At 42.2% G+C, this 72,089-nt stretch overlaps 1 protein-coding gene across 2 annotated transcripts; it reads left to right on the forward strand.

Annotated features, from left to right (window-relative positions):
* Positions 1-12,118: 12,118 nt before the first annotated feature.
* On the forward strand, positions 12,119-60,331 carry IRS1 (insulin receptor substrate 1). 2 transcript variants are annotated; one of them, XM_039722320.1, is made up of 2 exons: positions 12,119-15,713; positions 59,261-60,331. In XM_039722320.1, the coding sequence occupies exon 1, from the start codon at positions 12,157-12,159 to the stop codon at positions 15,688-15,690; it is 3,534 nt and encodes a 1,177-aa protein (XP_039578254.1). In that variant the 5' UTR covers positions 12,119-12,156; the 3' UTR covers positions 15,691-15,713; positions 59,261-60,331. The 2 variants fall into 2 exon arrangements, with proteins under 2 accessions (XP_039578254.1, XP_039578255.1); XM_039722321.1 differs by having other exon boundaries at positions 12,119-15,700; positions 59,259-60,331.
* Positions 60,332-72,089: the final 11,758 nt, after the last annotated feature.

Consider the following 72,089-nt stretch of genomic DNA (forward strand, 5'->3'; position numbering starts at 1 on the left):
TACAATTGGGCTTTACTGGCACTTTTCAGTCTACCAAAATCCATCCAATTGATAAATGTTTTCTTCCTGCATAAATGCCTATGTTACCCACTGTGAGACCTCTCCAGAGCTGGGCTCATGCCTTGGGTAACAACACCTGCCTGCTGTACTTTGAGTGTTTGAGTGTGAACACCAGCATGTCAGTCTGTACAGGGAGACCATGGAAACAGGCTGGTTGTCAACTCTGTTTTTCTGGACTGTATGGCAAAGACATACTGAATCTGCTGGCTGCAAATAATCCCCAGTAATGCTTTGTAAAAAATAATCTAATGCATGTAGGAGGGGAGGATGTATTTATGTAAATCAACTGAAGCATCCTCAAGAATTAATGTGTTTAAGTGGTTAGGAAAGCCAGCAGTGAATAATAGGTGTGGAGACCTGTTTGTCAGCAGAGACTGAGAAATGGCTGAAGCTGATGTAGCTCTGTGCATGCCAAGTAGATACAAAATAATTGTCAGCACTAGAAAAACACTTGACAGCAGTAACTCAAGTCATATGGTGTATTTAATTCAAATGTATGAATATCATTAATACTTGTGTGTGCTGGCATGTAAGTACATAGCAAAATTAATTATTTCATTAATGAATATTAGCATTTTCATGGGCAATCTTTCTGGAAAGACACTTTCTTTGTTCTCTATGAAGTTGAAGAGAATTAGATATCTCTAGGTCTTTTAAAGTCTGACTTTTTATGTCCAAAATTGACAAAAAATGCTATTGTAAGACAATGAAATTGTGGCAGATCATTTTTTTAAATTTCAGTTTATTGGAGCAGTCTGAAAGAGGTAGAAATCCTGCTCTGTTTCTATTACCTGTGTCACGCTGTGTGCAGTATTGGAGCAGCAAATAGTTTTTTCTAATATTAGCATACACATGAAGGAGACCAGATGTCGTGTAGTTTCCATAATTTGGCTTAATTTTAGAGAGAAGTGGCTACAATTGACAATGCTAACAGCTAGTCAGTTTTTTCCTTTATTTGTAGCTGTAGGGTCTGTAGAGATGCAGCTCCTGGGGTGGGTGCAGATCCTGGCTGAGGGGCAGAAGAGCCAGAGGACTCCTGCACAGAAAGAGCAGAGCCCTTGATCCCTGTTCTGGAACTTCAGAGGCTCTGTCCATGGGACATGACATGGTCCATGGCTTCCAAAGGAGCTATCAGAATTGAAAAAATTAAACTCCTGGGTGAATGTTGAATGTCTCATTTGTAAGGTTTACTCTCAGTTAGTGGCTTTTGTCTCATTCTACTCAATGAGATTTTCCTTAATTCAACTAAAGCAGCTTTTCTATAGAAACATATGTGCATACATTAGTATTTCCTTTTCTTTCTCTATATTATATTTTCTTTCTGGTGAAATATTTTCACTGTAAACAGGAGCAGTTTACCTTGGCCCTGGAATTAACAGTAACTTGGACCTCCTCAGTTTACTAATGAAACAGTTTTAACTGATATTATTTAAAAAAAATTAAATGAGCTGAATAACTGTTTTGTGGCCAGATTAACATTGTACTGGAATCACAGACTGTTTCCTATCTCCTTATTTCTCATATTCAGAAGGGACATATTTCTCTACTAAGTTCACAAAATCTCAACAGACAACTTTTGGAAGGAAGTTCCAGTATCTGTTAAATAGCAATTTTTCAAAGTACTCACTAGAAACAAATTATCTAACAGCCCTGTGACAGATTTATTTAGGGATAAACACACATACTGGTTTGATAAACAGCTTTTAGTTGCTTACATTCAAGTTGTTTGTTTTGCTCCTAAAAGACAAAAATTGGACCTTTTTATGGCAGTCCTAAAGTAATTTCTAATTCAAACCACATGAGATGAAGGAAAGATTATGAAAACCAAAACCTATTATTTTATCACAGTCCTTTTTTGAGCCTGGCACATGTTAGACATATAATAAACCAAACTCTGAGTATTTCAGTAATTTAATCTATGTAAAATTTGACACTAATTAAAAAAAATAACAAACCCCATAATCAAATTGTTTCTTACAGGGCAAAACCACTGGCTTTCTGGGACCAGTGTCTTGCTCAATTCTAAGCTATCTGACATACTAAAAATAGACAAATAATGTTTTAAGAAGGCAGAAAAGCTTAAGATTTCTTAATGTGGTTTTCTTCCTCATTGTTTTTTGAAGTTGCTATTACCATTACTGAACCCTCCACTGAAAAGAGCAGATCCCCACTGGTTTCAGCCCCACTGATGCAGATGTTTATGGAATATAATCCACATTGTTTGGCCTTCCTGATCTTCAAAACCTTAAATCCCATTGCTTGGTACACAATCAGCTATTCTGTTCCTTGAATCAGGTTAGTATTTCTAATCTGAGAAATCAGTGTTTTCTAACCAGCTCTTTGGAGTGACCAAGACATTCCAACGTTAGGGGGCAGGTGGGCAGTTCTGGGTGGCTGCTGCCCTTTGAGGTGCCCACACACCCAAAGGGTTTGCACAGGACCAGTGGGAAGCATCCCCAGTCCATGCAGGACCTCCCTCCTTCTGCTGGTTTGCACCTTCAATTGAATCTATAAAATATTTGCAGGAGCCAGGATCAGGCATTTTAAAGAATATTCTTGTTCATGACTTACTAATTAAATGTCACCTTATTTAAGCAATAATAGTAATGATGTTCCAGGTAAGTAGCAGTTATTAACTTCCATTAGGCTGAAAACAATTTCTTCAGCAATGTCCCTAGAAATGACTGTTCTAATTTGGCATGTATTGTTTGAGTAGTAATTACTGTGGTAACATTTTAAATGCATAGGGAGCCTTTCATTTTAAATAGCAAACCTGCTGTAAGTAGAGGTAGAAGTTGAGAGAAATTAATGGATTTTGACTAGACTATTCAGAACAGGATAGAAAAGGAAAAATTTGAATAGTGTTAAAAAAAGAAATGTAATTTGGGTTGCTTTTTCATGCAGACAGAACTCAAAACAATTGATAGGATTTTGTCTAAGATTTGCTAAATTTGCTTTATGTCTGACATCAGTCAAGAAAATGTTGAGTCCTGAAAGTATGAAGAAAATTGAATAATATGAAAATGGGTTTTAAATTATTTCAGTGCCTTCCTTTGCATGTCCAAAGGTATGGACTTGCAGGCATGCTTACTCACCAGTGGGCATATATGAAAGTAAATATTTTTAGTGTTTTATCCACACCACCCTGCCATCCACCCTGTAAATCCTCCCCAAATGCAGATAAAACATTCTGGCAACTGAGGAGGACTAAAACATAAAGCACAGTAATTAACATGTATATGTATGCTTATGCCCTATTTTTAGGTTTAAAATTTAAGGGAGGCTTGCTGAAAACCTCCATCTGATGACCTGCACTTGAATCAGCTGCAGGTGCATCTAGAAATCAAGGGAAAACAGGCTTTGGATAAAACCTGCCCCTGAGTACTTTCCCATATACCTTCCTCCCTGATGTAAGGCCTTCTCAGGGGGGTAGGGGTTAAAAATGTTCAGCAGAAATCTTCAATATGGAAGTGATGACAGAGGAAGACTGGAAACAGCTACTTCCACTTCAGGTGATTTGAAGATGAGTCCAGTTTAGACCATCTTCATGCTGTGGAAGATGTCCCAGTTACCTTTTCTGGGAGATTTATTCCAATATGCAAAGGCATTTTGTGTGAAAGGTGTAATGAAAAAGTATAAATAGTGAAATTACTACCCAGTGCTGCTTACATCACACGAGCATATGGATATTCTCTGGGTCTTGTCCCAGAAACTGTTGAGATATTATGGTTTAGGAGAGGTGTGGGATTCTAAGCAAGTCATTGAATCATTCTCTGTCCAACAGCCTTTTTTTTTTTAATTGTTGAAATTCTTACTGCAGTAACTGAATAGGCTATTTGGCAGGTGCCTAAATGTTCCTGCTTAAATAATGCAGAATTAACATCACTATTTATGATGAGTGTTTCTTAAATAGAATAGCCAGGCTATGGATTCAAACACAGAAAGTGTGAACAGTTATCAAAGAACCCTTACAGGACCAAGTGAAATTAAACTTAAAAGCGTAAGTATGTGTGCTGCATCATGCCAAGGTCCATCTAGGTGCTCAGAAACCTTGAGTGTTTCTTAAACAGAATAGCCAGGCTATGGGTTCAAACACAGAAAGTGTGAACAGTTATCAAAGAACCCTTACAGGACCAAGTGAAATTAAATTTAAAAGCGTAAGTATGTGTGCTGCATCATGCCAAGGTCCATCTAGGTGCTCCTTGGTGCACATGTACAGAGTGAGATCCATAAACAGTGGCACCTGCCTAAGCATTCTCCCAGCTTCTCCTGGAGTCCTGCAGTCCTGGAGCTGGCTGTTGTGTTGTTCCATTGTACGGACAGACTTTCCCAAGTACCTGTCCACTGGTTTTTCAAGTCTCAGTATTCTGTGGCAATGATTTCACAGTTTCATTAACATTAAAGTAGTAACTGAGTGAGATCCATAAACAGTGGCACTTTCCTGAGCATTCTCCCAGCTTCTGTATCTCCTGCAGTCCTGGAGCTGGCTGTTTTGTTGTTCCATTGTATGGACAGACTTTCCCAAGTACCTGTCCACTGGTTTTTCAAGTCTCAGTATTCTGTGGCAATGATTTCACAGTTTCATTAACATTAAAGTAGTAACTTTGTTTTGAACCTTCTAGTTTTAGTCCATGTTCTTTATCTTTTGTATTGGAGCAATCAATCCTTCTCACCTTCTCCATGCCAGGAATGATATTTCTAGGTATCTGTCACATCTCTTCTCAGACATTCTTTATCCAGTCTGAAAAATTTCAGTCTGCTAGCTCAGTTTGTGCTATCTTTAATCATGTACTGTTATCTTTTTCCAATTCTTTATTATTGTTTTCAAGTCCAGAAAGTAGAATTTTTCCACAGTAGGTAGGGGCAAGATGCACAACAGTTTGTGCATTAAAAAAAAAAGCCTCTATTTTGTTTTCTCTCCTTTACATGATAATTTCTAATCTTCTATTTGCTTTTTGACTGCAAAAGTATTGAGCTGAATGTTTTTAAAGAACTAACTCTTACAATTCCAAGGCCGTCTTCAAAAGTAGCTGTAACTAACTTGGAGCATGTCACTAAATATGTAAAGTCAGAATGGCTTTTTCCTACATGCATTTAAGCTCACTATTTTATTGCCCAGCATCACATAGTGCAAGGAGGCTTTTCTGCAGTTCTTTGAACCTTCAGTAATTCTTGGAAAGAGCAGAGACCAAGGAAGTATGTTCCATTTACAATCAGGAGGTCATGATTAAGCTTGATCATATCACACAAGGGAAAGCTCAAGGAATTCTGAATCACAGCTGGAGCCTGCAAAATGAGTCCGTGTCTTCTCAGGTTGATAAAAATCAATAAATTTTGCCCACTATCACTGGACATAAGTCAGGTCTTTAGATAAGCTCAACTGCTAAACTCCTTGAAGAAAAACAGAGTAAATCTCCTTTTTCTCTAGAAACCATTGCTTAGTCTTTTGCTCTGTTATCCCATTTTTCATCTCCCCATTCCTGACAAACACAACTGCGGAATCATTCATGTTCAAACACCCACAGCACATCCTGCTTAGAAGTAACCAGCCCTGAGGCCAGCCTGAGTGCAAGGCCAGCAGCAAAGGAGCTGGTGACAGTGGTGTCCTGGTGGCCAGGGCAGGGAGCCCCAGCTAACCCACCTCGATGGCCTGGGCTGGAGCAGGGGCTCAGCACAGCCCTGCTCCCTCCACTCCCCTCCAACACAGCAAGGTTCTTGATTCTTGCCCCAGAAGGATCTCCCCCGTGGGATCCTGCAGGGATGAACAGGTTTTCTCCTCTTCCTCTGTAGCTGTTAAATGACACTGTGGGCAGCAGCAGGCACATTACCTTCTGCTTTATCTGGCATTCAGGATTAAACACTGACATCTCAAAGATGAAATGAAGCTGACTGAGCAAGATTGAGACTGCTGCTGTCACCAAGTAACCGTGGAAAAACCCTTCTATTTGGCTTTAATTTCCATACCTCTGTGGACTTTGCCACAGTGGTAAAAAACCCAAACTAATCCCCTGTGGACCTGTGAAACTCCCTTGCTCAGTCCAAAACTGCTCAAGACCATTGCTTTAAGCTATACACAGACAAAACTTATCATAAATTAGATAAAAGATTCTGTAACTTGCCCTTTGAAATTCATGCTCCAGGCAATTTTGTCTGTGGTGAAGGAGACAGAATTAAAGCACAAAAAAAAATATAAATCTGTGAAGCATCACTATAGTTTTTGAACTTATTATAGCATGGAAATATAAAGATAATAGATGCAGAGCTGAAGGTTGATCAGTGTAGCCTGGGAATTATCCAAAAGTCTTACTGAGCTTGCTGTTAGTTTAGTGATACTTCAGTTGGGATATCCATATTCCCAATGGAAAGCCTAGGAATGATGTTTTATCTTTTCTGGCTTCTTTAAACAAAGACACATGAAGTTGTATAGGGAGGTATTAATGTACAAAAAAATATAATCTGTATGAATTGATTTTGATCACTAGAACATAAATATTTCATATCAATAATGTGCTCTAAATGCTGTTATGAGTAAGAGTGTTTTACACATGAACTGGAGAATACATGATAGAAAAATTCCTAATAAATGAAGTATAGAAAAGATGGCTTGAACTTTTCTAGTCCTCATTATTGTTATACAGCAGGTTACAGCTGTCAGCATAACAATTTAATATAATGCACTTGAAGATTCTAATTAGTCATTCCATGTGTGTTCTTGGTTTTCTTCAAAGAGATGATGGTAGAAGTCAGTGATACAAAATATATAATCATGATATTACTGCCATTCCTTTAACAGAGAAATTAAACATCTTGTTTACTTAAGTAATGGTTTAACTAGTTTAGAGATAGCCACACTATTTTGAAGGAGGAGTTATGCAAATTTCATCCTTCCTGTTTATTGGAGGAAAGTAAATACTACAAATGAGCTTTAAAAAAGTAAGATATGCAATCAACTCAACCCTGGGACGAGGCCCAGAGCATACCTGTGTTGGTGTGATGGACACAGAGCTGGGCTTTTCTCTGTAGTGCCCAGTGTCAGGGTGAAAGGCAATGGCCACAAACTGAAAGATAGGAAATTCTATTTATATGTAAGAGAAACTTTACATCAGAAAACCACCAGGGTTCCCTGCTCACCTTATTTGGGTACAATAGGAATTCACCTGGGGAGGTCACTGCCCCTTAGCCCCTGGCTCCCCTTCCCTGGTGGAGCAGCTTCCTGCTCCTGGACAACTTGATTCCAACTCAATAGGAAATGAAAGAAAATCATGTTCAGAAAGTTTTGATTTCCTGGCCTGGGTTTTGTTGGGGTTTTTTGGGAGGGAGGGGGGTGTTGGTTTTTTTTTCATTATATTCTGCCTATTAATAGTTTTTACTGAAGAGTTGGGTGTGGAAAATGAGATCAAGCATTTTAGGAGCAACTGTGAGTTGGGGTTAGAGGGAGCAACTTGTAGGTCACTTGTGTCTGCAAGGTGAATGGAGGAAGGTGGTGAACAAGGGTCATTCCGCTTTTCTTAGAGACTTACAGTTATGTAACTTCACCTTTGGGGAATTTTTTGTTTTGGTTTGCAGCCTGGTGAGAGAGATTTTTTAGTGGACCCTAAAATTCTAGAAGATTGTAATAACAAGTCTAACACCCTTTTAACAGAACAGTCAGATACACAGGAAAGTGAACAAAGTGCATAGAGATGTGTCTGATGGAGAGAAAGTTTGGAGAAAAAGAACCATAAAAGCAGTAGGTGGCAGAGGAGAAAAAAAAATCAGGAGCCTATGACAATCACCTGAAGATATAAATGAACAGTGGTTTTATTCCTTACTGCACTAAGGGTGCGTGTTGAGTCTTAACTTCTACTTTTACTCATTTTTGCAGCTAACTGAGAATCTATATGTGAATAGGTAAAGGTGGCTTCAAAAGAAACCAGTCTTCACTGTAATTTAGAGCAGCACAACCTCTTCAGTTACTTTTGGATCCTTGCAGTTGCTTTCCTGGGATGCCATTTCACCAAGAGAGCATTACCAAAGCACAAGTTTTGATTATCTCCCAGTCCTTACTGATCTGCTCTGCTACATTCAGGAGAGACACTGTGAGAACTAATTGTCTCAATCACTTTATGCCCCATGAGACTACCTTGTGCTAAATTAATCTTTCAACCACTTACTAGGGCAGATAAAAGTTAGGATTTTTGATCCTTATCTGTTCTGTTATACTCCCTTCCCTTCTCTACATCAAATAATCATGTTGTCTCCAAGGGCATGGATATGGATAGACATGTATAAATATATGTGTGTGTGTATATATATTCTGAGGTGTATGATCAGAAGAGGGGGATGGTCAAAGGGTACTGCAGAAATGAAATTTAGGATTTGGACATGGGTGCTAGAAAAGAGAACTAACTTTTGTTCATTGAAGCTGAATTTCTTGTATAGAGAGACAGTGGTGTAGTGTGATAGCTGTAGGTATTTATACATGGAATTAAATGTCTTGGTTTGAACCCCTTTGCAATTAGTACAAAGTCTGAATTCTCAGTCACTCATGGCCAAGGCAGGGGGAGTGTTTTAGTAGAACCAGTAAGGGTATGGTCTTCTTTTTGGTATGCTGGTGTGCACACTTATGTACCTCACAGAGAAGCAGAGTACTTCAGAGTTTTGGAACTCAAAGAGCAAGAAAACAATTCCAAGATGTGGTCTGGCATGATGCAAACTAACTTTAAAAAACAGTTTTCAGAATATGCTGGAAGTACGTTATTGCCTGTTATTTCTGCTGGGCAAAGGACATGAATCTATATATAAAGTTTGAAAACACTTCTGGGATATTTACTGAATCCCCTTGATAACCAGATAAGAAGTACCAGATTTTATTTTATCTGCAAAACCGGCTATTATTGAAGAGAATGTTGCCAGGATGAATGGAGCACATTTAAATATACTGTCTGCCCACAAACTGTGGCTAGGACATGGTATGAACTGAATGAAACTGTTAAGGGAAGTTGATTGGACATTAGGAAAAGGCTCTTCACTGAGAGGGTGGTCAGTCACTGCTCCGCAGGGAAGTGGTCAGAACACCAAGTCTGTCAGAGTTCAAGGAGAGTTTGGACAATGCCCTTTGTCATGTGGTTTAGTTTTGGGTAGTCCTGTGAGGAGCAGAGCCTTGGCCTTGATCATCCCTATAAGTATCTTCCAACTCAAGAAATTCTGATTATAGGACAGTCTCCTGCTTTTACTCTCAAATCCATCTTCCCTGGCACAACACAATACAAGTCAGATGGTCGTTTTTCTCCATCAAGAGATCATTCCACTTACATGTGCACATCAGTGGAACACCTGCCAAGAGAAAGAATAGGGCAGAGCAAATGAAAGTTATTATTTAATATTAATAACCTTACCTACTATGTGCAAATTGCTTCATTAAAAAAGTAGCACATATATTCTGTGCACAAGCATGCATTCCCATGCTTGTGAAGGGACAGGGAGAGGAGGTTGAGGAGCTATCCTCCTGCTACAGGACTTTTTAGCTGTGGATGTATGGGGATGGTGCCCTCTTCTCACAAAACATACCTTGTCATTAATGACAGCCACGATAGCTGATCTTAATATGCCTTGGGGCTGCAATTCTATCCCACAGCTCCATGGTGTGGGCTGGGGGAGCAATTTCCTGTCCTACTTGTTGGAGGATAGAAATACACTTGCTTTGTGCTAATCTTTATCTCCGGGTATGTATAACAGATTTATTTTCAATACAAATATCTGGGTTTGTCATGATGAGCTATGGTGTGGAGGAAGGAATGAGGTGATAATATAGGTTATTGTTACAGCATGGACTGTCTTTTTTCCTCACTCCTTACCAGCTAGACTCTGCTCTTGCATTACAAATTGTCATCTTGTGTTTGGTAAACACCCTTAATTCTGTGCTTTATGGTATTTTCTACAGGATGATATGCAAGGGTGGTTTGTGCTGCTGCCTGTGGTCCTTTCGGGGCTGTCCATGTGTTTCAGGGGGATTTTTCACCTTTTGACCAAGCAACTGGTCCTCTCAAATAATTGTACAGCCACGATCGGTGCAGCAGCAAACTTTGTGGTGCAGATGCATTAGAAAAGCCTCCAACTTATTTATCCCGTGTTTGGACCCACACAAATCCAAACGAGAGTATACTTTTGTATTTAATTTTAACCTGAAGAGTAGATGAGAGCTCTGATGTGGCGCTTTCACCTCTGACCAGCTGCAGTCAGTCTGCTCGGGTAGGGCAGTGCCAGCCAAGGGCGATTAGAGCCCCGCTACCTCCCAGGCTGTCCAGGGTCACCCATCCTAAGTGGCACCGGGGAGCAGCGAAAGCACCCCCAGCCCGCAGCCCGGCCGGGCGCTGTCCCGCAGAGGGCAGCATTGAGCAGCGGATGCGGCTGCAGCGCTCCCGCACTTGTTCCCGGGGCCCGGGGCAGAGCTGCGGGCGCGGCACGTCCAGCCCCGGCACGGCCGCTGCCCGCTCGGTTTAATTTAGCACGGAGCGACGCGTGGAGACCAGGGACCCGCTGCACAGCCGGGGGCGGGAGCGCTGCTGGGGCCCGGCCTCGCCCGCCATGAGGCAGCGCCGTGCCGAGTCCTCCCTCCCGCCAGGCCCCGCTGGGCACCGGCCGCGCTGGCAGCGCTGGGGCCGCGTCTGAGCCCGAGGAGCCGAACGAGCCCCGGGCAGGGCGGGCGCGGCCCCACGGCCGCAGGCACAGCGCCCCCCGCTCCCCTCCCCACGAGGCCGCCGGCAAGGGCTGCGGTAGGCGGGAGCAGCTCCCCGCCCGGCCGGGCCCAGGAGCCGCCACACTGCAGAGGCCGCCGGCGGCGGGTATAAAAAACACGGCGCTGAATGGCGTCTACGCCTCTTTACTACGCGCCGCGCCCCAGCCCGGCCGGGCGCCGCCGCAGCCGTGACGGACGGGCGGCGGCACCAATGGGGGCGCGGCGGCGGCGGCCCCGCGGCCGCGCTGAATGAGGGCAGGGCGGAGGGTGGAGCGGCGGCGCTGGCCGGGAGCCCGGCGGCGGCTCCGGGGATGGTCCACGCACTGGCGCTGTCACGTGTTGTTCTCCTTGGAGTGAGCCTGAGCCGCGGCGGCGGGCGGAGGGGGCTGGACTGGCGAGCGCGGCCCCGGCCGCCTGTTTTGGTGCGGGGCGCCGGGAAACTCCGAGGAGAAGCCGGCGGAGAAGGAGCCGCCGCGGCGGTGCCCGCTCCCCCGGCGGGCTGGGGCACGGGAGGGGGCCGCGCCGCCGGCCGCTGAGGCGCTGCCGCCTGGAATGAAGAGGAGGAGGAAGAGAGGATGTTCCTTCGGCACTCGGGCTTGCCTCTCCTCCCGCCGCTGCCGGGCTGCGCCGCGTGTGGAAATGGCACTTTCTCTGCCTAACGAGATGGGACTGAATGGGGTCGCCAGCCTCCTCCGCACGCACGAGCGGGAGCAGCAGCCTCGGCGCTGATATTTGGGGAAGGGGGGTTGTATTGTGGGCGGCATTTTTTTTTTAATTTTCTCTTTTTTTGGGAGGAGAGCGAGAGAGGGGAGAGCAGCGTGTATTTTTGGGTGCAAACCCCGGACTTTGCAAAACAATCTCCGCCCCCGAGAGGATATTTAATCTGCAACAGAGATCGCTGCTCGCGGAGGCAAACTTGAGCCGGGGAAAGGGTGCAGGGAGCGGAGGAAAGGGACCCGCGCCCCGCAGCCGGCCCCGCCGGAGCCCGACCCCTGCAAGGGAAGATGCGTTTTTCATTCCCGGCTGCTCATTTTGGGACGAGACTTTCGTCTGGACTGATCGGGACTGGACTTTTTAAGGACGAGTTTACGCGTCTAAGCGCGATTTGGGCATAAACAGCAACACAAACTCTGATTTGGTGCTGGAAGCTGCCTCTGCCACTGAACAGCTGCTCTCACCCTGCTTCTGTCCCTCCCCCGTCCCGTTCTCAAAAGAGGATCCTGAGCTATTTTGCCTTTTTTTTTCCTTTTTTTTTATTTCCTTTTTTTTTTTAATTGTTGCATGAATTTTATTTTAGGTGGTTGCCTTTCCTGGCTGGCTTGGCTGTTTTGGGGTCTTGCAGACTGCGAGCTGCAGTAACAACTCCACCACCTCTCATCATGGCCAGCCCCACGGATAATAACGAGGGCTTCTTCTCAGATGTCAGAAAGGTGGGTTACTTGCGCAAACCCAAGAGCATGCATAAACGATTTTTCGTGCTGAGGGCAGCCAGTGAGTCTGGACCCGCCCGGCTGGAGTATTACGAGAATGAGAAGAAATGGAGACACAAGTCAGGGGCCCCCAAGCGCTCCATCCCACTAGAAAGCTGCTTCAACATCAACAAACGGGCTGACTCCAAGAACAAGCACCTGGTGGCCCTCTACACCAAGGACGAGCACTTTGCCATTGCAGCTGACAGTGAACCTGAGCAGGAGAGCTGGTACCAAGCGCTGCTGCAGTTGCACAACAGGGCCAAGGGCCACCATCACCTCCATCACCATCACCACCACCACCACAGCGATGTCACTTTTGGAGGCAGCAGCACGGGGCTGGGGGAAGCAGGTGAGGACAGCTATGGTGAGGTAGCCCCTGGTCCAGCTTTTAAGGAAGTTTGGCAAGTAATTCTGAAGCCTAAGGGCCTAGGCCAGACAAAGAACCTGATTGGCATCTACCGCCTGTGCCTGACTAACAAGACCATCAGCTTTGTAAAGCTGAATTCAGATGCGGCTGCTGTGGTGCTGCAGCTGCTCAATATCCGCCGCTGTGGTCACTCTGAGAACTTCTTCTTCATTGAGGTGGGACGCTCAGCTGTCACTGGACCTGGTGAGTTCTGGATGCAAGTGGATGACTCAGTGGTGGCACAGAACATGCATGAAACTATCCTGGAGGCCATGCGAGCCATGAGCGAGGAATTCCGGCCCCGTAGCAAGAGCCAGTCCTCCTCAAACTGTTCCAACCCGATCTCCGTGCCCCTTCGCAGGCACCATGTCAACAACCCTCCACCGAGCCAAGTGGGGCTCAGTCGGCGGTCCAGGACTGAGAGTGTCACGGCCACTTCTCCTGCTGGTGGTGGAGGTACAGGTGGCAAGCCCAGCTCTTTCCGGGTTCGAGCATCGAGTGATGGGGAAGGCACAATGTCAAGACCTGCCTCTGTGGATGGTAGCCCAGTCAGTCCCAGTGCTAACCGGACTCACTCACACAGACACCGTGGCAACTCCAGGCTCCATCCTCCACTCAACCACAGCCGGTCCATCCCAATGCCTTCCTCGCGCTGCTCTCCTTCAGCCACCAGTCCAGTCAGCCTGTCATCCAGCAGCACTAGTGGCCACGGCTCCACCTCAGACTGCCTGTTCCCTCGAAGATCTAGTGCTTCAGTTTCTGGCTCTCCTAGTGATGGTGGATTTATTTCTTCTGATGAGTATGGTTCAAGCCCGTGTGACTTTCGCAGCTCTTTTCGCAGCGTAACCCCTGATTCATTGGGACACACCCCCCCTGCCCGGGGTGATGAAGACCTCAACTACATCTGCATGGGAGGGAAGGCCACCTCTTCTTGCTGCAGCCTGGCAGCACCCAATGGCCATTTCATCCCACGCGCCTGCCACCCTCAGCAGCAGCCCCGCTATCCTAGTACCCCCTGCTGTCCTCGAGGTGGTAGTGAGGAGGTTGCGGACTTGGAGAAGGCATTCAGAAAGCGGACTCACTCTGCAGGTACTTCGCCCACCATCTCCCATCAGAAAACACCCTCACAGTCTTCAGTGGCCTCCATTGAGGAGTACACGGAGATGCTGCCTTCTTACCCCTGCGGCAGCAGCAGGCTGCCCTCCTACCGCCACTCAGCCTTTGTACCCACTCACTCCTACCCGGAGGAGTGCCTGGAGATGCACCACATGGACAGTGGCCATCATCGGACCAACTCTGCCCCGCACACGGATGATGGCTACATGCCCATGTCACCTGGTGTAGCCCCTGTGCCCAGTGGTGGGGGGCCCCCCAAGGGTGGGGACTATATGCCCATGAGCCCTAAGAGTGTGTCGGCCCCACAGCAGATCATCAACCCTGGCAGGGGTGGCCGCCACCCTCCAGCCACAGTGGACTCCAATGGCTACATGATGATGTCCCCCAGTGGCAGCTATTCCCCCGACAGCAGCTCTGCGGGCTACGGCAAGATCTGGACAAATGGTGCCGGCCACCACCCAAAACTCTCAGTGGAGAGCAACGAAGGGAAGCTCCCGTGCGGCGGCAGCGACTACATCAACATGTCCCCAGCCAGCGGCTCCACCACCAGCACTCCGCCCGACTGCTACTTCGGGGCTGCGGGGCAGCCGGGGGTCGAGGAGGCGGCCACCGTAGCGCACCACAAACCCATCTACTCCTACTTCTCGCTGCCGCGCTCCTTCAAGCACGTGCACCGGCGGGGCGGCAGCAGGCCGGCGGGGACAGCCGAGGAGGGCAGCCCTCAGCCCCGCATCGCGCTCGGCTCCAGCCGCCTCCTTTACGCGGCCGAGGACTCGTCGTCCTCCACCAGCAGCGACAGCCTGGGCGGCGGCGGCGGCCCCGAGGGCGGCCCCCCGCCTCAAGCGCAGCCCCCGCGCAAGGTGGACACGGCCGTGCAGACCAAGAGCCGCCTGGCGCGCCCCACGCGGCTGTCGCTGGGTGGCCCTAAGGCCAGCACCCTGCCGCGGGCCCGGGAGCAGCCCCCCGTGCTGCTTCCCCCGGAGCCCAAGAGCCCCGGCGAGTACGTGAACATCGAGTTCATCGCCGGCGAGAAGCCGCCCTTCCCCTCGGCTGCCCTGAGCATGGCCCTGCCGCCGCCGGGCAGCGAGGCCGCCGAGGAGTACATGAACATGGAGCCGGGCCCGCCGCGGGCCCCCTGCCCGCCCGGCTTCGCCACCGCGCGGGCGGCCCGGCTCGGCCGGGATTACGTGGCGATGCAGCGGGGGGGCGCCGCGGCCGGCGGGGGCTCCTGCTCGGACTACGCGGACAGCCCGTCCCCCGGCTCGCCCGCCCGCCCGATCAGCTACGCCGAGGTGCGGGGGGGTCGCGCCGGCCCCGAAAAGCCCCCGCCGGCGGCCGCCACCGCTGCGTCCCCGGAGCTGCCGCGGTCGCCGGCCGAGCTGTCGGCGGCGCCGCCGCGCTCCTCCTCCCTGCTGGGGGGCCTGGGCGCGGGCAGCGCCTTCACCCGCGTCAGCCTCAGCCCCGGCCGCAACCAGAGCGCCAAGGTGATCCGCGCCGACCCGCAGGGCGGCCGGCGGCGGCACAGCTCCGAGACCTTCTCGTCCACGCCGAGCGCGGCCCGCGGAGCGGCGGGCGGGCTCGGGGCACCCTTCCCCTGCGGCGGCGCGGGGGGCGCCGAGGAGGTGAAACGGCACAGCTCGGCCTCCTTCGAGAACGTGTGGCTGCGGCCCGGCGCGGGGGAGGCGGCCGCCCGCCGGGACCCGGGGGTCGCGCCCGCCCTGGAGAACGGGCTCAACTACATCGACCTGGACTTGGTGAGGGACTGCGGCCACCGCCGCCACCACCACCCACACGCCTCCGCCGAGGCGAAGCAGCCGCTGCCGCCGAAGCCCCCGGGCCAGCAGCGCGGGAGTGGCCACTGTGGCGAGGATCTGAGCGCGTACGCCAGCATCAGCTTCCAGAAGCGGGAGGAGATGTAGGAGCCGGGCGCCCGCCGGGGAAGGTGAGCCGGGACGGGGCGGGACGGGGCGCGGCTCCGCTCGGGGAGTGGAACGAGCGCGGGGAGGGGGCTGAGGGCTGCTCGTGGCGGTGCCTGGGGCCGGGCTGCACCGTCCCCGGGGCAGCCAGGGTTGGATTGGTTTCACTGCAGCATGAGGCAGAAGCGTCCAGGAGTGCAGCATCCCTGCGGGCGTCCCGCTGCTGGCCCGCACCTGCAAGGCTGGGTGGGGAGTGCTTCCAAAGCCGCTTTGGACGCTCCTCTGCAGCCGGGGATACATTACTGTGCTTACCGTGTTGCTACGTTGTTTCACTTTTCGGAATTAGCAGTGCTTCAAAAGTGTGTGGGAGAGGGGTGTGAAAACGAGTTACTTCTCGTATTGGGCTGGAAGCGGGAAACTCCCAGTGAAATCCTGGTTTGGTCAGTGATTGTGGCCAAGAGCGGAGCAGTGAACCCTGCTAACACTTGCATGGCTAAGGGCATCTACCTCACAGGTCTGTGACCAGTGTTAATTATTTAGTTTTGTTGGAAGGAGCTGTGAGTTTCAAAAGAGACTTCAAAGCTTTTAGAGCTTTGTATCTATCACTTGTGTTTCGGTTGATGTCTGTGTGGCCTCACCTGCCACAGTGTTAAGAAACAGCACAAGAACCTATCAAAACCTATGAACTGTGGTTTTGCCATTGACTGATGTGTTCTGCTTCTTCCTGAAGCTTTTAATTTTTAATTCGGGAAAAACTTCTGCCAGGCTGTTGCACGTTGATTACAGACATGTAAGATGAGTAGGAGCCTTGTTGGAAGCAGAGTGATGTTTCTGTTGAGTGGGAACTTCCTGCAGCACAGAACAATGTATCTTGTGAGAGCTCATAAAATACAGCACACCTATGTCCTTTCACGAAAGGTGAAGAGTGCTTTGTTTTGGTGCAGGAAAGTACTGGCAGATAGTTATCTGTAAATTTTGTCACTCAATTTTAACAGTTTCCTACATACCTGAGCAGCAGCAATCATAGTAGTTAAAGCAGTTATATGAATTATGCAATTACATTAGGGGGTGAATCTCACCCCACTGTTTGCATCATCTCAGTATTTGTGTCACCTGTTGGTTGTGCTGAAGGGAACATTGAGGGCTGGTGTTGGTGTGATGCCTGGGATCATATGTTTTTAATTTTAAATGGTTTGCATCCTTATAACCTTATAACAAAAGGAGAACAGTCTCTTCACATTTGCTGCTTGGCATTGCTGCTGTTGCCCATTAGAGCAAAGCAATAATAAGTCATTGTCTTATATGACCTATGACTAGGTTAATATGAAAGTTCTAGGTAGGACTTAGGATCAGTGCAAATATTGCCAGTCTGGGTCAAGTGGTAACTAGTAGGAAATGGTCATTTTTGTGGCTGACAGGACTGTGCTGAGTATCACCATACAGTATTTGCGACTAAATGTACACAAATTTACACAACCACACCTTTTCTCAGTTCTGGCATGTGCTTGCAAGAGCCCTGTTTTTGCAGATGGCTCTTGTTACCCCGGGAATCCATATCTGCTTAGGACAGCATTGCTGTTGTGAATTCTTCAGGAAGGAACTTTTACCAGAGGATGCAACATGTTCTGCAGTTAAATCACTTTGCTGGGAACATCACTGTTCCTTCCCACCTGTCCAGTGCTGAGCCTGGAAAGTAAGTGTGAGAGAAGATCCTTGGTCAGTGTGTGGGTAAATAAAGAAGATATAAAGGGTGTGAGAAGGCAGGTCTGGCAGGGAGCAGTGTCATAACTGCTTACACAGTTTTTTCCCCAAATGCACTGCTTTCCTTTTGCTGTGGACAACTTGTTTAATTGAACTATGTGCCATCTTTAACATAAAAGCTGTGGCAGTGCTCTCCATGGTGGTGTTAGGTAGATACCTGCTGTGATTATGCGGTTCAGTGAAAGATAGGATGTGGAAGACCTGATATAAGAACTGGCTGAAAAATACTATGGAGATGCTTTTAAGGGCAGCATTGTATAAAATAGAGTATAATAGAGTAATTGTTATTTGAAGTTGGTTCTTACTTCCCAGAATTTGGATTGGATTGAGGAGGAACAGCTTCTTCTGGGAGGCAAGGGAGGAATCAGGTTGTAATTATATGGGGAGTTTGAGCCATGGCTCTTCCTTCTCCCTTCCCACTGTAAAGCTTTGTTGGTTGCTTGTAGCCTTCTCACACATTAACTGTTGGGACTCTTGTTTCCCAGGCTGGCTTTCTTGCTATCAACTGAAATTTCTCTTACAAAATTAGCCTGACTAGCTCATCTCTTGAGTGTGCTAAGGAAAGAAACCCAACAATATTTTGTTCATACTAAACCATTTTGATAGTTATTTTTTGACTTTTGCTTGTACCTTTTTTGCTTTGGAGGTAAAACCTGGGCTTGGCAGGAGACTTGTTCTGTGTAGGTTGTACCTTATGCCATTCCTAAGAAAACCTGCCTGGAGCTGAATGATTTATGGGACTGCTTGCCCATGCCTGAAAAAGTTCTTGAGCACCTTCAGCTGAACCATTCACCTGAAAACTCCACAGCTCCCCAGAGCTTTGCCTGCCTTTCCCAGCGAGCAGCAGAGCAGGCTGTGCCTCCTTGGCCAGCTTCTCCTGTGCTCCTTGTGGCAGCTGAGGCTGTTCAGGCTGTAGCTGAGAGCAGGGAGGTTGTGGTTTCTCCTGTTGGTGTCTGAACAAGTGAAAGGTGAAGGAAAAGCTTCTTGGGGTGTTTGCAGGTACAGCAGAGAGGAGAAAACTCTGGAGCTGGGAAGGGAGAGGTGAAGCTGCAGGTTTCAGAACAAGGGCTGGGGAAGGCTGCACTAAGTACTCTTACTTAGTTACTTTTACTGTTCTTTACTTTCCCTCTCTTTTGTGGGTTATTATTTACACTTTAAATCTCAGAATTGGCAAAGGGACTGTACATGGTTTTGGGGCTTTTTTTCTTCATAGAGCAATCTTCCACCCAACCCAAAGGCCAAAACTGTCTGGACAGTGCTTGTTTTATCCATTCTGGAATTTTCTGTTGTTGCCATCTACAAGACAGTGACCCCAAATGTTGGCTGTTCATCTCCTAACAGTAAAATGATTGTTGCTGCTTTGATGCAAACTACCTGACTCCTGTCCTTTTCCCTGCTCCCCTGCCCTTCTCTGCCAGCTGCCTCCAAGTTGTTCAGGCATTAGATTCTGAAGTATTTTTAATCTATTTCAAATGTAATTATTACTCCTAACATTAAGGATCCTGGCTGAAATAATCATGTTGTTTCCCAAATTTCATTGAAAAACATTTCTCTCTCACCCACAGAATTCCTTTGCACTCTCCAATCCCATTGCCTTCCCTGTCATATATTCTTGGCTGTTTCCAAACAGCTGGCCCTGCCCTAAGCTCTCTTTGTTTTCCTGTTAGAAGTGCTGTAGTTTCAGTGCAGTTCTGTATGCTCTCCTGCCCAAACCTTTACCTCTGCTTTAGAGAAGTGGGTACTGCTCTGTGTGTCTAGCCTAGCTGGTGACTCTTGCATCCTCTGATGAGTGGCCTTTTATGCTGTAGCTGGAAGGCTTTGTTGCTGCAATTGCCAAGTTGTGCTGGGAAACACCAGCTCATGACAGTGTGTGTCTAGCCTAGCTGGTGACTCTTGGATCCTCTGATGAGTGGCCTTTTATGCTGTGCTGGAAGGCTTCGTTGCTGCAATTGCCAAGTTGTGCTGGGAAACACCAGCTCATGACATGGAAAAAAATTGAGGGGAGAGAGCAGTGTAGCCCTAAGGCATTTTCTTCCTGCTTAGAGTTTTGCATGCACAGATGCGGTGGGCTGGTCCTGGTAGACACCAAATGTCCACCAGAGCCACTCTATCACTCTCTTCCTCAGCTAGACAGGGGAGAAAAAGATACAACAAAAGGCTCATGGGTTGAGATAAGGGCAGGGAGAGATCACTCATCAGTTACTGTGGTGGGCAAAACAGAGAGATAAGGGATACAGGAGAAGGATCAGCTTAACAGGGAGACAACCCGGCAGTAGGACACTGGGGAAAGAGTCCAGCCCCTTGAGGGAGGGTCCAGGGTATATATTTGGGCTAGGGTAGGAGGGATTACAAATTAGTTTCATTACCAATCAAATCAAAATAGGATAATAGGAAATAAAAACTAAATCTCAAAACACTTGTCGCCTACCCCCCCTTCTTCCTGGGCTTAGCTTTACTCTCCCTTTCTCTACCTCTTCTCCACAGCAGCACCAGGGGTGTGAGAATGGGGATTTTTGCCAGTTCACTGCATGTTGTCTCTGCTTCTCTGCAGAGTAGTTTCCTCTATCCACAGTGGTCTCAGATATCCTCACTCCTCTCTCTGGCTGCAGCTGTGCAGGTTTTTTTAGCCAGTTCACTGCATGTTGTCTCTGCTGCTCTGCAGAGTATCTGCAGAGTATCAGATATCCTCACTCCTCTCTCTGGCTGCAGCTGTGCAGGTTTTTTTCTTGTTCCTAAAACATAATCCCAGAGGTACTGCCACTGTCAGTGGCACTGCTTGGCCTTGGCCAGCAGCAGGTGCATCTTGGAGCTTACTGGAATGGCTCTGTCACACATGGGGGCAGCTTCCAGCAGCTTCTTGGAGGAACCACCCCTGTAGCCCCCCACTATCAAAACCCTGCACACAAACCCAACAGGTGAGCAGATGTTGTGGATATGCTGTGGATCCTGCTTTTGGGGCTGCTGTGAGAAGGCTCCTCAAATGAGCAGGGGTGTTGAAGATCAACTACTGATAACTTGGCTTCTGAGTATATAGTCAAAAATATTCCAAAAAGGAAACCATTAGATGTTGGCTCTGGAGAAACAGGAAATGCAGTAGCAGGACAGCAGAATGAATCCAGGTATCTTGCTTTGATCTCCAAAGCTTCAAAGCTTCATTTCCATTTTGTTGATGACTCTGAGAACTCTTGAATGTAAGTGCTAATAACATGGAATAGAATATGTGTAGTGTAAGCAAGTGGTAACTTGGCTCACTCTAGCTTTGATGATGACTGTTTCACCCACTGCTTGGGTGGTTTGGGGTTTTTTGGTGATGTAAGAAAATGGAAAACAGTACAATGGGAATAAAACAAAAGGGCATCTGTAGGGTTGTTAGACCTTTTGCCTGTATGCAGTTAAAGCAAAACACTTCTAAGGGTAGAACTAAACTTTTGTGTGGTTCTCATGAAAATACACGTGATGGTAAACAGAAAATTACTCATGTCATTCTTGTACTATATACCTGGGTTTTATTTTTTTGGGGAGGGGACACTGCTTGCTTTTTAAATTTATTTCCTTCATAGTTTTTAATCGTTGTGGTCTTTTTCTCAAATTAAAAACTTAATGTGGAACAACAGCAATTAATAAAATCATAGGATATCCTGAGTTGGAAGAGACCCAGAAGGGTGCCAAAACAAGACTTGTACAGTTAAATTCAGTTTCTGTGAATGTGTTGTTTCCCAAACTGAAGAATAGAAGTTTCTGTAGTTTTGGGTCAGCACCAAGGTAAATACCAGCATGTTATGAAAGTTTTTCGTGCTTTGTGGGTATTACTGTAGACAAAACAGTGCATTTCTTACTGTATGCACACACCAGTTTTTCCCCACACCTAATTATTTGCCAAAATTGAGCCTGTGTCTCCACATACTTGCATATTTGCAGTTCTCCTGTTTAACAAGACCACAAGCTTATAATTAATGGGTTTAGGTGTTTCTCTTTTGTTTTTCTGGCTTAAAAACTGAAACAGAATGATTTATAAACAAATTCATATGATTATGAGGTACTACCTGGACATCTTTAGCACATGCTTTTCACATTTAGTTAAAGTTTAAACTGGTTTTTGAATGTGGTTTAAATTTGAAAATGAAACAGGACATTGCAGGGTGAGGATGATGCTGATTTTTAATAGCAACTATAGGGAGATCATAAATCTCCTTAGATAACACTTGTAAATAGAGAATTACAGCTCGTTAATAAAATAGAGCAAGCAGCTGTGGAATGAGAATGTAATTTGACCAATATCTTCAGTATGGTGCATTGTTTCAGAACTACTTTATGATTACTAAAATTTAATAACTAATATTCATTAGGACTGTACAATTGTCATGACTTCCTAAATACATGAATGAAAGTGCTGAAAGTAAATGTACTTGAATATTCTTTTGAACAAGCAAGTGTATAATAGCTTGTTTGTAAGGAAAGTGGTTTTTTTTCCTGTTTCTTGAAGCTCTGAAAGTTAATCTGTTCAGTACTGATTATTACATGAGTAAAGTCACATAAGCTTTAAAAATAAATTTGGCGTCCAGTGATATGGAAGAAAAATAGATATTATTTTCCAAAACTAATTTGACTTTAGGTTTGACTTCTGTGCCAAGTCTCAATGAAAACTAATTATTGTGTTTGATTGACAGTTATGAAATACTCTTAAGAGATGAGAGGAGAAAGGATGGGAAAGCTGCTCATGGGACCTGTGCTGTGACCAGGAGAGGCTGCGGGTTGCTGGCATGAGATAATGGGGAACTTGAGGTGAAGGCTAGGGAGCACTTGTAGAAACTGGTGTGAGAAGGAGGTGGAAATGAGAGAGAAATTACTTGGGGGACACAGAAACTATGGCAGCATGATGTCAATAGGGAATTGCAAGGTGTTTGTGATCTGAGGGGAGCTGGGATGGTGATATTTGAAATTTTGAGGGTGAGTATGCAGAAATCTGGAGAGCCTGGATATACACAAAGAGTTTGTTTTAGTGGTGCTTGTTTTGCATGGTACTGCAGTTTTCTGAAGGTGTTTTTCCTTCTGTATTTTTTTTAATCCTTATTACAGGGATGAACACTCTGCTTAGGAAGCACATGTAGTCCTTATTTGTTATTGGATTTTTTATTTTTTTAATATTTGTATATTCTGCTGACCTTAGCAGGATGATTTGCTTAGTAAGGCAAGCACAATTTACCTCCAGCTCTCCTTTCCTGAATTCTTTGTCTTGTAGTGTTCCTGTCACAACCACAGCAGTAAACCACAGATACAAATCTGAATTAAGTACAAGATAAATAAGAATTAGTGAATTTTAATGTTAAAACTCCTTGATTTTACAAAATACATACAGTAGGAGGAGGACTATATTCACACACTTTTTTAAGCTGCAGCATTTTCTTGTTTACACTTTGCTACTAGGACAGTTGTAAATTTGATTGGGGTTCATTAGTTTAATAATTTGTCTTATGGATTAGTAAGTATAGATTCTCTTACTTTTTAAAATTTAAATGATACATTGTAAGAGAAAACTTCAAATGACAAAGCTATTGTGGCTTGTTACAGCAGGTGTGGTTTTCATTCTGTGGTAAGAGCTGCAACACAAGTATATTAATACTGACAAATGTGTCTGAATTCCCAACTTGTCAGAATGGTAAAAGCTGGCTTTTGGTCATCTGTATGTGATCTGATGTGTTACAGTACCTGTTCATAAAAGTGAGTAGCATTATTCTATTTTTACATAATTCTAGGGCTTTGATAAGTGGTGATTATTATTTTGACTACATGAAATAGACTTAGTGAAGGAGAGACATTGGTAACTTAAAAAAAAATTCACAAGTTTAACAGCTTTACTCTCTGCTTACAGAAATGATGTGAAATTTAACAAAAGCCAAGGTGTGAACAGATAAAGGAGATTTAAATAAGCCTGGCACTCTTAACTAACTAAAGGATGTCTTGATATATGTCTCTCTGATCATGCTTGACATATCTAGGTCATGTTCTCTGAAGACTATTATTACAGATTTAACCTTGGGTAATTGTGAAGTGTATTTTCTTCAGAGTAATTTTTGATCAGGTAGATGAGACAGTGGAAGTTTGTGTGTGTTCAAGTGCTTGTAATAATTTGGGATTCTAGTTGGACGACCTGGTTTCAGCCACCTGAACTGGAAGGTGAAATGTACTGTTCCGTGGTTTATCACAGAAGATTTGCTTGTATACATTTTGTCAGATGTTGTAAAATTCTATTTTTTTTGGAAGCTGGGAATGTGGAAGAAATGACCTGTTAAATTTTCAAATAAGATATGCTTCAGGAGGACGTTGTGCCACTTTCCAACTAGTAGAGCTGTTGAAGTGTACTTGCACATTTGAACTCTCTGATGATATGTGTTATATAAGGGAGGAATGTAGAGTGTGGGAACATCTACAGCTTTGATTGACTGTTTCTTCTTCTTCTGCCTCAGCCCATCCCCTCTAGCCTGTGTAGGATTTGGACATTTTTAATCACTAGGGCACCTAAGGATTGCTCATGCTTTTTTTGAAATGTAGAATCTGTGTGAACAGAAGAAATGGGAATTAACTAGCAGCCTTGGTTCCTGTCTAGTTTCAGCGGTCTGGCTTTCAGTGTGGTCCACAAATATTTGTTAAGACATAACTATAGGGTAGGAACTCCATAAGCTGGATTTGCCAGTCAATAAAATACTTAACTAGTTTGTGCACAGGAGCCTTCCTTCAGTGGCACAGATCCCTGAAGAAATAAAGAGCTTGAAGCTGGAGTGGAGGAGACTAACCCAGTCTAATTGTATGGGATCCTTCTGCTGTCATTTCACTGAAATGTGGGATTAAAACCAAACCAAAACAAGCCCTCCCATCATCCTCCTCACCAGATCCTGCATGTCTGTACATCACCAGTAACACTCATGTAAATGCTGTGCTGAGAGTTGTGTGTCTTTACTGAGAGAGTAAAAGAACCTCAAGAACTGTACATGGGAGGTAGTTTGTTTCTCCTCTTACAGCATGTCTCATGTGGGGTCTTCTGTTTATCAGTTTGTAAGTGACTGCAAAGGAATGGAAGGGAGGTGGAGAGCTTGAAACACCATGGCTGGAGCTGTGACTTGTTTCAGGTCTGACCTGAGCTTCCCGTGCCCTGTGCTGTGTGACACAAAGACACGTCAAGTGACAGCTGATGTGTGCCAGTGAGGGAATCTTCTAGATTAAAACACTGGATGGTAATTAATCTTCAACCACCTGGTCTTCATTTTGAAGAGAAGATTGCTGTGTTAGAAATGAGAATTTTAACCCCTAGAGAGCAGGAAATGAGTGGCAGGGGGGACGTTTTGGCTTTAGAGACAGACTCTGAAGCCTCCTGTATGTGCTGCAGGGAAGTGCTGGTGTCCAAGTAAGTGATGCTTGGGCACTTTGCTGAAATACTTTGGAAATATAGAGGTATATTTCCTGCTAGAAATATAGCAGGAAATATACCTGCTACAGCAAGGAGACAATGGTCTTCCAGTAATTCTCAGTTTGGTTTGAGGGTTCCTGTTCAAGTGATTGACAGGGTGTTTGGGAGTCACTCTCTGTGATGCCAGAGCCTTCACATAGATATTAACATAGGAGAAATATAGAAGCTCTTCTCTTTCCTGGAGAAGGCACAGATGTAACAGAATGTCCTTTGCTGTCCCTGCTGTTTCACAGGGCTGGTAAATCTGCAGCCTTCCCTGCACGGTACAATGGGCTTTTTCATGGTACTTGCTCTCTGTGGTGATACCCAGAGAAATAAAGGTTGGGTACTTTGCTGAACTGATGGTGGCTGTTCCATTTCTGACTCACAGGCACTGTAGGTAAGTGATGGTGACGTTGGCTGAGTGGTCTCTGAAAAATTGGATTAATTTTCATTTCCTCAGGAGAGTTTGTAATTAGTGATTCCTCTCCTGCAATTCCTGATCACAATTTATGAATTACTTGTTACTTCAAAATAGCAAATGGGGTATTTATGGAACAGAATGTTATATAATAATGAGGATATAAACTAACAAGCTGTTTACTTAGTTGAAGCTAAGACAATGTTATCTTACTTTTTTCCCTATTTTGGAATTTATCCACAAAGATTTTCCTTTCAGAGTGCACTTTTATTTCCTGGAAATGACCAACAGCAGGTACTTCAGCCTGAAAGTGCAGTCCTTGAAAGACGTAGGGCAGCTCAGCTTGCCACAGGATTCAAAATTACTCTTAGATGTCAGTAAGGTAATGCATTCCTTGTTTTGATGGGAATGAAGACCTGTACTATGGCTACATGAAGGGAAAAATGAGCAATACTTGGCTTTTTGTAGTGATGGTAAATTCAAATTGAACCATTTTTATTTGGGGAAAGTGACTAATTGAAATCTTTAGGAGGACAAAAATATATTTTAGGTGGAAACAGCATTGTTAAAATTGAAAAAATTGCCTCTCTTTAACTTGTTATGTTTGCCCTGTTTCTCTTTCTGACTTCTTTGCTTGCAAAGCATGGGCACACTGCACCATCCCTTCATGCTTTGCTATGTTACAGTATTTTTAGCATTTGGTCCACTTTTCTGTGTTGCAGATCACAGTTGATTTTTTTCCTTAATAGTGTCAACTAAACAACAAAATTTTTTAAAAATTGTTTCTCTTTAAAATAAAGGGAAATTCAGGAATACTAAATAATTAATTGCTTGATCGCAGATAAAAATGGAATGCAGGTAAACCTTAGTTTAGGTGTACTTGAAAACTATTGCAAACAAAGGAAACTTTTATCTCCTGTGTGTGATTCAGGAATCCCAAAAAGCAGGCTGGCTGGCACATCTGGGCGGGGTCCTGCAGGAGCTTTGGGCAGATGTACCCAGCTTGCCTTCCTGCAAAGGAGGGGGTCTCACCTGGGCTGCCTTCACTCCCCTCTGCCTGCTCCACTGTTTCTGTGGGCTGGTTCCCATGAAATGGTAACTGTAGTTAGGTTAGCTTGTTCTGTTGTAATTGTTTATATTTCCCCATTTTACACATAATGGCATTCAGATTTCTGAGGAACAGCAAAATAAAATGTATGAAGAGGAATTGGATTTGTTTAGGAAGCTGTATGTTGAAAACTGTAAACATTTTTTCTTGTTGAAAGTTAATATTTGTTCTAGTGTCAGTATTTTGAAAATAATCTTGTATTTTGTTGCCTTTTTATCATCATTTTGTGAACATGATGCATAATGTTCTTGAATACCTTGGATATCTTAATATGGGTGGTTAGCCATGTGTAATTTACATCTATCTTACCAGTTTGAGGTCAAAACAGAGGCCGATGAAACTAAATAGAAGAGCAGTGATGGAAGCCAAACAGCTCCAGATGATCCCTTGTCCTTTTCCAGCTGCTGTGCACGCTCCCTCCTCTCACAGCTGCTTCTTGGGAGCAGAAGTTAAAGAACGTGCACTGTGCATGAACATTGTACTTTAAACATGTAAATGGTGCACTTTACTCTTCAATGGATTAACACAGCTGATCAATTCATATGCAAGGCAGTCTTGAATCCTTTATCAATTAAGAAACAAAATTCTCAAATGTATTTAATTCTTTTCTGTATGAAACGTCTTTCTCTAGCAAGCTCTGCTAGAAGGGAAAAGCCCTGCTGAAGGTGTGCAGGCATGTAGCTAGGGCATGTTTTTTCAGGCCTTTGAACTAGGTTAGGAATGTGTCTCAAGATGGAAGAATGAATAGTTACTTGGTGCTTTTAGCCTCCGGGCTTGAAACTCGCGAGAGGAATGTTATTGTGTCTTCAAAGCCTGTTTCACACAAGCCTTTGTTGAGCAGGAACTTGGAGAGTCTTTGTATTATCATGCACACAACAAAAAGAGCCAGCCACCCAATTTGATCTAATTGGGCGGCAGCGGTGAGATGTTTCTTCAGTAGGAAGGCTCTGGAAAATGGGGTACATATTTTTAATTAGGAAATACCCTTTAGAGTGAAGGGATTGCCTACACAGACGTTTACCAGCTTGCTAAAACTCTCTAATTATACTGATGCAATTCCCCATATGCACATCCCCTCTTTTTCACCTCTTCCCTATGTAGTGCTTTCCCTGGAAGAAAGCAAATATTTACATTTCTTTTAAATTCTGTTTTGACCCTGAGGTGGTGGTAGCACATCCCTGGAGAAGGCAAGCTGAGGTTGAGAAAGTGGGGTGGTTCAGGTTGAAGTAATTTTTGTCTTGTTTTCTCAAAAATAAATCTGTATTCAGGACTAAATATGCTGTAATATATTAATATTACCTAAATTAAAACAGAACTTTCACTCAGTGTAACTACCAAATGTTTAGAGGAAATAAACCCATTGCTCTAGTGAACATGAGTGGGGTTTGAAGTGCTAAAACCTCATTTCTGAGAACAGCAGCTGCTTCAGTAGACACCCAGAGAAATTGATTTTCATTTCAGTGTGAGTAGCCTAATGTTTATTCAAAACTGAATGGGATCAACAGAAAAAATGGGAAAACAGCTTTATTTTATTAAGTTTTTTTAGTAAAAGAACCCAAAGAACTCTACAAAATCAGAAATTTTGAATTCCACAGCTGCCAGGTTCACTCAATTTCACCTACTAAAGAGATGAGGCATAAAAATAAGAAAATAATTGTCTTTAAATGCAACATTTGTTAAGCAACTTCATTAGGTGTTGAGGGATTTTGTTAGTTTTCATCCTGTTTTTCATTCAAACAGAGGTTGAAGTGTCATCATATAAAATTCAACCAGCTACTAAATAGTGACCTGTGTTGGTCATTAATTTCATGTCAAGAATCTGCATAAATATACACTAATACTATTGTCTAACTAGGGACTATATTAAATGCTAAATTAAAAGGTTATATTGCAGATCATCATGATTTAGTGGTTATTGGTGTTTGAGAATGACCATTAAGGACATAAAAAAATAAGTTTCCTCATTTGCTAATCTAAATTTGATTATTTTAATCACTTTAATTTGAATTAATCCACCGTGAAGCTAAGTGTCAGTATGTACATGATAATTAAATGTATTTGAACTGATATAATCATGCAGAAATTATGGGTAGGCACAGAAAGGACATGGATACAGGATGTTGCCTGATGCAGAGGAGCAGGAGCATGAAATTCATGAAATGATGGGAAGCCGGGTGGGGGAGAGGTGAGGGCAAAACCACAAGTACAGAAAACTGATGGTTAAATGTATTGAAGGTAAGAGTGACAGGCATGTTGTGTAAATTGGCCAGCTCCTGGATCTTCTGGAAGAGAAATTTCACAAGGTTAGAGAAGGGAAGGTTGCGTAGGAAGGGGTACGGGGCTGAGTGAGCAGAAAGAGAAATTGGAATAATGCCGGGGAGCTCAGATTTCAGTTGATGTAATTGGACTTTAATGGCTTGAATGATTCATAATCTCTTAGTTTGATAGGCTGTTATAAAATTTTAAACATAGGTATGAATGAAGCCTTGTGCTGATAACATTGTGGGATTGCAGCAGTGGAAAGTGTTGATGTGCCAAGAATTGTTAGAGGAAAAAAATTCCTCTAACATACAACATGTTCATAAGTTTTGTGTAGGCATATTTTGGAGGAAGGTTTGAATGATCCTGCTGCATGAATGGGCTATGAATTATTTTTCACCTAGGTGTGGAAGGAGAGGAATCTGCAATTGATGTAAATTGCTGTACCTACTTGAGGTTGGTAGCACTGGGGCAGCATGCCTCAGTTGAGAATGTGTCCCTTTAACAGTTTTTCTTCCTTTTTCTGGAAGGTGTTACTACACTGTTCTGTTTGAATTAATAGTGAGTCCCTATTAATTTTAATTAGCTATAGTAATGAGTTAGCTCTAAAGGGCTACAAAATGATTTGTAATTCAATGTCTAGTTTATCTTCTACCCTGGTTATTTCATCTTTTGCAAAACTACTTCTCCTGAAGGTGGGTGAGATGTTTGATCTGTCTTGATTCAAGCTTGTTTACTTCTGTGTTTCTTAGAGCAGCTCATCAGCTTTTATTCCTTTATAAAATAACTCCTGTGATGTTAATCATAGATTTGGGTCACATTTCAGCATTTGCATTTGAGTTGAAAGAACAGGTAAAAGGAAAAGATTGTTAGCAGGATTGCTTTATACATAGAAAAAAAGAGGACTACAGAACATGTAATGGTAGCCTTTACAGGACTCCTGTTATTTGTAGGCCTTGCCAATCTGTTTGTGCTTTTAACTGATGAACTCTTGTAGTAGCATCTTACTGTTCTTTACTGTAACTTTTTGAAAGGTTTTGCTTTGGTTTAATGAAGTCAAGAGTGATATAAGTCACTGTCTGGAATCTTTTTCCCCTGGCTTTATCTGCATATCCATGGCTGATACTTGCAGGTTTTACCATTGTTGTGACTTTCTCTGTTCTGTTTCCTTAGGCTCACTTCATGCAGGTGCATCTGACAGAATTAAGGCCAGGGAGAGCTGCACTAAGTGCAGGCAATCACTGCACTTCAGAAGCAGAATGCAGGGCACAGGTTTACCAACAGCTTAAAGAAATGGGAGGCCATGCTGTTGTTTTTTAACATGTATTGCTGTTGTTTTTTTAACATGTATTCCTGTGGAGAGTTTTTTGGCATCACCTGGGAATGTATTTAGGAGGAAATCCATAACCATTTCTCTAGACATCAGCTAGCTCCTAGTTTGGTTAAAACCAGCTGTGAAACCCCATCTGCTATATTCTTTCAGACAGCAGATCTTCAAGTAGAATACCTGATGTGATTAGTGCCTTACACTGCCCTTGAAACCACACTTGTCTTGGCATACACTGCTGCTGCTTCTGCCTCTGCTGAAGCTGTCTGAGATTGTCTGCAGGGTTGCTGTGAAACTGTGCCATTAGTGAGTTGTGATCCTGACCAGCTGCAGCAGCAGTCCCTCAGCCCAGGGAGTCTTTGCAGGTGTGCTGGGTGAGAATCTGAGAGGGTTTATCAAAGTAGGTTTGCTTCTTCACTCACCCTGGAGGTGCTACTTTGAGGTAGGAATGCAGTATAAATGTATTTATGCTGTTAGAAAAACCCCCACTTCTCAATTATGGCTTGTTTTGGTTTAGGTGGTCTGTGTCTGAGAGAAGACATCTTTTACTGCCAAACTTGCTGCTTTAGTATTCATGTGAGTTTAGCTGTCTGTGTCAGTCGTCTTCTCAACCAAATATTTTGTGCCAAAACTCAAATCCACACTGACAAATTAGCCTTTCTAGTTTAGATAAGGTCATATATATGTGGAAAATATTTTCAGGTGCAAATGAAAAAAATATATGTAATAGCTTCAGACAGCTGTCTTACAGACCTTCTGGTATAGTTACTCAAGATGTCATATGAGAAACAGGCAGGGTTCCCACCTTTCTGCCCCCAATTCTCCATCAAATTTAGTGATTATAGAAGGATTCAATAAGAAACTGACTCCAGTATTCAGTAAGTAACTGGCTGTGATAGAAGGAAACATCAGTTTCCCTAAAACATTTCCTACTGGTCTCACAGCAATTCAGATGAGTCTGTGGAAGAAAGCTTTTGTTCTTTTATTTAAAAATCTCTTGCATGTTTGTTCCCAGTGCTGTATTACAAAACTGGATGTCTGTTGTCTGGCACATGTGGGATTGTACAAACAAAACTTGCCTTTAACTATTTGTTGAACTTCTGACATTATGATCTACATTAAGAAGAACCTCTTAAAGACAACTCTGCCTTTCTGCTGCTCTATGAAATGTTTCCAGATGTATTTGGGTACAGTTAGAACATTAAAGTATTCCAAGAGCTATTACAGTTATCTGTAGCCTGGCTTTGGTTTCCCTTTACTTTAGTTTTTTAACATATTCTGCTTTAAGCCTTATTTATTAATAAGTGTTACTGCATTCTGCTTATTTTTTTAAACTACTGTGTCATTTATTTGGCAGGAGAGGAGGAAGGTTAAAGTTCTTCTTACCTCCTCCCCTTCTCTCCAGTGAAATTTTTGATTGTTCTGTTTAATGAGTCATTTTCTCTACAGCTGAAGTTAATTTAGTGGCTAATCCAAGCAGTGAGTATTTTCTGAGTGAGGAAGTGAGAGAATGTTAATTCTTTCCTTCTTTTCAAATACAAAGGTGTATCTTGGGTGTTTAAAAAAAAACATGGAAGAGAACAGTGCTTGTTGGAGGTATTTTATCATTTAACAATAGGTAACAAAACATCCATTGACTTCACTGAAGTCGCTACTACAGGGGCTGTAGGCAGGGTTTGCAGTGCTGTAGAGCTGCTGTATGTGCAGAACTGCTCTTTTTCAAGGGTTCTTTATCAGTATGTAAAAGCTGATAGTGAATGCTATTGAACTCTTAGTTGCTCTAATTCTTTTTTTCCTGCCAAAGTGTATGTGTGCATTAGAGGGAGTTGTGTGCTCTGGGCTGTTGAAGCCAAGCTGGTCAAGACATTGTTTTCCAGAGAAAAAGGATAATCAAAAATTTGAAACTAAAATCACTTGTGAAATATTTCTGACATGTATGTCATAGATTTGTAAAATCTGTTTCACATACTTGTGTTTGCTGAACATAGGGTGTTCTGATTTGGCTGAATAGTACCAAGTTACTGTGTGGCAATGTCCTCACACACAAGGCTTTGATTAAAGATGAAAAAAACACTAAAGGCTGGCCTACATACAAACTTACACAGAGAAACAAAAAGTGTGAGTTAAGGAAGATAGCATTTTTATACAAGTGTTACAGTGCCATGCATAGCAGTGGCTCATCTGGGCAAATGAGAGCAACGGCATAGAGTGAAAGATTCATTTAGACCTTTGGGGGAGACACAGAGACATTTCATACCAGATCAGGGTTATTTGAGGTTTTTTTTTTTTTTACAGCTGGGTATAATTTTAACCAGGGTAAGTTCAGTGACTTTGTTTGCTCATGTGGACCACAGGTATGCATGGCTATTCAAGGTTCAGTCATCAGCTCGACTTCCAATTGACTACAGCAGATTTCCCCCCTTGCCCTGAGCCCCTCATGCCTTTGGTTGCAGTGTGTGACAGTGTATTCCTGTGTTCAGTCTGGACGCTGAGCTGAAGTTGCTGTCTGATTTGGGCCTCCTCTTCCCAGGAAAAAGGAGGGGGGTTACTGGGGCAGGTGTGGTTACAGCCGTGTCTCTGAACAGCCTCTGCACAAGGGAGAGTTTGTGCTCTGTCAGTTCAGAGCATGAATGGGACTTGTACATGAGGAGCTGCACGAGGGGAGCTTCGGGCATGCTTTCACTGCTACTTTTTGCTGTCATTTTGAAGAAGGATTCTTACCCTGGCTCCCATGCTGACATCTCCTTTGCCTCAGTATACGCATTCCTGTAGCTGAGTCAGGCAGCTACCTCAGGGACCTAATCCAGGCTAAAAGTAACCTGGCTTAGGGAGGGCAGAAATCAGAATTCAGATTAATTTCATTGTATTGCTACAGAGCCTGGTGCCAGGGCAAAGGAGGGGATGCTGTGTGTGGTGGGAACATTTACAGCAACAACAAGACAGGCTTGTACAGGCTTCAGGTAGACATAAAACAGTGATCATCATCTCCTTGCAATATTTTCATTCATTTTCCAAAGCACTTATTTCATTGGGCCAGGGCAGTAATGATGGTGTGAGGCAGAAGGGGCTTGTTTTTTTCCTGCATTAGGATCATAAAAACTTTCTAAGTCCTAATGACTGGAAGTGAGCCTTATGCACAAAGGTTCTTTTGTTTTGTTTTTGTATAAACCCATTTGACATTAAGCAGCCAAATCTCATCCTTTATGGTTGCTCTAATGCGTTTTTTAGAAGCTACTGCACTTCTTGTTTAGCTTTCAGCCCCAGCTCCAGAAGGCTGCATCTCCTTACATGGTCTTGTCTCTTACCTGCTAAGTCAGGGATACCAAACCAGCACGGAACACCTCTGGTTAGAAGCCTGAATTGCTTCTTAGGAGTGTTAATTACTACCATAATTTTTCTGTTCTTCAGCTATGGAGTTTTCTGTGTTTTTTAAAAGAAAATTTCCAGTTCTTAATAGAAATGTAAGAGATTGTGCTGAATTATGTAGTAAGGTGAGGGGATTGTTGTTGTTTTTGTTTGTTTACTCTTGAATAGCTTTCCTGAAAGGCTTTCTGTCTGCTCTCTCTTGTGCTTATAGAACCACACAAGCTCTTGCTGCTTAGGAAATGTGTCACTGTGAGCTCTCTGTAGCAGTTAAGCAAAGTGGCTGAGGCTTATGCGCTTATACTGTAAGCCTGTCAGAGTACCAACAGGTGAATGGATAGTTTACCTTCCCCACTATTAGATTTGGATGTGCAGGGCAGAGATCAGTAGTTTACTGAGCTGTTAGGTGCTAGAAGGGGAAGACTTTGTGCCACAAGGTATGTTCTAGGTTTTGTTACTCAGATCTGCAGCAAGTATTTTGATTTGAAATTTTTGCCATCTTACTGTGTATTTGAAAATTAGGAACAGATGCAGGCTTAATTTTTTTTTTTTTTTTTTGCAACAATGATTAAAGCTTAAGACATTCTTCCAAAGAAGGAGAAATAAAGATTTTTTTTTTTTCCCCCTCGTATTTTAGGACCAGAAAGATAAGGGAGAGGGAAAATAATGAACTTCAAAGAAAAACTTTCTGGATCTTTTAATGAAATGCCAAATTAAAACCAAAACCTAAAGAGCAAAATTATTTAATGAAATTTTTACTTAAAAAGAAGAAACCTAAAAACTCATGTGTGGAATACCTGATGGGTGACCTTTGCTGTGGGCTCAGTGGGCTGAGTTTGGAAGCAATAAACTTGTAATCTGAGGCCTCTGGCCATGAAGGAATTGACAGAAGCCACAGCACTGTAACCTGCTGCTCATCTTCTCACCATCCAAATGGTAATCCAGTGTGTCGTAATAGTGAGGATGTATTTCTAAAGCTTTTGATGAGCAGCAGGAATGAAAATATCCAAGCATCACTCCAAACACTCTCTCTTTTAATTCTGAGTGTCCTGCACTAGTCTGCTAAAGGTAAGAAGTCTCACCCTTTGGATGGAAGTTCAGATGTGAGCATTGGAAGGATGTAGAATAGTTGTGCAGTTGCGGCCATATGTTCTTTAATTAATGAGAAGTGGCCTGTCTGTAGCCTTTGGTGAGTTGTATATGAGTCTCACAACATGTTGAGAAACACTCTGATGTCAGTTCCCTCTGCCTTGATGTATCTACTGGTTTCTTTTTTCTTTCCCTGTAGGTGTGCTGGGGCAGGGATTGTCATTTTCCTGTGTTTGTGCAGCAGCCAGGCCTTGAGCTGTGGCTGGAGCTCCTGCATGCTGTCACAGTGCAAACAATGCCAATGATCATTATCACTGCTTAGCACTCCTTATCACTCGCTATTCCTGCACTTCTCTACAACACTGCCTGGGCCCTGGCTGAATATGTAACGTGCAGACATTCAAAGTTTTCATAAACCCCAAATCAATAATCCTCACCTTGTTCAAAAAACTTGAGTTGTTAAGCTTTCTTCCCTTCCTCCATCCTGGTAGCTGTTTCTGCCAAAACTTGTGGCAGAAACACAAGTGCAGCAGGATATTTTTCAAGCCTGTCTTACAAAGGTTGTAACCAGGAATTTGATGTGTACACCAGCTCACTTTCCTCTGTTTTTAACATTGAATCTTGTGTGTGATTGCCTTCATTGCTCTGTAATCTGTCTTGCTGTTTCTACTTGCTGATTGGTTTTTAAGAATAATGGCAATCTTAAAAGGCACATCTTGTATTATTTAATAAGAATTGGATCCTCTTTTAGCATCCAGTGATACTTGGTTACAAAACAAATGATAGGTGATCTGTCTTCTTCCCTGCCCCCAGTTGTTGGGCAGCTTGTGAGGAAGACTCTGTGTACCTGGGGTGAGCTGCACGTGCAGCAGAGGTGAGACCAACAGGGTCACTCCCTCTTAAACAGCTTGGAACTTTGGAGAGGAGAGAAACAGCTTCTAATTCTTTAATTTTATGACCACAGTCATCTGAATTTAAATCTTGTGTGATTTCAGGGGTGATGAAACCAGATAGCTTGGGAGGTTCCTCCTTTGGGGCACATGAGAGAAAGCACCAGCCAGACAACCGGTACAGACAAGCAGGAGGCATTGAAACACACAGCGTGATCACTCGAGCTGTGCAGGAGGCAGAGCTATATTTACCAGATACAAGTGCTAATAATGAGACTTCAAAGAGAGCACACCCTTTTATTCCACAGCTGTGCTCTGCCATGCAGAAGAGACAGGGTAGTTTTCCAGTGGAAGTTTGCCGCGTGTCTTTGCCTTGGGGAAGAAGTTCAGGGAGCGGAATTTGCACAGAATTTCAGAAAGGAATTGATCTACCAGTAAAAACATTAGCAATTGCCTAAGACATACTCCTAAAAGATTGACAGAATGGTGGAGTTTGGTCTTGCTAAAAATTCTTGAATGACCCTCTTTTTAAGTTTGCTCCTCTGTACTGTGTCCATGTCCTTGTAGGTAAGCATGACCAATTCAAAGAGGATGCAAGATAACAGAAAATCATTGTAAGATGCACTAACCTGTCATCATCATGTGCTTCATCTTCCTCAACTGGATATCTTATTAGATGAAGGCCCAATCCAGGGAACCTCAATAATAACTGGTCAAAGGGAATAGAGCACATATGAAAGTGAAAACGCATAAGCACTGCTAGTCAGCTGAAGGTAAATAAACCTTCCATTCTGATGTTTGGTCTGTGATTTGAAACTAGTCTGACTAGACACACGTTAAGGGGGAAGACAGTACAAGTAGATCACAAATATGTTGAATTAATTTGCACTCTGGAATCTGGGAGTTAGTGGGGTTCTTTTTTGGGGGCAGTGAGTTGTGACATTTTTTCAATAAGTATGATATGCTAATTGTCACTTGCAATGTATAAGCATCTTTGCAGATGAAAAATACAAAATTAATGTGACATTTATATTTGTTAAGAAGCAGTCTGTGTACACAAACCTGCAACAGAGTCCCAGATCTAGTAGGCTGGCAAAAAAAATTAACTTTCTATTGTAAAGTTTCTGTCTAGACAACAGAATCTGATAAAACTAATACTTAAAATTGGGGATTTTTTTTGTCTGAAATTATTTGATGTGCAAGAGAACAGAAGTCTTGATTTCTTTGACAAAAAGGGGAATGAAGCTTTGATAGTTAATTTAAATTAACTGTTGAGTTTAAATAAAGGTATTGTGCATTTCTTTTTTTCCTTTCACAGAGCAAACTGCAATCACATCCAAAAATGGAAATTATCAGGGTTTTTTAAACTTTAGATCTGATTCTTTTACCACATAAGTTTCTGTAGTACATTTTAGGGGACAGCCCTCAGCAATTGTGCACATGATAAGTGATGATTTCTGTGGTGGTTTAACAGTGATGAGGATGCAGCAGAGAGCCAAAATTATTATTTTCTTAAGATCTTTCGTTAGTCAGAAAAGTTCTTAAGGGATTTGTTTACAGTTGCTGGTTAATTTTCCTGTGCGATAAGCTGCTCCAACCTTCTAATTTGTGTAAGTTTTTGTAAAATTTCTGTTGGTGCTGTGGTGATTCAGCTTGCCCAAAACCAGAATGCTTTAGCAGCAGAATCTTGCTTCAGTCTTCAGTGTGCTTTTTAATTAGATTTTTTTTTCCTCCAACATTACTTGGATTTTACATTAACTCTTTAAAAAGTAGTCTTGAAGATTCTTCTTGACAGTCATTTTTCATTGTAAAGTAAAAGTGAAGACTGATAGCTGACAGATACAAAATGACATTAGGAAGCCTGATGTCTGTCTGTCATGCTAGAGTATCACCAGAGTTGGTGTTACAAGATCTAATTTCCTCCCCAGTAGTGTTCAAGTAGCTCCGTCCCTGGGTAGTCTACAATTCCATGGACAATCCATTGCAGGTTTTGTTTGCTGTCATCAGCTGTGGAGAGGTGTGATGTGTGGGTTTGGGTTTTTTTCCATTTTTGTTGTTTTGAACTCAATTTCTGTCCTGTTTAATAAATCTCCAGTATCTGGTAATTTTCCCACAATGATAAAACTAGCTCTGGTGGTCTTGATTGATCTCACTTGCCTTCCCTGTAGCTCCTAGACATCACTCAAACCAACAGCTCGATTTGTCACCTTGCACCAGCCCCAGAATAATTCCAGTTTTGATGAAAAATAGTAGTACTGTTACTTTTGGGTAGCTAGATGCTGTCTAAGTGCAGAGGAATTCCAGAAGACCATCACATAACTTCAGTGGGCAAGAATGTGGTGGACTAATGTCAGCATAGGTAAACATAAGTTTTTAAACAGATTTTTTTTCCAGTTAGGAAAAGATTATTCTAAACCCTGCGATGCTGAACTCAGAACTGATGGTTGCAACTTGAAAAAGAGGCTTTGTGGTTATTGACAGTTTTCCAGGACTATTGTCAGCAATGTGGAGTAGCAGCAGCCAAAAAAATTGAGAAAAACCTGGACTGTGTGTGCCTCTTGCATCATCAGGAAAAAGTACTGAGGACAAGAAAATACCTTTTGTTGGTATTTAAAACACTGGTGTGCTCACCACATTTTGAGGACGGGCTCTGGTTTTTGTGCTCACATCTAAAGGAGGTAGAGTTAGTGCCTTTAGCTTAGGGAAGGTAGAGAGAAGGCCAGCCCTCAGTCCAAGGGGCTGGTATTGCTGCATCGTGTGGAGTTGCATCATTTAAAAGGTTTAATTTGGAAGGTGGGCCACTGAGAGGGGCAGCGGGTTCAAGGTTTACAAAATCATGAGCTGGTGGAAGGGTGAACTCCAAGCTCTTGTTGACAAAAACCCTGCAGCACCAGGGCACTTGGTGAAACTGGTTGGGAATCAGTTTAAGACAGATGAAAGAAGAAAGTGTTTGTTTACATAGCAGGTACTGAATTTATGCAACTTGCAGCCAGAGGATGTTTTGAAAACAGGCTGAGTAGGCAGGTTCAAAACAGGGTTAGGAGAGTTCATGGTCAGCAGGGAGAGTCTGAGGGGAGTGGACCACAGGACATGGGCTATTGGTTCTCTCTAAATAGCACCTTTGCTGCCTTATTGGAGATGAATTCCGGACTAGATGAACCATCAGTCTGACCCAGCTGGGTGTTTCTTATATTCCTGGGCTCTCAGGCTTAGTGGGATCTTTTTGTCTTTCACTTAGAATTATGTTCTTGTTCATGGCAGGGTTAGATGGAAGGCATGAAGCCTCTCTTTTCTTTTTTTGTATGTTCAGTAAGCTGCACCTCCAAGGGAGACTCTTGGATATAATTGTTAAATTCATCAGTGCTGCAAGTCGATATGGCTATTACTTCTTAATAAACTGGAAAAAGTTTCCTTCTTTCTAGCCAGGAAAAAGTACTGGGAAGTCCATCTGGGAATGTGATTCATCAGGGTCACAGTCATAATTTTCCTTTCAGACTCCAAGGAGAGGTTTGGGATAGTACTCAGATACTAGTGATAAGATTTTATTTAGGTGTAGCTTTCAGTTGTAGTGGTGAGCAGCTACACTGGTGTTTATGCAACAAGACTCCAAACACATGTTTTATTACTTCATCAGTGGGACACACTCCCTGGTATTTGGTTATGTACCAGTGAGCTCTGAGAATTGGGAGTTATTCAGCTCCTGCCTCGTCTCACAGTTACCATTGCTCAGGTGCAAGAGTAAAACCCACAGCTAGAAGTTATTGAATCTGAAGGATGTGAGTAATTCTTTTGCTAGAGAGGAGGATCGAGTATTACAATATTTTCAAGTAATTTTTTTTTAATCCTCCTTAACAAAGTTAACTTCAGTGTAGCAGTGCCTTGTAGGGTGGTAACCATTGGTAACTGGAAGACAGTGAGCCTCGGCTTACTATCCATATTTTTAGATTTAATTGGGGTAGACTTAACATAAAAGAGGTTAATAAAGAGAATTTGGAGGTTTTTGCATAATGTTAAGACTGGAGAGACTGCAAAGCTGAAAAAGAATGAGGGCATTCCTTTCAAAGGTTGTGACATTTTGTTTTACTTTTACCGTCGGTGTCTTAAAACAGAGAAATAAACGTCCCATTTTTAATGTAATGTTCTACAATTATTTTTATCCTGGAGGAAAACTTAATTAATGGAAAGAGCTAGGTTATGTCTAAATCTGGACACTGTTGGGCTTTATCATAGCCTAATGTCAAGCTGCTGTAGAATCCATCACTATGAAGGCTGTCCTAGCAGGAGTTATTATTCATGTAGATATATACATCTGACTTTTCCTTGCTGGGGCACAGTTGTCTTGGAAGAAGACTGAGTATGAGCCCTTTGAGAGCTTGTTTTGCTTTCTTCCTCCTTTCTTCCTCATCCTGGCTTTCTCTTTCCACAATTGCAGTAAAATTTGATAGCTCAAAGTGTAAATTAATCCTAAACTATAGAAGTCCTCCCTTGAAAGAGACTGTAAATCTCAGCAATACACTTCATAGAATATAGAGAAGGAGCCTCTGTTTATGGAAAGAAGGGGACTTATTTATATTTTTTTATAAATACTGAACAGAAGTGTATAAAGTAAAGCTTCCTCAGAACCAGCCAACCAAAAACTTCCCCCCTTTATTTCTTTGACCAAGAGAATGCTTTCTCACTGTTAGGAAATATATCAAAAGTGTCAATATTTACTATTGCGTGAACAGTCTTAAATGTTTACTATGTGAAACAGGTCTGTACCTTTTTTTGTTCAGTTTTGAGAGTGCCTAGTGTTTCTACTCACTACACTGAAAATATTAAATGTTAACATTGTACTTATCAAAATAATCTTCTAATTTGCATTACATGAGTTTGGTGAAGTGATATAAAAGGCATTCTTGGTGGGTGGAAAAAAAGCACTAGAAGAATATGGAAAGAGTGGCTGTTTACATGATGAGCACTGACACTGCAGACCTGAGCTTAGAAGCATTAGGATTTTGGTTGGTTTGGTTCCAGTTGCATTGTGCAACAGGGAAAACAAATGGAGAAAACCTCCTTTGCTTTTTGTCCCTTTCGAGGTTGTACTGCCTGAGTGACTGTATATTCTGGTTTAGGGCAAATTTGGGAGGAGGCCTCCAAAGAGGTCCCTCTAGAAACAAATTCAAGTGGCCTCTCCTCCCTGGTTAGGAGACATAACTCTCCTTTGAGAAAAGTGGAAAAGACTGTTTATTTAACAAGCAAAGTACTCACAAACATGGAAAATGAATAACATTAAACAATGGAACCTCTTGCTGTTCTGAAGAGATGGCAAGTTCAGAAAGTCCTTTTCATTGGGATGTAGCTCAGCTCACTCAGTCTCTTATCAGTCTCTCCTGTGCTGGAAATGCTGCAGCCCAGGCCCTGATGGGCCACAGGTGTGAGCTCCTGGTGTTTTTTGCGTTTTCACTCCAGAGCAGGGCCAGTCAGCTCCAAGAAAAATAAAAGCCACAGTCTGGGTGACTTCTCTGCCTCAGCTAGCTAAAAATACTAACTAAAAGCAAAGGAGAGCTCTCTCCTGCTGTCTATCCGTGCTGCAGACAGCACAGTCTGTGAGAAAGATATGGGGAAGCAAGTGCAGGTTCTGGTAACAAACTGTGCACTTCTTCTCCCCCACTGTGTTCTTGGAACCACTCTTAAAGGTGCAAAACTTAATATCCAGCATGACCAGAGCAGACAGCTGGGGATACAAGCATCATAAAGTCACCCTAGGACACTGTAGAAATTGATCTTCACACTTTCTAACCATCTTAGTGCTCTAATGGTATGGGAGGAGGAGGAGGAGGATAGTGACTTCTTTTGCTTCCAGCTGAAGGAAGTGATAGATAAGGATGGCTGCATCAAATCTGTTTGGTTATGTCATGCAAAAGCCACAGTGTAAAAAGCTCCTTAGATTGCTTTGCTGATCCATTGGTAGCCCTCCACTCCTTGAGATATTAAATTGCAGCGACTTGGTCTGTGCAGGGGTGGGGTACTGGTGCCATCTGGCCAAACTCTGAGGGACACATGGAGCCACCTCTATAGCACAGGGAAGTGTGCAGGGGCCACCTGATGCACTGCTTTGTGTACAAGTACTCAGGGATGGACATCAACATCCCTTTTAATAAGTGTGTCAGAGTCTGCTGAGAGAGCGTTTAACAAATGGAGCATAAGAGGAGCTGCAGGATGCTGAGGTTCCCTCTGTGGCTGAGTAAAGCTGTGAGCTGCATACCAGCAGTGGCAAATTTGATGCTCTCAGTATCCATTCAAGTGGCCTTGCTCCTTAAAGCATACATAGTGCTGTTCTGCAGATGGATGAGTAGGGATAATGTCACAGCCTGATGGCTACTGAAGGAAGAGAGCTGCAGCACAGCCTAGAAATCTGTCACAACTTTGTTCAGTTTCTCTGTTTCTATGGAAGTTGTTTTTTTCCACAACCATACTCGTAGAGCAGAAGCTGAAATTCAATCCAACTTCCTAATATATATGTATTTCTATTGGCAGCTGTATTTGAAGCTTACCTTGGCTATTTAGCTTTGAGAGGTTGACAAAGGCTGTCTGAAATAGTCTTCTCTGATGATGAGGTAACTGACTGTATCACAGCATGTGGGGAAAGCTTCCTGGGCAGCTAGAGATGAAGGAGAGGCAGTGGGAAACATTCAGGTCCAAATCAGCTGGAAGGAGGGGACAGCTGCACTGTGTTACTATGAACAGAAAAGATGCACTTTGGTTGTATCAAATGGAGGAGCAGCCTCCTGAAGAAAGGAGCAGACATATGATAAGCTGTCAAATAAGCCAGTTCTGGCTAGTGCAGGGATGGCAGCCTACCTGTGCATTTGAGGTGAGAATGGAGGAATTATTTTAGTAAAAAGATGAAGTTCTGAAGGCTACAGGTCCGTGTGCAGGCTGGATCCCTGTTTTCTCCCTGCTGCAGATCGTGGTGTTCCCTTGACAGCCTCACTAATCCAGCTGCTGCAGTGAGGAGTGACCTGATAGTTAGTGTAGCCTGATCACATGTGGAGATTACTGTAGCTACAAACTAAAGTATGGCCATTGATATTTTGCACAGTCAAGTTCTCATCTCTGAAGCTCTGTGAGCAGAGAAATTCCATCTGTTACTCTTGGAGAAATATGCGAAGTATCCACATAATCTCTTCAGCCTCTCTGTTCCCACAAATCACGGGGTGCTCTGACGGACGTGGTTGCCATGTTCGTTATGAGAAAGCTGAAGTCTTGCTGCATAGTTTCAAAGTTAACTTTAACACCTTCTTGGATGTTATCTCAAACTGTGAAATTTGTGGGTTTTTATATTTAGTTCAAATTGTCTACTATAATTGGCTTTGAGGCTGCTTATAGAAGGGTAGCTGACTGCTCAGGAAACACTCCTGCATTTCGTGTTACTTAAAAACATGTGTCTGTCTTTTTGTAATCTCAAAATCTGCTTTGCAAAATAAGATTTGTTGGCATAAGTCTTCAATTTACTTCCTTTATTTCCTTATTTCTGTGAGAATGGTATGAAGCTGCTTCTTCTGCATCTTCTCACTTGGCCACAGACTTGTCTTGACACCCCAGCCCACCCTCGATGGTGCTCAGCTTGGCTCTAACTTTAGTTTCACACAGCCAGGCAGAAGTGAAACCTGGAGGTGTTGGCTGTCCTGGGAGCTCTGCTGGGAGAGACCCACACAGCTGTGCTGAAGAGCACACCCATCCATCCCTGTGCTGTGGCCACGGGCTGCCTTGGGGTCATCTATTCCCCATATATTGTACCTTCTCATTATAGGAGAAAGCAGTTCTAAGAAAGCAGTGTAATGACATAGTTGCTTACATTGGACTTTTTGAGTAAAATGAAAATATATCTGTATGGCTGTGATGTTTTATACTGATAATTGTTCTCACTGTCTTGCTAAAACCCTTGGGTGATAAAGAAAAGTGAAGCTGAATTCCTTCAAAACATTTTGTGAATGGTTTGGAATCAAAATACAATGCAAGTCAGAAGTTTCTGTCTTTTTTCACCCCCAAACAAATGTTTTTTATTAATTTGCAGTTCAATTGCATTCTCCTAAGGTTAGTTGTAGTCATTCCAAAATTACAAAAATAAATCCATCTAGAATGATGGTTCCCAACTGATGTGTAGGGGCATGCAGAAGAGCCAGCAGGCTGTTAGATATGCTTTGAAATCTGAAGTAATTATAGCATTCTCTCTGAAGTGTTGCATTCAGGTTATAAGCACACTTATGCAAGGATTTTGGCACATGCAGGTATATCATGGAACAGTTAATGAATGTAGAGGGATTCTGGGAAGAAGGGCTCCTCAGGAGTGTTAAGAGTCTTGGGCATCAGGTGCCTACCTGGTGTGGATCTTACTGGATGCTTTGTTTCATTGTGATGTGGAAGTTTTTTCTTCGTAGTGGAACTCGGAGCTCTTATTGCAGTTCATGCAAATGTTTGCATATTTGTGGTAACCAGAAAAATTGCAGCATAATGATCATATTAGAGACATGTTATGATACTCTTGCTTGTTCTTATTACATGTGGGGACTATGAATATCTCACTGTACACGAAACAGAATGAACACCATCTTTTCACTTTTAAAAGAACCCTCGCACATTTCATCATGACACACTGTATTAGAAACCCCAGTGCTGTGGGTTTCCAGTATTGATGTACTTCTTCCTTTGGAAGAGCTGTCTGGCTTAGCTGCACTCTCTTACATGCTGCTTGTTCAGCTGGAGTGTAGAAATACTTGTTAGTGCACAGCAAACCATGCAGGAGGTGCAGCAGGGCTTGGGGATTGGCTGTGCTGCAGCTGCTGTGCAGGGGTTGCAGTGTCTGGCTGTTTCCCAGCTGCTGGAATCTGTGCAGGCACACCCACCCCCTTCAACTTGGTATTGCAGCCTGGGGCTTGAACCTGGGGATCTGCTTTTGCCAAAAGAAAAGTATGCATGAAATGATAGAAAAAAACCTATGAGACACGGTTAGAGATGCTCTGCACTGTGAATAGAAAGTGCTTAGTAGTGGCTTTTCAAAATGATAGTATTTTCCATAAATGATAATATAATTCAAAATGAAACAATCTGTTCCTATACTTTTGTCTTCCTGCCGCCCAGCTGATAGGTTTAAAAATGAAGTATCAGCTGCAGAAGGAGCTGCATGGTGTGGGGCAAGAAGCACAGTTAGTTTCCTGAGCTGAAAAGGGGCCAAATGCACAGGTGAAGAGGGGCTGGGGAAGGCCTCTCTGCTGTAACTTAATCTGAAGAGCAGATTAATTATTTTCTAAGTCAAAGCAAGTAAAGAGTTCCCTCTTGGTGAACCAGTGGTATACTGATTATAAATTACTGCTGTTTTCATGTTGTTTTTACAGCCTGTAAGATGGAGGGGCTTAAAGCTTTGGGGATATTGAGGTGTGTAGACACACAAAACTAATTTGTATTTTATTTTATGTGGGCATATATGGGTGCTAATACTTTATTTGATCTTCACAGAAACAACCACCACCAAGTGCAGAGAGTGGTTTAAAACTATAGGAAGGCTAAATATTGCTTGTTAATGCAGTTTGTTTTCTGTATTGTGTATATCAGAGCCTCTTGTAAGCTTTCTTCTGATAAATGTTCAAATCACTGAAAATAAAAGTCAAGGTATAGTGTCACAAGACACCTGAGCCTCTCTGTAAGCTGTTTTCCCCTCTTAGCTCCTTGCCTAGCCTAGCTTCTTTCAGCTGTGGCTGTAATGCAGGTTACAGAGGTACTTGAACTGCTGTGTTGCAGGTGAAGGCAAAAAGTAATGCTTTAAAATACTTGCAGCTCAAAGCACTGAAAAACTGTTGCTCACCCAAAGGCTGTTCCTTAAGTGTTGAGTGACTCCAGTGTTCTGTTTTACATCTCAAAAGCTGATCCTGAAGGCAGCTTCAGGACAAAGAGTGATGTGACCTTTGCAAGCTTCTGGGTCATGTTTCGAGCTCATAGTTTTCTAAAAATTGATAAATCTGCACATAATTTTTACCTGGAGCTGGACCATAGCAGGTGCTGTAGACATTTGAATAAGATGCTGAAATAAATTTTGCTTTATGCTTGCCTATATCAACAAACTAAGTGTGCCTGAATGTGCTGTGGGCATATTTGTATATATTTGTGTGTAGCAGTCTGTGTGTACCTGGTTGTGTAGAGGGAGGGGAGGATAAAACCAGCTTGTGGCAAAGGGAGGCAAAAAGTGGGATAGTCACATGAAAACACATCTGAATGATTGCAATGTCAAGGCTGGTGGAAGGGGTGATCTGCAGTAAAGTAAAATGTCCCTTTTTTGTCCCAGCTACCTGGCAGCAGAAGCTTGATAGTTGTTGCACCCTTTGGAGTACTCTGTCCACTTGGGCTTCAGTTGATTTTGCAAAATACTACAGGGAATGCAGTGTTTTAAAGCTACTGTTGTTTTGTCCTTCATTAAGGCACAACATGTTTTGATTTGTATGGAGAATATCCTAAAGACTGGATGCTTTGGCAATGTAAACAACTGGAAAAGGAAAATGCATCTGTTTTCTATTACAATCTAATATTATGCTCATCTGTGGCTTCTAAGTAATGGGCACTTGTTTACATATTACAGAATATAGTTTATAATTTTATAAACATAGTTTATAGTTGCATATTGGTTTCCTAAATAAAAGAAAGAAAAGCAATCGTGGCTTATGGTAATGCTTGCACTGAGACAGTCCTGGAAGTCCAAAGATGCAGCTGGTATCCAAGGCTGGGAATGAAAAGTCTCTGCTTTCTGCACTGCCTTTCCCATAGCTCAAATACTGCCTCTCTTTATGCTCAAATCTGTTTGGTACTACTAATGACTTCTGCTAACTAAATTTAGGATTTGTTGTAAATTAAGATTATAGCATTGTTTTCCTGTAACTGAATCTGATTTGTAAACCCTTAAGTGGAAGAGAAAGTCTTCTTCTTTAAATGTTTTAAAGAAAAATGTCAGTAGATGTCTGTGTACTTTCCTGGTTTAATCACTACATCTAAATTGCAGCTGTGGGATGTTTCCAAACCCCTGTTTTCCTTTCTTACATTTCCATTAATTTTCAATGAAGCATGGCTTTGTTGAATGAATTGGGTTATTATTTTCTGAATCTCAAATACATCACATAACTGTAGTGGCCAGTTCAACATTTAGAATCCACAGCTTTGAAATCTTACACATCTGAATGTATTATTACTGTTTGTTGATGTAAGATTGCTCTGACTGAAAGAACAATGTAGAAAAATGTGGTTATTTAGTCCTCTCTTGAATCCCTAAGCTGACAGCACACTTCAAGCAGCAGTAAAGGAGTCATCTGAGCACAGAAGAGAATATAAAGAGTATAGAAGCATGTGTAGATACATTCCTAAGAAGAAGAAACCTGAGAAATAAAAATAGAAAAAGATGGGAGATTCGTGGGTCTTTTTATTAGAAATCTGTGATTACAATTATGCAAGAATCTGATGGTCTGAGATGAGTTACATTTAAAATAATTTTTTCATTTGCCCTATAAGGAAGTTCAGGGTATTTTGGCTATGTTTCTTATTCTTTTAAAAATGTATATTACAAGAAGATTTTTCACTTAAAAAGTCATATGAATGTCTGTATTGTCTATATTTCGCATAGCAGAACATCTAATTTGCTCCTATTTTTGACAACTTGCAGTGCTTAAGGCAGAAATTTCTCATGCTTGTTACTAGTCTCCCTCCAGTTGAAATTCACTGGAAAGCTTTAGCTGAAAGAATTTAACCATCTTCAGTGAGATGAGAACACTTTTTCATCCCTTCCAAGCACAGCTTCAGACAGTGCTGGTGTTTTGCAGATTTTGAAGTAACCTTGAAGTTTGGAAGGAAGCAGTTCCTCCATTTCAGGGGGTGTATTTGCCTGAAAGCTACACTTTGTTATGTCAATACTCTGAGTAACTGAGAAATGCCAAGTTGCATTTACAGTAGAACCTGCTACACCTTCAGGTATTATTTGAAAAAACTGGGGCTCCCACTGTGTGAGCTTCCACAGACCCTGATGGCACTTTTCTCTTAGCAACCAGGACTGCAAGCTGGGACAGAATCATAGACAAAAATGAAAGTTTGAGAGGCAATTTTTCTTGCTGAAATACCAGGACTTTCACTGAAAGAAGTTCCTGTGTTTGTATTGAATCATATTGTCTCTGTAGAACAAAATGTCTACAGATGCTACAGAAACTCCTGACTTCTAGTTGTCATGATTCTTAATTCAAATTACACATTGCATTAAACCTTGTGCATAGTTGGTAAATGGAGAGAGATGAATACATAATTATTGAGACTGGAGAATGTACAATAGAAAACCAGTAATTACCAGTATAGGATGTATTTACCTGTACTAAATAAATAAATACTGTAGCTAGTTTTCCCCTTCTCCTTTTATGATAACTCTTATTTCTAACAGTCCTCAGAATTTGAACTGGGAATTTTGTCTGACAGTATGGAGGTTTGGGGGGGAGGGTGTTTGTTTTTGAGGCAGGGAACTATCCTGGTTTTGGAGAGCTCTTTTGTCCAGTAATGCAATTGAACTACTTTTTTCATGCTACCATAGCCTATTTTAGCTCCTCTTTGTAGATACACACACTTATAGGCAGTGGTGTTACACTCTTACCTTTTGTACATGTGATAAGTAGAAAATGCATATTACAGAACAGTGTGATAGGCAATATACCTTCTGATAAATTCTAAACTGCAAAATACAGATTTTCGTGTGATAACGTGTTTGCAGAGTTTTCTTTTGTTCCTTAAGTAATTTGAAATGAGGAAACATATCTTCAGAAAAGCTTTAATAATATGAAAAATGTGCTGTTGGTAGAAACCAGATGTACAAAATAACATTGACTTTAGTTGCTGTGCTGTGTACTTTTTTTACCCTAAAAGACCATGAAAATTGAAGTTTTATAACAAAAATACTAGGTTTATTTTAATTAAAACCTTCATTTAAGAGAACTGGACCTTAAAGTAGAATATTTTTGGCTCTGACATGAGGATACAGATTGAAAGTAGAAATTGGGATACTCTGCCATTCTTTATATGTCCTCTTTACTGTAGCTTGGCCATTGGAGTCCCTACCACTGGAGTTACAGGGTGTTTCCAAATGAATACAAAACTTTAAAAACCAATGCAATATTCTGTTGGATAAGGGGAGAGCTGAGGAAGAATTTATAGGTACCTTCTGAAAGCAGAAATAGTTTTAAAAGGGACTGAATTGTAAAACTTCTTGAAAACGGCACTGGTGCTTGTCACAACCACTGATTATTTTTTAAATTTTATTTAAAATTTTATTTTATCATTTCCTTCTATGTTTCAGGCTGCCTTCTTCCATCTCAAGCATATCTTTGATGTGCACTTGCTCCTTGAAGTATAGTGCAAGCTTCTGTTTTTTAAATTACATCTATAAGGCTGAAAGGAACATTACCCTCCTTGTTTGACCTCCCACATGCGATACACAATCCATTAAATCTCATGTAATATTAAAGAATTTAATACATTCTTTGCATAACATAACAGGAATAATACTGACAAAACACCGCTCCAAGCAAAACTGCTTATACAAACAGCTGATCTGTGAGCAGTGGAACTAATGAAGCTGCATTTCCTGTAGATTTTTCTCATATATTAACGTGCCCCTTCCCCTCTGCAGCTTCTCTGGAGTATCTGACTAGCTGTGCAGGGCTTGAGCATGACCACCCTGCTCTCCTCTTCATTTTAGGAACAGTTTCAAATGTATCATCAGGTACTTTTGTAATCACTGAGACTACCAGCCAGCCAGTTTAGGTACAGATTCTTCTCTTGGTTGGGAGGACTGGGTGGCCAATGGTACAAGTTTGTGTGGTATAACGGAGAGCTTTCCATTTTATGAGATTACAAAGTGCAATGATGCAGCATGATAAGGCTGGATTTTCATATATTTTGTCAAGGTTAATGTCTAGAGGATGTTTTCAGTCACTGATTAACCAAGACATTTTAATAATATGTGATACTGTGTGCAGATCCTTTAGTGTGTATGCTGAGCCTTTAATCTGTGCTGCTATATGCTTTTAATTTTCAATTGACTTATACTAATAGCTTCTAAAGGGTTATCCTTAATGCTGGATTTGACAACTCATGGAAGATTTATGTGTGACAATAATACAGTGTCTATTATCATCTAGTGAGATTCTTAGTGATACTCTTGTGAACAACTTTCATTATATGGAAAGAATTTCATGTGGCATGTTTTTTTAAAAAACTTTAAAATATCTGACTGAAAATTCTGAGATGAGAAAAACTTTCACCTAGTTTGACTTTTGCTTGTGTAATTATACAGTTTCACAATGCTAGATTGGTGTTGCAATTAAATAGCTAATGTGACTGTTGATTAGTTTCCATTTGAAATCATGGCAACTGAACAAGTGAAGGTTAGTCCATTTAGGCTGTTAGTAACTTTAAAATATAATATTGGCAGTCATTCAAGCTTTTGAAATTCTGCTGAATGAAACTCAAAAGAAACAGCAGTAAAATACTTGATTTGTCTAATTGGTCTTTATAATTTGGATTTGATTCACAGCTGTGTCCAAATAGGGCTCCCCCCTCCCCAAGTGCCTGCCAGGTGCTGTCTCCTCTGCTCATGCACTTCAGCCTTGAGATAGCTTCATTGTTTTGAATGAGATTGTATTTCCTTTGTACCCTGTATTTACTATTTTCTTGTTACTATGGTTTCTGGAAATAAATTAGATGACAGTTGTTTTGAAAACCTAATCTATATACAAACAAGTTTTTCAGTGTTTAAATGGTGCAATGAAGAGTTTAGCATGGACTATTTCAGAGCTTATTAAAGTGCTCATTGTTGTTATTGAGGTTAATCCCATAGCAGTCTGGGGTACTTTGATTGCTAATTCACTGGGAGGAGAAGGGTAGAGCTCTTGCTTTACCAGTGAAGGCTTATTTTCTGATGTTGGAATTTTGTTGTCTTTTTTTTTTCTCCAGCTAAAAGTTCTGTTGCATGTAGAGTTTATTTAATTTTATAAATCTGTTTTTATGTGGAATAATGCCTGGCTGTATGTAATCACACTCAAATGTTATTTATTTTTGTAAGCATTGATAATTTTGCCTCCCACCCTCATGCATATGGGTTGTTGTAGTTTCAGACCATGAAGCACAAAACGTACATTTCCCACATAGAACGTATTCTTCAGTTTGTAGGAGTGATCCAGGAATGAGGCATTTTTTCAGTTCTTTTTATTCTCAGCAGTGTGTGGCTGCCCAGTGTTTTATTTATAGCACCTTGTCCAGATGCTGCTCTGCGTCTGTCTTCATGTGGGCACTGTCAAGACATTACCACCCTGCTGTGTGCCCCTGGCACAGTCTGAACTCTGCTGGCAGGTAGCAGTTCTCAGCTCACGGACAAGGCACTGAGACACAGGAGGATTAGGGCAGAAGAATTATGCTCTAGATATTACAGTGACTGTGCATGTTTGAGACTTCACAACTTCCTCCTCCTCACTATAAAATTTCATGTAGAAAATAGATGGGGTTTTATCTTTTCCTTGAGACTAAGACAAAGTAACGAGTAAAACTACAGAGCAGATCAAACCAAGGGCAGAATTAGATTTCAGGTCTTTCTGCATGTGGCTGTGTGCTTGCCCAGCTGGCTGTAGGTTGTATACCCCAACCACAGCACTTTACTGTTGGCAGCTTTGAGTTTGGCTGATGCTTTGAATTTCAGTTATCACCTAAGTGTCACAGGAGTCTGAACACCGGGTTTGAAGTGCTGGGAAGAGGAAGATGCCATGTAACTCTTAAAGAAGACTTGCAATTTACAGCAGAGAGGGAAGGTAAAAAGGTCAGGTCAAATGAGTGCAAATTACTAGAAATAAATTGTGAGTGTATGTGGATGTACATGAAAATGCATTCATACAGAAACAAATGATGTTGTATGTCAGTAGTTTTCTAGGATTTCTTATCTTGGTCTACAAAGCAGAAACCAGTGTGTCAAAGTAGTTAATGTAATTCATTTAATGTCAGATTTATGGTGGTATCTTGGTGAAAAACTAAATCTGTGGTTAAACTATTGTTTTTTAGTCCAGCTTCAAGATGTAACAAGCTTGGCTGTTGCTTTTTGCTTTATACCAAAGGCCTTCTCCTTTCCCTTTATTAAAGCATAACCTCTAATTTGTTTCCAGCTGTTTCTGCTGTATGGTACTTTTTATATTACGGAGTAGCAGACAGTTTCAAAATAATGGATTCTATCCTTCTACCTTGGCTTTCCAAACTTCTTGGTACAATTTTGTCAACTTTATGGTATTTCATTTGTTCTTATCCCTTCCCTGCTTTGTTTTCTTGGCATGCTTTTCACAATGTGTTTTCCAGTACGTCCTTATTAACCTTTTTTGATATTTAATGCGCTGTTGTTTTGAATTGAGGAAGTGTTTCATCCAAAATCACTGCAGAACTTCCTTCCCACGCTGCTGCCCAGACGTGCTGCAGACTAGCTGCTTAATTTGCACTGGCAAAATTTCAAAGTGAAGGTCAGCTGGCCAGGTTATCCCCCCGCGGGGCTTCTGTATCCCTTCCTAAATGCCATTTTTCTTCTGTCTGTTCTGTGTTTTCCCCTTATTTGTCCATTGGGAGGAAAATGGCTCCAGAAAAGTTGAATGGTGTGACTCCTTCCTTGTTTTAAGCTGTAACTCTCACAATTTAGCACGTATCACAAAAACAGTTTCAAGGCAGTTAAGACTATTTATTTAGGGTTTTTAACATGTTGTCAGAGAAAAGCAAATCTGTCATAAAATGACCATTATAAAGCTGGGTCAGAAAAGTACAAGAGAAAGTGATATGGTTAGGCTTCTGGAATTGGGAACCAGCCCAGAGTGCCAGAAAGGCATGTGAAATACAGATTCACAGAAAGATAAGGATATTCAGCAGCTGAAATATATTCTGATTATGTGATAGCTACACTGAGTGTTATGTGTTGCTAAGCTCCACTGCTGATGTAATTTACTTGATATAATATAAGCACAGCTTCAGTGCACTCAATTTTGATCAAAATTAATTGTGTATATTTAAATTGCTGACAAGCTGAAGGGGTGTGAGTGCATCTAACGGCACCCAGGTCATCTGCTTCCCTATAGTCAGAGCAGTTGTAATGATTCCCAGCACTGGTGAGTTTGTTGAATTCAAAACTGCCATTAAAATAATTTAATTTGAAAAATAAGAAAGCTCCTTTGAAGAACAAATTGCATAATGATGTTGTTGCTGGGTTCCCCTTGTTAATATTGTCAATATTTGGTTATATATTTGATAAAGATAGAAACTGAGCAGTGTTTTCTTTTGAAGGATACAGCCATACAAAGTGTACTTCACCAGAGCTTCTTGAACTGAGTGTGGATTATTGGGCCATCATGAGAGGTGTGAATGCCACAAATTCTTCAGGGTTAGACTCTGCAGACTCATGAGCTGAACAGTATAAAATCCAAAATAATGAATGATCCTGGCTGAATTTGCAAGTCTATTTGAATCTTAAAGACACAAGCAGTGTTGCCCTGTGAGGACTAAAGCTATTAACCAGGTGGTGCACATTTAGGATTTGATATTGCTCTCATTATTGCAGTCTGGGGAGGAGAGAAGACCTTGGGCCAGCAGTGGGTTTATCCGAAGGATATCAAACTCAAACAGCACTGCCAAGAGTATTAGAGGAGCATTATGAGATGATTTGGGATGAACTTGGAGTATTGATCTCATGAGATCCCTGGCTTCATAGTATCATTATTTTTAGTCCTGAAACAAAGGGATTTTCTCTGCATTGTAAGCTGGACTCAGCCTTTAGCTGATTACTCAGATGGACTATTAGTAAAGGAAGGGAAAGATCCAGGCCTTCAGTCCTTACAAAATTGGAAGACACAAACATGAGAATCCTATTTATAGCACCACTCTCTTTTAATGAGAAAAAACTAATTTCATTTCATAGAAGCTCAACCAACCACAAACCTACAGGCTGCATCTTGAATTTTTGCTACTTGCAACTGCTGGACACTTGTTTTGTTTTATGGCTTGCTTAGCTGTGCCACCACAAGAAAAGTTGTAGAATTTCTTTATAAAATATGCTATTGAATTTAAGCTCTTTCTTTCTAAACTTAATTGTACTTTATTTCTTTCAATCTTCCAAAAACCCAAAAATTTGGTAACTTCTTTTTTCACAATTAAAAAGATGAAATATTTAATCAGAAATTCACTATTTGGGTCATCAGTCTTGTTCAAGCCCCTAACTGCTACTGCTTTTGTGTAATAGAGCAGATATCCCTTCAGTATTTTTTCTACATAGAAACTTTGTAATTCCTTTTTCCATGTTTTATGTCAGTGCAGAGAGCTGGCTGGTGTCCTCTTTTTTGGAACCAGGCAAATCTGACCTCCAGCAGCTTCACTCTCTCCTGTGCCAGGTGCTCGGGGCAGGCAGTCCTTGGCTTTGTGTCTGCAGCAGCAGCCTTTCTTGCTGACCTCAGTGATGGGTTGAGTTTTCTCTTGAATGAGTTTAAATCAGGTTGACATGCTGTAAAGCTGAAATCAAACATGCGAATTCTTTGATGGGCAGAAGCTCATCCAAAGAATGTGTGTGTTTTAGTTTGTGCTTTCCCATTGTGCTTACATCCCAGGAAATGGGTTCGGAATTGTAAAAACCTGGTACTGCTCATCACCTTATTTTTAAAGTCTCATAGTTGTTTTTCCCCACCTTCTCCTTCTGGGGAAAAGAGGACAATTTTCTGCTGTAATGAGGATGGCTTTGGTTTTTTTCAAGTGCTGTACATGAACTTTGTCTGAACCAATAGCAGTAAGACTGTATCATCTGTAAGTGGTCTTCAGGTTCTTTGCTCCAGCAGTGAATGACCTCTATAAAAGACAAAAACGGGTGGAAACACCAAATTCACTTATTCTGCCCTACAGGAAAGACTTGGTGAAACCGAATCTTCACTAATTCCCCCTTTAAGACGTTCACGGGAAAGCTGAAATTTGGGGTACAAGGAAGAAAAGCCTATCTATTAAATGTAGATTACAGCCTGACAAGTTAAATAGCGATGTTGTAATCACTTTGTTTGGTTGTGTTTGGAATTGCTTTTGTTGGACCCGGGCTGCAATTAACGCACTGGAGCAGCCATTGTTCCTGCCTGCATTCCTTGGCTCTTTCGGCGTCGCTGGGAGTGGGGAAGCGCTGCAGTTTATTTGCATCGCTTTGAAAAGCAGTTCCTTGAGCTATCTTAAATTTTGGTCGATGTTTTTAATTTATCCGAAGGAGATGTTTCCCGTGCCTGCGTGCACGTTAGTGATGCCGGGGAAGATGTAACCAGGCACTGCTTGTGCTCATCCCTGTGGGGAGCGAGGCAACGCGGCTGCTTTCGGCTCGCGGGTGGGTGCGCACCGTTTGGTTGTAATTAGTCGTGACTCATGCAGGTGTCACCAAGACGAGCTGTAAAAGAGTTTTTCAAGACTTCTTAAGGTGTTTACTTTGTCTCGGGTCTCTAAAGACACCCCGTTATACCTGTCCGGGCAAAGGGTGCTGCAGGCTGCACGGAGAGCTCGGCTGGTGGAGTCATCCTGCGTGGGTCCCCCCGAGGATGTTCACAATGGCTCTCCTTTTGGTTCGGGCCTTTTCGTCCATGAGCTTTTTATTTTTTATTAGCTAGATTTGTTCATTATGTGGGAAGCTGCCACACACAGAATAAGGTGATCTATATGATCCTAAAGTAAACAACAAATGCACTTCTGAAACGGTTTGTTTATAACCAGTAACTATGACAGGGAATCTTCAGCTAGTCCTTGCTTGGTTTCAGCCGAGGTGTTGATGAGATAGGTGCAGTTCTGGAGAATGTGTTTGGATTAACAAGGTTAATGGCAGTGCTGCAAAATATCCTCATTTGGTAAATTGAGAAAAAAAATCTACATTTTCTTCAGTCAAGAACCATCTTTTCATTGACCTGGCTCTGCCACCTGTGGAGTTGTTTCCTAAACAGAAGCCAGCTGACGCTGGGAAGGTGTCACAGTGTGCTGAGCAGGTCTGATGTTTGGGAGCTGTGTTTGGTCCCGCTGTGTTAATCAGTGACAAAGTAGTTGCATTTGTTTGCTGACATGATGGTGGAACTGCAACAGCAACTTCATGTTATTGGACTCTTTCGAAATTGAATGACTCTTTGGAAGGGCATTTCTATTGGTCTTTTAGGGACAAGACACATTATTGGCTCTTAATAGCAAATGGAAGTTTAAATTGGCTGCTGGAAAGCCTTTTGCTGGAACATTGCTTGAGTTTTCATTTTTGTTTGCTTTGTTTTATTTTTTTTTCCTCCTTGGTTACTTTCAAAGAGAATGGAGTATAAGGAAGGAGTAAGGATTACACTTACAGTGTAGTTTAGCAACACATCAATGTTATGTATGAAAATTCTGTTTAACTTCAGAAAAGATATATTAAGCTGTCTAGACACTCTGCTCTTAGTTCAAAATTTAAGTAGTCTTCTTCTCCACCTCCCCAATAATGGAAATAAAATGAAATATCACCTTATTTTTAGTTACTGGATTTAAGAATGGGATTTCAGCTGTAATAGAAACTGCAGCTAGCTGTGCTGTATCCATCCTGGACTAAGAGATTTGAGAAGGAAGCTTTGCCAGCTGGAACGTGTGTCAGTGTTATCTCCATGTGTGTTGTAACAGATGTTGAGCAGAGACTACTTGTCAGAGGTACCTTGTAGGAACTTTTAAAGATGCTTGTTTGTTTCAGTACATTTTTCTTGCATCACTAACTTTTTCCATAAAGTCAACCACAAACTGCATTATTGGGGACTCCAGCTGAAACTTGTGGTGAATAGGAAATAGATTAAACACAGGTTTTCCCTTTGCTCTGGTTGCCAACAGTGATGTCAGTAGTTTTAATGATCCTTACCTCAGCTTGCTGCTGTCCTCACACTCTCTATTAAAACACTTGTCTTCTGCACTGTTTTGTGTGTTGTTAAGGAAATGCTGGTGGCTGGAGGTATCCAGCCAATTACTTCATTTCCAAATAAGGTTCTTTCACCTTAAAGCACACTGCAATAGCTCACTGAGGAGAGAGGAGATCAGATTGTTTTGTCAAAAATTCAGGAAATACTCTTTTGAAGTCCAGCAAAGAACATTTGTATGCTAAAACTGAGGATAGTGCTTTTGGCTGTGCATAAGGCACAAGTAATGGATCCAAGGCTTATAGGATGAGTGTATTTCCAGTGACCTCAGAGGAGCAGCTTTGCTCTCAGATTGTCTGTTTCCTACACATCTTTGTGCATTCAGACAGAACAGGCACCACTGGACTGCAGCAGTGGTGTGGGTTGTCATTCTTGGTTACTCAATTCGTGGTTTGTTGTAAGAGATTTGTCAGAGGAGTTGGGTATGAAAGCCAATAATTGCAATCAATAGTTTCAGATGGTCCTTAGCAAAGATCCTCATTGATTTTTTTTCCTTCCCAAAATTAAAACAAAATCTACCAAAACATCTTTAGGAAGGGGTGACAGGCAGATTTCCATGTTGTGCTGCTGAAGATCTGGAGGTTTAAGTACAAGCTTGAAATTGCTCCCTGTGTCCTGTCATGCCTGCAGCTCACATTTGTAGAAATTCAGCCTGTACCAGGTCATGTCCTACATTATTCTGGCTCTTCATCCTCTCCAACTCTTGGATATTTCAGGCTTCTGTAATTTTTCACTCTTTTTACACATGTGCAGGACTATAATGTACAAGTTTTGGGTTTCTGTAACTGTGTGTTTCTTCAGTTTTCTTTTCTTAGTGAATTCCTCTAGGAAGAGTTTTGGTTTTCCCATAGACTTGTCACCTCTTTCTTCCTCTGCTCTTCTGACTTTGGAATCCAGGAATAAATGCCCTCCAGTAGTGGTTGAGATGACTACTTGGCTGTATTGATGGAATTGGTGAGGAATTGGATGAGACAGGCAGTTTTGTTCAATACATGATGTATTTGAGTTTAGGTGACCTGAATACTGGTGAAGAGGCGTAGAACTTGGCCCTGATACTGCAAATCATGTATTATTTATGTTCTTAAAATCTCTTAGCAGAATCAAGTCTAGCCATGTAGAAAAGCTGTTTCTTGCTGTCCTTCCACTTGCCCTGCCAGTGGAGGGCAGGTTGGACCTTTGGTCCTTGCTGGGGGCATCCAGCAGTTCCTCTGGCCCTGCTGGATGAGAGCTGGGTGTGGAATACTCCACCTTGGATATGCAGCATACACATCATGCACACTTTGTTCCTCCATTTCAACAAGCAATTTCTCTTTTGTTGCTTGTCTTTATTAATAAAGTATGGCATTACTGGCTAATTTTAGGTCAAATGTAGTTGAAAGCTGAAGCTATGTGAAGCTGTGTATAGATATTCGGGTAGGAACATTCCAGTAGATCGCAATATGAGTGCAGAGGAAAGTTGAAAGTAAATAAGAGATCTGTGAGATAATTCTCCAGGGAGTTTTCACAGCATACCACACATCATTTGCAGGGATAGGCTTTCCTTTCACTTGAAGGACCACACAAAGTAAATTTTGTTTCTTGTGCAATTAAAGAATATAGGACAGGAGGTCTTTTCAGTTTTTTCACTTCAATGTGTCAATGGGAAGCCTTTATTTGTACTGAGGAAAATGCACTGTTTACCTGTCTTTTCAGGAGCACAGTTAATATTGAACAAAGAAATAGACACACTTTTATGTAAAATATGAGTCTTGCTTCAGCAGATTTTAGCAAAACTATTGAAATGTAAATGCTGGTAGTCCTGTAACCCCAATAGAAGACAAATTGTATTCATTTCAGTGATGCACGGTTCAGTTCCCAGTGGATCTGGCTGCATGTCAGTGGTGTGCAGAGAGGAACTGGGACTGTGGTGTGGGAGGCCCAGGGGTGCTGGGCAATGGGGGGCACCAGGGCTGTGTGTTTGGCCAGCCAGTGCTGCAGGGCCTCAGCAGCAGTGGGAGGCAGCCCTGGTGCCCCAGCATGTGAGCTCAGCTCTGTGTTCCCCAGCAGGGACCGTGCTCCCCACAGGGGCTGCAGCAGGACACGAGGCCATCGAGTGCATCCTGCTGGGCACTGCCTTGCTCCTCATCAGGGCTGGGACTGACAGCCTGCCTGGGGAGAGCCAGCAGAAAGGCAGAGTCCAGAGAACTTGCTGACCCAGGCTGGTGCACTGTGCACTGGGTATGGGGGGCTGCAGCAGATGAGGAGCACTGGGGGGACAGGGTCAGAGGCAGCTGCTGGCATTCATTCCCCTCTAAACCTGTGCTGTGCATTATTGGGGTTGCAGGGCCTTATTATTCACCCAGCCCTCTCTCAGAGGGAAGCAGAATGTAAATAAATTTATGGACTTTACAAGATTTTCTATTTAGAACTTGTATATCAAATAGGGAGTGGTAATGGTGCACCCTGAATGCTCCATTCCTTGGTCATCCTTCCCAGGCCAGCCTGGTGTTTGCAGGTGGCCAGGGAGGCCTCTTGTAGGGCCTGACATGCCGTGAATCTTTCCTGTAGCTGGTAAAAATGCCAACAGCAGGCTGGCGTTTGCAGCTTTCCTTTCTCTTGTTACAGGAGCTTGTCAGAGTTAATCAGTATGGACACTTAAATTGTTTCTGCTTAGGTGAATCTCTTGCAAGTTTTAGATGTGTTTCTGAGTGCTTTGAATTTTATTGCCAACATCTGTTTTAAATGCTTTTGGGATTCACATGCTTGAGTACAGTTCAACTGTGTATGCCATAATTTTTCAAGGTGCTAACACTTTCAGTTTGAATGATAACTCTTTTAAAGAGAAGAAAAAAGAGAAAAAAGGAGGGGTGGGGAAGTAATTGCAGAAAAAATTTTAAGTGCTCGTGACGCTAATTTTCTTTCTCTTTCAATTTCAGAATGATGACCTACACAACCTCAACAAATCCTTCTTTTAAACTCATGGGTATCAAGACTATAAATGTTTCATGCTATCACAACTAGGACCTCACCTCTTCCTCCTCTTCCTCTGTAAATGGGTACGATGCATCCAGTTCAGTTTGTTTACTTTACACAAACCTCAGGAGTTGTTGACTGAGCTGCACATCCTGTGTTGTGCCAAGCAGAAGCACTGTGACACCTGGACAACAAGTCTCTCTTACTTCATCCTCTACCATAAGGACTTAGCTGGCCACATGAACTGATGTGCCCACCACTACATCATGGTGAGAATGGGTATTTTACTAGCACATTTACACGACTTCATTTGCTGCTGAAAACCTGTATGACAAATCATCATTGTAAATTATTACATACAAGACTTAATGTTGGTTGAAGAGTATTAAATATTTAACATAGGTTCTGATTTATACATGTACTTTTTTAATTAAAATGTAACTTTTCCTACAGCACATCTTTTTTGATGTGGAACTGAGGTATACTATATTCTGTTGTAAACAGAGTGGGGAACCTGCTTAAAACAAGGCTTCTAAGAATAGAGTAGGGTACTATTCTTGTTTTAAGATTGTAATTCAGAAAATAATATAATACAAGTCATTGGTCCCTGGGCCTTGATTGTACAGTCATATTTACTGATACTATCAGTTGTAAGATAACCCTGATGATGAGCTGAATTCTTTCCAAAAGAAAAATAATTTTGTACTCCTTGTAAAATAATAGTCTGTATTAACTGAAATGAAGACAAACATTACTATACATGGGTATTTGCAAGTGTCAACTTGATTTCATCAATTGCACAGTAACTGACAAAAAATCAGAAAAAAGAAATCAAAGTCTTCCATTGTATATATTGTAAAGAAGAAAAACAAACAAACAAAAAAACCCCAACCAACAGGAAACCACAAAACGAAATGGAAACAAAAAAGGGTGAACTTTTTAAATTGACTCTTTCCCTGGAATGAAAATGTGGGTGTTTGTAAATTCTGGAAATCTCTTTCTATATGTAATAAACTAGATACTGTTTTATCTGCTGTAGTGGGTTTTGGGTCTTTTTTATTTTCTTGGTAAGCTGTCTCAAATATCTGAAATTGTCCTACGAGGTTTCTGTGATGTTTCCATGGTTTGTCATTGAGAATGGCTGTGGACCACTGTAGTTAAGAATGAAGTGTAGTTAGGTGGAGCAGGGAGTATGCTTCCTTGCATTATTTCACTAAAGCCCTTGTTTCAGTTTTCTGGAGACTTTTCAGGATACAGCTCTCCTTCCACTGAATTTGGGGGAAAGGCTCACATCATGTAAAATCACTTGGAAGCCATAGCAAGACTTCAGCATAAAATTTAAAAAGCACAACTCAGATAATTGTCTGGAAATCAGTGCAAGAGGCATGACAAGGAAAAATTCTTCTGTGACTGTCCTCTGCTTTACACTGATTCTATGCAGATGAAAATTCTTCTGTGCATAGCATTTGCAGAGTCTTAATTCTTTTGGGGACTGGAAAAATACTGAGATCATGGATTTTCAAATAAAATGTTGTTGAAGTGATAATTGAATTTGAAGCCATGTCAAGTCCCTGTTGGTCCCTCGTGCTTCCACAAAGCAACTCCATGGGCTAGTGCACATTCAAAAGAATTCTTGTTATCAGGAAAAAGCAGGCATGCACAGCAGCAGCTCTACCTGCAGGAAGGCTGTCAGCCCTCAAAGAAGGGGTTTCTTCACCTTGAGATGTTTATGATGTCTGGGATTAGGCTGTGGTTACTGCAGTGTCCACTTCTGACTGCAGTGTAGATGAAGGGGCCATTGCACAGCTGCTCTTCACCTCTCCTTTTGCTGGAGGCTTACCAGTCCATTAGCTCTGCTGGTATTACTGCACATATAAAACCACTTTGACCCTGTCAAGTCAGAATATTCACTTAAGAAAGGACTTGCAGTAAATCATTCCAGATTGACTGGGAACAACTGCAGCAGTGGTGATGCTGGCAGAGGGAGGGTGCTGCTGTGTGGGGAGGCTGCAGCTGAGAGGGACCTGTGCCTGCCCAAGTGCTGCCCTGGGAAATCTTGGCCTTTGCTGACAGAGCAGTCTCCTCCCAAAGGTTCTGGTAGCAAGCAGTAGCAAACTTGGCTTTGCTGCTTTCTTATGTAGAAAGGAGCAAGTGGATCTGGAGTAGCTCACCTTTTAGCCTTGATAAGCAGTGATGTGGATTTTTCCAAAGAACCATTAATACCTAAGAAGGCAGCACTTGCTTTAAAAAGAAAGCCATGTGCATCAGACCAGTATTTAAATTTCCAAGTTACCCATTTTAATTTTATCTTAAGCCTTGGGTTTTTTTTCTTTTTTTTTTCTTTTTTAAAGGGGTTTATTTGCAATATATGAAAGCTTACATATATTCTGAAGTAAAAATATAAGAATAACTCACCCTCAACTCCTTTGCCCAGTTTATTTGGTTTTATTTGGTTACTAAGTATTAGCCTGTGTTGATGTTTAAGTGCCTTGCATAGAAAAGTATTTAATGTTCATTGTGCTTTGTATTGTTCCAGAATTTGCAGAATCTGGCAATTAAAGTCACAAGTTTGGAGGTGCTGGAAGCTACTGTAAACTTCTAAGGTTTAAAAGGCACCAGTGAGTTCATTTAATGTTGGCAGGAGTACTTCACAGTTATACCTCTGAGCAAATTTTGTTCATAAAACAAAATGAATTCTGCAAAAGTGTAGGAATTGGCAGTGGTCATTAGGGATGGCAGGGGGGTGGTGCTGATCTGGTGGGTTTCCATTCATCTTAATGATGGCACATGGGCAGAGAAGGAGCTTGTTAAAGATGTTAATGTGCATGGTGCTTATGTTAATCATTATTTTTTCCTAAGTAAAGTTCAAGATGCCTGTTCAGCAAATGTTCTGAAAAAACTTTTGCAACAAAGTGCATTCATAACCAAACCTAAAACTCTTTATTATTGCATAGATTTTTATTCTTATGAATTACAAACTTTAATAAATAGATGATTATGAACTAAACCCTTTTAAATTAAAGTATAAATACCTCAAAAATAATGGGCTATACTATCTTTTATGAATTCTTTTGCACTGTCTGCCACAGAACAGATTGTCATTTCTCTAAGTTTGAAAATGAGCACATGGGATCAGTCCTAGATCAGCTGGTAAAACTCAGACGCTCGGGAGTTTATTTTGCTTTTAATTTTTTTCAAGTGGAAGTTTCTGCTTATTATTTGAGTTTCTTTCTGACTCCATTACTGGCACAGTTTCAATGTTCAAAATCTCTGTATTGAATGCATTTTATTAATGCTATTGGTTGAAAATGGGAGAGGTTGGAAAAACCACTTGAAGCAGTCTCCAGGATCACAAGGAGCATTTACACACTTGGGTTTTGGCAAAGTTTGCTATGTTCAAGCTCAGTTTGATTGAGTTGATGTGTATGTTGTGGAACTCCAAATAAATTTTTGTCCTTCTAGTATTTGATACTAACCTTTTTACTTAGTATTTAAAATATCATGTCTTCCATAGTGTTGTTTCATGTTTTTTTCAGTAAAAGTATGAATTCAGAAAGCAAAAAGATAACTCAGGCCATGTTTATATGCATGCTCTGGTGCTGTAGCCTTACTTGGTGCATCTTTAAGAACCAAGCACTGTGTCCATCTTGCTCCCAGCTGACTTCCAGCTGGAGATGTTTCATGGCCTGTGTTTCCCTGCAGGCTGGGTGATGAGCAGGGTGTGCCTCAGTGGGTGCCCCAGCCATGCTGCTTGGAGCTGTGTGCCCGGCACAGCTGAGCAGCCTCAGGGGCTCCTGTGAGGCTGAGCTGACCCCAGTGCTTGGCAGCAGCTGGAGTTCAGCATTCAGGGCCCACTGAATCCATCTGGGACATGCTGGAGCTCTTGTTCTGCAGCTTCATTCAAACTAGTACAGTTTAAAGAAACAATACTGAAAATAAAGACATTATGGCAAATTTTTGCCCATCTCCTGTGTGGCCTCCAAGCCGTCTTTGGGTGCAAATGATTTTGGGGATTTTTTGGGGTTGGTTTTTTGTTTGTCTGATTTTTTCAGCCTGCAAACTTAGAGGCTAGTTCAGTGGTGACAGGGAGGTGTAAATACTGTAAAGTGACAGTATTCACTCTTGTCCATTTCACCTTGTATTTATCTGCCTGTTGGTATTTTTCACTGAGATGTGACTTTGAAGATACTGTAAATAAGTTGTTTGTAAATGTAGCGATCCCCATTAAAAAAAAAAGAGTGAAAGAAGTTTGAGACTCAGTTTCGAGGAAAACTTTTATTTTGTCTTTGCATCTTTAAGGTGGTACTGTTCTCAAAAAAGATGAAATGAGGAATCTGTGATTTCCAGATGTTTACTGAAAGAACATTTACACGTCAGAGGAGAAGATGGAGGCCAGTCAAGGGCTACTTGAGGAAGCAGATGTTATGGTGACTTCTGCATTTAAATGTTTTCAGGTTGGAAGCTTTTGTTCTACATTTGGAATAGCATTAACAGGATAATTTAATATTAATGTGTGCCTGCAGTGGCCAGGCTTGGATGTCACAGAAAACAGCCCAAGAACTCTGCATGTCTGCTGTTAAGACAGAGTAGGGCTGGGTGCGAGGCCTCGAGAGGGGAGGATGGAGGGAGACCTGAAACACTCAGTGCCTTGTGAAGCTTGCTGGGGACAGGTTTTTTGGTAAAAGGTTCTGTGCCATTCTGGATTCCTGATCTGAATTGGTGGATGGTTTGAAAACTGGAACTTTAATGAAGGGGCATGGAAAAGAAACTGCTGGGAAGTCCCCCTAACACTCCACAACCTATGGAAAGGCTCTGCTTGGTGGGATCCCAAAAACCCCTGTTTCTGCTGTATTAGGATACTTGACAATTGTATTTGGAGATGGACACCAATAAAATAAAATAAAACCAGTCTGCCTTCTGTAGATGTTGAATACCTCTCAGAGCAATCAGTGTCTGTAGACACATGAACTGTATTGAATCAGAACAGCAGGAAGTGGAGCTATGCTGTGTCATGGCCTGGTAAAATGGTTCTGCTTTTTCAGCCAGTCTTGGACCCTACTTCTGTCTACAGAAATTGAAGTGCTGGTTAATTTGAGGAGCATGACCTGACTGGAGAACTCGCCTACAGTGTTTGTAGAGGACAGATCATTGCAAAGAAAAACCATTAGCGCAGCAACGCTGCTACAGAATTGATAAAAATTTAAAACAACCAGGTAATGTCTTTGATACTTTTACCAGTAATTTTTGAAGAGGAAAAGTTGTGACTTACAGCTCTGCCCCTATCTGTCCATCCAAAGGCTTGTGGGTGGCATTGTATATGGCTGTCACAATCTGTGCCTTTCTTTTTTACTTTATTTTTTTTTAACTTCAAAATCAGTCTGGCACCATTTGGCTGTTGGATGTCGTGGCTGACCCCTCCTGGAATTTCAGCAGGGGGAAAGTCCCTCAGTCCCTCCTGCTACACATGGCTCTGCTCATGGGGCTTTTCCCAGGGTCCATCTCTCAGACTGGGAAGTGAGAAGTCTTTCTCCTCTTGTTTGCTTGTATTTGGATTGGTTTTCTTTTATTGCAACAATAAATGATTATTATTATTAGTTAGATTGAATGAAATGTCAGTTTTGTTGTGAATTATTTGCTGTCAATAAAGTACAATAAAGCTGAAATGTCAGGGGCTTTCTCCTCAGGTTATTGTGGACATGGCTACTGTCCTGCTCAGTTTCATCATTGCAGTGGTTGTGCTTTGTTTTTCCACCTTTTTGAAGATGGACTGAACAAAGAAATTACAATTTTAACTATCTATCAATTTATTGTTTCACCTTCAGCTTGTGAATTTAAAACAGCAGTTCATTTGTCTTCAGCCAGTTTAGAAATTTGATTGAGGCAGATTTAGGAAAAAGAATTTCAGCTTTTTGGTTTTTTTCAGGCAAGAGTTTGAGAGCAAAACAAACTCCATATTTCTGGCACATCCTGATTCTGCAGTCAGCTGAGCTGGGTGCAAGGCAAACTTTTCACTGTTTCTTCCTCAGAAGAAACAGTATCTTTTGAAGTCAAGGCCAGGTTGGCTTTTATTTTTAAAGACTGATGGAAATAAGGTGAGTTCCAGTTTCTGTGGTGGTGGTCTCAGTCCAAAACATGCATTTGAGCCCATGCAGGGCCAGAAAGTCATTATTTGTCCTTTAAGTGACTAACTTTAGAGAAAAACTGTTGTCTTGTAGCACGACAGTGTGTCCTCAGACAGCCGTGGTGTCAGCAGGGTTTGGTTGGGTTCCTCAGCCCCAGGGCCCTGCGGCGCCTCTGGGTGCTCGGCCTCCTCCTCCTCAGCACTCACCCCCTGCCCTTTTCCCACGAGGTCTGGCTTTCCTCAGCCACCTGGCAGTGATGTGGCTGCTCCTGACAGCCTGCCCTTATCAGGAGCATGTTTTGCATTAATTTCAGCCTCTTCACAGCGTGCCTGCCTCTGTGGGAACGCGGCCCGCGGGTGGAGAGCGTCCGTCTCCTTCAGCCACGCTCGGTGCCGCCTCAGCGGGAGCAGGCAAAGGTAAGCTGAAATTCCTTTTCCTAAGTCTGCCAGGAGGCAATTTGCCTGGATTTCTTCCCTGTTAGGCTGTGTGAAGTGGCCTGGTATTCTGTTGGCTCATCACCAGTTTCCCAGTCATGTGGGTAATCCTGAGGGTTGTCATCTGAGGTGAAAGATAAGGAGAAAGGCCTGAACGTGACACATGGATGTGAAAGATCAAGAGACTTCTGCCTGCTGTGTTATTTTTAAAATTAGAGCTAACAATGGGACACGAGTGAGCTGTTTAATTTTGTCTCTTCCAAAGCATTATATGAATGTGAATAAATAATTTGGTATTGCATTAGTTTTTTGTATGCAAAGCAAAACTTATTTTTACCTTCTTCATTAAGGTGTTAGGAGGATTAAGCAATGAGTAAGAAGTACATAACTGCTGCAGTGTTGGGTAACAAAAAAATGCTGGTAAGGAAGGTATGTAAACTGTGTCCTTGCAGAGCAGTAGTACTGTCCAGCCTTTTTTCTCCCTCCAGACTTCAGTGTCCCCTTCAGATCTGTTTAATGCCATCTCGCTCAAAAAACTCGGTTGCTGGAAAGTTTCCTTCTGTGTTTAGACCTTTCCACTCCTGAGTTTTGTTCTAACTGTGGCACAGCCAAGGTGCTCTTAGAAAATGAGCAGTTCAAGCCTGGTCTGCAGTTCTCAGCCCCCTTTTTTGTAATCTGTTAGTGGAAGTCACACATTTCCTTGACTCAGGAGGCTGCTGCTATTCAGGAAGACCAGTTCAATGCCCACTAAAAGTTCATCAAAGTGATCTCTACTAAACAAAGCCTGTAAATGAAGCTTAAAGCAAGTGTGTCCTTAAATTAAGAACGGTTCTACAGACACAGAAGTGCTTTGGGGAGGCTGTGTTTGTTATTCCAGCAGTCTCATTGTAAGAGCTGGAGCGCTATGAAATGCACATCTTCAAAGCTCCCTTGAAGATATGATGCCTGTGATTCTCCCTGTCAAAACAGAAGTCTCTCTTAAGGTCACAGTCAGCAACTTTTCTTCCTCCTAATACCTCTTCCCTTGGATGCTTCAAGGAGGGAACTTCTTATTGTTGGGCTCCTCACCTCTTCACCTTACCAGTGAGCTCCTGGTGCCTTTCTGAACTTTTCCTTTGCTTTCCTCTTTTCTGTGAAGCACTTTTAGGACACAAATGTTCTTTGATTGCCATATGCTGACTCTGGGGACAGTGCTGCCTTAGTGAAACAAGCCAGCAGAACTTTCTGGAAGCATCCTGTGGGCAGCATTGGCTTGGACTTAAATGACCCAAGGAAAGTGTGAAATCCTTAACATGAAATTGCCATAGTAGGCAGTGGGTCCTGAAACCACAGTAAATGTGAGTAAATGGGCTTGTAGCACAAATATGGGGGGGGAGGGTAAAGGAGGGGGAAATAAGATTCTTTTTTCACATAACAGAATTATTTTGATTTTAAAAGATTTGGTCTTCTCTGGTGTCTTCAGAAATGAAGGCCTGATGGAATACTGGGAGGGTTTTACCTGCTCAAGTAATTTTGTTCCTGACTAGATATGTGGAATAACTTCAGTTGAAATAAAAAGTGAACTCACTGTTTGTTTGGGGTGTTTTTTAAACATCATTAAATAAACACAATTTAGAATATAGTTTCACAGGTAATAAATGTACTCAAAAGGCAGAACTTTTCAGTATGAGATAGCATCCTATTAAACTTATCCTGGCTTTAGAATAAGAGAAAAAAGAAACCAGAAGACCAATGGCTCAGAGAACATGTGACTTTCTTTTTGATGGGATCCCAAATGAACTTGGTGTGCAGATTGGTCTCTTTCCCACATTAGGTGTTACAGACCTTGCTGTCTGGCAGTGCAGTGGAAGTGTTTCCTAATGAAACTTCCATCACTGTAAAATAATCACATATACTTCCTAAGCAAATAATGTCATAACTGTGATGTGGGTTTGTCAGTCCATTTGCTTAACAGCCTAGTTATTTAAGCAGGATGTTTGGCATATATAACAGTAATATAAATTGATGCTGAATAGGTGAGATTTTTTGAGAAGAGCTGTGCTCAAACCTATAAGAATTTAATGGCTTTTAAAGGCTGTTTTGTTCTTTGTTTCCTTGAGGGTTTTTTACTGCTTATTAGGTTTATGTGTGTGCAGAGTAGAAGTGACTTTCAGTAGCTTGTCAGTGAAGGATCAATGACTGATTGTGTTGTAACAGACATTTGGATAGGTGCTCTCTGATAAATTTATATTTGATCTTTGTGTAGACATTGCAAGTGTCACTTTCCAGCAAGCAGCAGCTCTTATAGCTCCAGTGATCACCAACTGTTATTTTGGGAAGTTACAGGAAGTACATGCTTAGTCTGAAAATAGTTGAGGCCAATTCTTAAAAAAGAGGAGTTAAGCCATCTATGACTTACAATTGACATAGATAACTGTCATTATATTATAATTATTCCCTAAAAATATTTCAGGAGCTATAATTAGAAGGAAACAAGAAGTGAAACTCAAAGGAAACAAATTACAAGTCCAATGTGCTTAAATTCTCCCTATGTCATCTTTGCATATTTTGTTGTTTTCAGTATTTCAAAGCAAACCTTACCCAGGAAACAAGTCAGATTTCTCTCTCTAACATTTGCATTCCATGCTTTCTTCTCTGTTGTTCTTGAAGGTTGACGAAGATGAATTTAGATTGACTTTGCATGGTTGAATAGCCTTGGTGTTTTAGCCTAATTCCACCTGTAGTGTAGCTGTTTGGTGTCATTGCAGTACTGTGGTCTCTCTAGGTATAATATTGAATGTATTTTCATTTATTATGAGGGAAAATAATTCAAAAACAAACTTGTGAGAACTCCTAAGTTAGTGCCTGCAGAAACAGGTTTTACCTTCTGTGCTCCCTCACAGGAAATGAAAGGTCAGGAGAGTTAAACAGGAGTGCTGATTTTGCTGCAGGAAAATGCAATGCCTCTGTATGATCATGATTTTAAATTACTTCTCCAGCTTTGTCACTGTCAGAATTAATCAGGTAATTTATGGCAGAATGAACTGAAATACACAAACACAATAAGGTACCTTGACTTCCTAAGACAGGGGAAAAAAGCATTAATTTCTGAGAGATGGCTGAATTAACAAGATAATTCTTTACTATATGAAGCAGTCCATAAGATATTAGTGTATTGTTTTGTGCAGTGTTTTATTTTAATGGTGAGACTTAATATGAGGCTGCTTAAAGGAAGGTCACTATCATAAGGATTCTTTGGGGGTGAGGGGAAAAAATTTGTGATTCCCTGCCAGGTTTTTTGTCTGAAAATGGGGTTGGTGTGAGAGTATGCTGTGCATAGGCTTCCTTAAACCAATGTCCTGAGGCACACAGCAAATAAACACATTGGAGGTTGTAATTATTGTTTAGTTGATGCCCTGTTTTAGATACTGTTTAGAAGCAGAGAATAGATGTCACCCTTCCTCCCACCAGCAGAATTTGAAGGAGGTGAAAGCTGGGTGCTAGGCTCAAGCTTGGACACATGTTTATGGAGGGATGCAGTGGGGTAAAAACAGGCAGCAAGGATTAGGAAAAGCCTAATAAAGTCCACAACTGTGATCTTTGCCCAGGGAAACGGGATGATCCAAGTGGAGCTTGGATACTGAATTTAACTTTGCTCACGTGGTTCTGGCCTTGCCTGCTGTCTGCTAAGCAGAACTGACCTCAGAGGAGGGCTCAGCCAGGGGTCAGTGCTGTCCTGCCCTGGAGCAGGAGTGTTTGCAAGGGCGATGCCACAGCTCTGCCAGGCCCAGGTGTGGCTGCACCCAGCCCAGCCTGGTGGGAAATCCCAGTGCTGATGATCACTCGTCCCTGACACACCGAGTTCAGAGCCACTGTTCAGGTGCACGGTGGTTATGCACCTCACAAAACAAGTGGGAATTAGGCTGGTCAGAGAGCAGTCAGAACGTGTCGTGATGAAGTAATTTCCTGCAGTCCACACAGTCAAAGTGGTCCTCCTTCAGTTTTATAATTTATGAATATGTTCCTAGGAATAAACACAGGATTTGTGTGCTCGAGGCAATTGTTTAAAGCCTTATCTTGCTCTTGTTTCACTGCATAACAAAATCCCCATCATAGATGGTAGTCAGGCCAGAGACAAAGTTTATAATGAACTGATGCTAATTTGGTTTTTTCCTAACACATACCGTTAGATTTTTGTAAACATTTCTTTGTTAGTACCTTCTTGTGTACAGAGTGTCCCCACCTGTGTGGAAAGTCTGCCACTGCTATGAGAATGACTTGACCTAGATTTTGTAACTGAACCCAGGAGGTTTTCAGCTGTAGGCTTACATTTTCTCTGGAACTGAACTTTCCCAAAAGTACATTGGCCTTGATCAAGGTCTGGAACGGGTGGGCCGAGAAGGGAATTCTTGCAACTCAACCCTGACTTTCTGATCCAGCCAGCATAATTATAGTTTAGCTACCGGCCAGTAGCACTGCTCTGGATAGCATCAAAGCATTCTTGTGAACGTTTTGAACTACTCCCAATGACCACTTTTGTGGTTGCTGTGCAGCAGCCTCTGAGCACACCCTGAGCCTCTCCGTGCCCAGGGAGCTGCAGCTCCTGCACACAGAGCCCAGCTCAGGGCAGTGTGGATGGCTCATGTACCAAAGGCTCCTTGGGAAGGCAGATAATTTGCCTGCTTGGGCATTGTGGCATCCATTGCATAACTGCACTTCAAATGCTGTCTGGAGTCCGTGGCAGCTTCCCAAGCAGGATCTATCACATCAGATAATGCATCTGGAATGGGCTCTATCAAAAGCTTTAGCAAATCAATGCCTACAGAAATGTAATTTGTCTTTAATCAATTGCATTGTTAAGAGTAAAAGAAGAAGCAGTAGATAAAAGCTTTAAGAACACAGAAAGGAAAAATTTAATTTGTAGGAAGCTAATTAATTTGTTTTTAAGATGTGTTTTTCCAGTCGTTTGCTGGAGTGCAGCTTGTTGAAGGGAACCGATGTGCTGAAGGAAAACACAGTGTCCATAGGAGTGTGTTTGTGCAGAGAGCAGTGCAAATGATTTGTGTTTGTTTCTTCTTTCTTGAAGGACCTAAAATATGCCATCATATAGGTGTGTTCTGATTCAAGAGAAAAAGAAAGAAAAGAGAATTAAATGAAACAGTAGAAGATAAGGAGAAAGGTAATGGGGAAAGCATCAGAGTGACTGCCTGAGAAAGTCTGTATGTATGAATATATATGTGTAAAACCAGTAAATGCTCCAACAGCACCCACTGCAGTTTAACCAAAGGTCACTAGTTGCCCTTGAAAACTCAGTTCTATTTTTGTCCCCCAGCAGCGTTAACATCTGTATTTTGTAGGTATTTATTCATTAGTGCATTACATGACATGATGGGTTTTGTGTGGGCTTCAAGTTTGATGTGATTTCTGTTGAGATGCACATGTCCTGTGGGATGTGTTTAAAGCTGGATATTCATCCATTGGAGGAAATGTTGAACTGCTTGTGTTTCAGAGGATGTTGAATATTCCCAGGTCTCGATTCCCACCCCTGTGAGGTGGGCTAAGTTCAGCAGTTTCTGTTGGACCAAGGTAATTTTGGAGTTGCTTTCCTGCAGGTGAAAACTCTACTGAATCTCTGTCCATGTGAGAGAGGTCTTTGCATGGTTCTTGCTTCTGTAGCAGGCTGCTCAGGAAATTAGATAATCCTTTTCTATTGCTGTTTAATTTGAGGGATGTCTTCTGGGAAAGACAAATACATATAAATCTGCCTACCTGTTTAGATGGTATCTGAAGAATGTCTGTGAAATTTAGAGGCCATGTATTTACATTTAACTGTAGTCATTGTGTAATACTTCCCGTTCCATGTTCAATGAAAGAAATTAAATAATGGCATTGCCTATAGATGTATCTAAGATTAGCTGTCAGTCAGCCTGTCCTGATAATGCTGTGAATCCAAGCATTAATTTTCAAATGCTCTCCTTTTCCCAGTTTTCTGTCAGCTTGCTGCTGCTATTCTTAACTCCTGAGCAGTCAGCATTTGGGCTGGGGGAAGAGGGAAAGTTGGGATTTCATGTCTATGTTTCTTATTGAGGACAGCTTAAAGCTGGAGAGGTGAATCTGAACATTTGTGGGGAAGAGCTGTGTGAATAGAAATCGGAGCTAAGCAGTATGAATTTTTTCTATTTATTATTTTAAAAGCAAGTGAGATTTTTATAAAGTTATTGGAAATTACTTTAATGGGACAGAGACAGGAAGTATCT

The sequence above is a fragment of the Passer montanus genome, unplaced genomic scaffold, assembly GCF_014805655.1.
Source record: "Passer montanus isolate IOZ18808 unplaced genomic scaffold, ASM1480565v1 scaffold48, whole genome shotgun sequence".
Taxonomy (NCBI): domain Eukaryota; kingdom Metazoa; phylum Chordata; class Aves; order Passeriformes; family Passeridae; genus Passer; species Passer montanus.

Excerpts from the sequence above, each read along its gene's own strand:
- IRS1 (XM_039722320.1), top strand. The coding sequence starts at position 12,157 with ATGGCCAGCCCCACGGATAATAACGAGGGCTTCTTCTCAGATGTCAGA.